General features: G+C 39.3%; 1 pseudogene; it reads left to right on the top strand.

Moving 5' to 3' along the window:
* The first annotated feature begins 33,112 nt into the window (after positions 1 to 33,112).
* LOC125449147 (Ig heavy chain C region, membrane-bound form-like) lies at positions 33,113 to 55,478 on the top strand (annotated as a pseudogene).
* The last annotated feature ends 16,611 nt before the right edge of the window (positions 55,479 to 72,089 follow it).

Below are 72,089 nucleotides of genomic sequence, written 5' to 3'. Positions count from 1 at the left end.
GAAACGAGGGCATTTTCTTTTACACAGAGATTGGTTCATTTGTGGAAAGAACTCCCAGAGGAAGTGGTCGATACTAGCACAGTTAAAAGATTTGGAAACATTTGGACGTGAACGTGAATCAGAAAGATTTGGACGGATATTGGCCAAGTGTCTGCACGTCTTTACATTGGAGTTATGGTCTTCAGGAATGGTCGGTCTGGCAAATTTGTTTCTGTGCTGTAAGGAGAAGAAGACATTTGGCACATTTGGCATCATTGGTCAGAACTTTAGTGCAGGAGTTGTGATGTCATGTTGCAACTTCATAGGACATTCATGTGGGCACTTTTGGAATACTTCATACAATTGTATTGGGAATTATATCGGGAGGGTTTTGTTAAAATAGTGGAATTTGAGAGAATGAAGCTAAGATTCGCATGGATGGTGCTGGAACTGGAGAATTTTTTCTGTCGGCAAGGGCTGAATAGACATTTTCTCTGCAGCATCGGAGGCTGAGAGATGACCTTATTGAAATTTATAAATCTCAAGGGGCTTTGATTGGTTGAATCTCCAAGGACTCCTTTTGGTGTGTGTGAGCCCAAAACTCGAGATTATTTGATTAAGGCGGGAGGGGAATTTTTAAAAAGGATCTACAGGGTATTTTTTTCAGGCAGAGGGTGCTGCGTCTGTGGAACGGGCTGTCAGAGGAAATGATGTAGATACATAGAATGACAACATTTACAATGAACCTGGATGGGTCTGTGAATGCGAAGAATTTCGAGGAATGTGGACCAAATGCTTCCAAGTCATACTAAGTTAGCTTGGGATCTCTACTCGGTGCAAATAAGTTAGACTGAAAGGCTTTCTCGGACAGTACAATTCTATGAAATTCTCCACCTTGTTAAAGCTACACAATCACCCGTCACAAAACAGATAGAATGCTCGGACCTGCTTTGGGCTTTGTGTCGAAGAGAAGATGCAGTCGAATGTGAGATAATCGGAGATAATGGGAACTGCAAATGCTGGAGAATCCAAGAAAACAAAGTGTGAAGCTCGGTGAACACACCAGGCCAAGCAGCATCTCAGGAGCACAGAAGCTGACGTTTCGGGCCTCGAGGTTTGATGAAGGGTCTCGGACCGAAACGTCAGCTTTTGTGCGCCTGAGATGCTGCTTGGCCTGCTGTGTTCATCCAGCTTCACACTTTGTTATTATGCGAGATAATCGGCATTTGATTCAGTTGAATGATCCCAAGAATGTAGGGACTGTCTTGTGAGTGAAGGTTGAGTATTTCAGGGCCGGTTCTCAACGCACTGTAGAATTTTGCATGGTGACGCATTGAAAGATGTATTACTTTGCAGGAACTGTATCGTTTTAGAAATATTATTTCCTTTTTGAGAGAGTTTAGGAGCAAAGGATATGGTTTCTGAATTAGAGGTCACAAATTTAAGGCAGACGAGAATTTCTTCTCCATAAATGCCTTGAATCTGTGGAATTCTGTATCAGAGAAGAATGTTGTGGTTGGTTTGTAATATATTTTCAAAGGCGAAAAGAACAGATTTTTAATTGGTGATGGAATCAACGCTCGCGAGGACAAGGCTGAAATGTGGAGGTGAGGATTGAATATTCAAACATGATGTCATTGAATGGAAGAACAATCTCCATCGGTAGAGTGTTTACTTCTGGTTCCAATTCTTCTGGCATTACAAGTGACATTTGCTCTAAGTTGGTCAGTGAGAATTAGTATACACCTCTTCAATATTTACCCTGAGATTCATGTTTTACAAGAACAGCCCACGCTCTTCACGCTCATTTCCTCGTGAAAAAACCTCTCCGTAATATCGTCCGTAGATATTCACTCTCCACTTTGGTGTAATTGTATCCTATCTCAAACGTAAAAACTAAAATTATGCATCTTTACTGTAGTTGAATATTTGTCGAACAAAGCAAAACAAAGAAATAAGTTTAAAGGCAGATTAAAATGATATAAACTACCCTATGACACACACGATTGGCCTTGATGCATGGGATGTACACATGTTACACATAGCATATATTATGTAGCTCTACAAATATAAGACAGAAATCTGTAATGCAAAGGATTGATGCGGGAATTTGTCCCTGTTGTCTCTGATATCAAACAATGCGAAATCAGGAAAACAACGTTGTGAGTTAAAGAATTCTTTGTATTGTTGCATCAGATGTTGGCAGTGATTGCACAGACTCAGTATGTTCAGAAGAAATATTCCTCTATTTTATTCAAATTAACATTATCAAGTCAAATATAGTCTGATTTCAGCGCAGTGTCGAACTGCAACAACATTCCTTTCAACACTAACACTCCTCGGGCATGTATGCCACACTCTCGTTGGGGAGTAAATATCCACTTCACTTTAATTTTCAACATTCCTTGAGATGTGCAATAAAGATTAATAATAGACTCAACGTGTATTGCATTCTAACATTCCTCACCCATGAGAAATACTGGTGAGACACAACGAAAAGCCATTTCAACACTATCACAGTAAAGCCTCACATTCTCGAAACATGATATACTAGATCTTGTTTAAAGACCACTCCATCCGTTATCGTTGAGCAATTCCAGATTGCTGGATTCACAGAGACAGATTTTCGAGAAAACCTTCCTCAAGTGACTCAAATGCTGACGCATTAGTTGGACTGAGAGTATATGTTAGTTGTGTGTTGACTTCATATTATGGAGGAAAACATTTTCCATGGTGGAGCAGCAGAACACGTCGTCAAGTAGCAAAAAAATGAAAAGGAGAAAACCGGATAGGAAGAGAGAAAGAAAGACAGACATAGACAGAGACAGAAACATTGGCTGTGCCAATCTATCTTGCAATTCATGATGCATATTTTCACTAACCGTGAATATTAGTATCATTTGATTGTCCACTCATAAAACAATATGTTTTAAAAAGCATTCACGTCAATTGGTGTTTGACGAGTGTGCTGTGATTGTGGGAAAGGATAAATTGTGTTTTTCTTGCTCTATAATCTATTCTGAGAGTTCTATTTCTGTATATATTTACATAAACGGTTCAATGGTTTCAAACAAGTGCTGATGGAGACAAATGCAAATGATTGAAACTTTTTATCAGAAAATTTCAAATTAAAACAAGTTTATTTTAAGAAAGTTGACAGTGGGCAGAAATGAATACAAATTTCTTGCACATTAAATGCAATAGATGTTATTTATTTCCAAACGATAAGCACGAATTTTATAAGTTTAATTTAGGTTAAAAATTCAATCATGGATGTTCTGAAGCCACAGTCAAGGAAACGCTTCTGTGCAACTGGATTTATTTTGAACTTTCTTTTCATTACACTTCAATCCGTTTTGACCAGAACATATTCAAGAACTCAACATAACTCGAAGCTTGTGTTAGAATTTTCATTAAAAATGCTTGAAAGGCCAGTAGGACCGGCCACAGCAATTTAAATTAATTGATATTGTTTAGTGAGTTTTAGTGACGTTCATATTTTATTTTATTAATTTGTGGAATGTCGACATTACTGGTCTGGCAAGAATGTGTTCTTATCCCAAATCGCCCATTGATTAGTTTGCCACTGCCACTCCAGAAGGCAGGCAATTACATTACTGTGCATCTCGAGTCACATGAAGGCCACACCAAGTAATGCTGACAGATTTACTTGTTAGTTGACATGGTAAAACAGGATAATCTTTTATTTTCTATTGACTCTGGTTATAGTGATGCCATTAGACTTCAGTTTTTCATTCCAGGCTTTCCTTTAATTCAAATTTCACGGATCAGTGGACTTCCTACTTTAAAAAAATCCGAAAGAACTGTGAAAGCTGTAAATCAGGAAGAAAAACAAAGTCTTTGGAAAAGCCCATAGGTCTGACAGCATCTGTGAAAAAGGAAAGGCAGTTTTGGCGTTTCTGGACCACTGACCCTTGCACAGGTGTCGAGCACAAGAGGATGTCATGATGCATCATTAACTTGACATTTCTGGCTGATTATTGCTGTTAATTCTTCAGCCTTAACATTTGCATTGATGTGTTGGCTCTTCCATCTTTGAAGATGGCAATATCTGTGGAGCTTGTTTCTCCAATGTGTTATTTAATTATCCATCTCACATCATGACTTGATGTGGCGTCATGACAGAGTTTAGACCTGATCAGTTAGTTGCATGTTCGCTCAGTCCGGTTCATCAAGTGCTGTTTATGCTGTTTGACATCATCATAGTCCCTCTGTCGTCGCTTCACTGTGTTAAAATCTCTTCTCTATTGCTGTTCCAGGAATGGCATCCTGTACTTTCCATTAAACCGGGTCTGATGCCCTCTCTTGGCGATAATTTCTGAGTGAGCAATATGCAGCACTATGAGGTTGCACATTGTACTGGAGAATAATTATGATTATTTTGATGGCCCAATGACCTCATTATTGCCAAGAGCTGTGTTACTTTATCTGTGCCATTTAGAACGCCGAGAGTGCCGAAAAACACAATGGAGAGTTTCCTCAATATGAACTTGAGACTTGCTCTCCACAACGGTAGTCTGGTTATCATTTTTCTTATTATATTTTGTGCAGCCAAATAGAAGTAAGGGTAAGTTCAAACATATATTTCCCCTCTTGTTGCTTCCATCACCAGCTGCGTCAGGCCCAGTCTAACATCTCTGTCTGTTAGGACCAGAGGAACTCGCACAGGAGTGTGGCCATGCCTAGTAGTGTGCATTGAATTCCCCTTCCCCAAATACATTCTGCTTCTTTGACACCTTCGGTGCTTAACTCAAATGCTGTTCAACGTGGAGGAGGACTTATTCATCAGCCAAAGGAAGATGGCACATTGTAATCAGTAGTTCCTTTCTTTGTCCATGTTTAACCTAAAACCGTATAACTTGGCGGTTCCAGCATCAATACTGAGGGCAAGTTGCAGTTAACTGATGACTGTATCATCAGGCTGTACCTTGAAATATATGTGAAAAGGTTATAAGAAGGATACTATTCGGTTGGAGCATGCTCAGGAATGATTCATTAGCATGGAAGGTGAGCCTCACTGGGGGAGGCTGGATAGAGCCATAACGACGTAAACCATAGATATAAACTCTTCCATCAAATTCGTCAATGCCAATGAGATGTCCTAAATTAATCTAGCCTCAGTTTCTTTCATTTTGCCCATATCCCTGTAAAAACCCTTCAACTTCATGCCTGCATCCAGGTGATTTTCAGTATTGTAATTGTACCTGCCTCTCCCACATCGTCTGGCAGTTCATTCCATGCATTCACCATCCTTCCCATGGAACATTTGCCCATTATGTCTTTTCAAAACCCTTCTGCTGTCAAATTCAACCAATGCCCATTCGTGTTGGTCTACACTTGAAAAAAAATATATCTTGGCTAGTCACCCTATCCGTGACCCTCATGATTGTATAATCTTCTATTAGATCACAACTCAGCTTTCGACACTTCAGGCAAAATTATACCGGACTATTCGGTCTCTCCCTAACGCTAGAATTCTCCAAACTAAGCAAAAAAAAACTTCTACCTCCTCTCTGAAAATTTTCAATTCAATTGCATCGTTCCTGAGGCAGGGAGTCAGCAATAAGTGCACAATCAAAAAGTGGCTGAAACAATGTCTGGTACAGCTATACAACGATAATATGACGCCCCATTTCCCATCCTCGGTGCACTTATCAGTGAAGGCAAGCACAATAAACGCCCGACTCACGGCCCTGCCTTACATGTTATTCCACATTTGAGCAAATGAAAAACTGCAGTCCAGGGTATGTTTGTTTGGCAACACTCCCAAGGACTATAAGTATATGAGTTATGACCTGATTTGTGCTAACAAAATGCAGCAACACAAATATACCGAACTTTGCTCCATCTGAAACTTTTTGGACCATTGTCCCATTCGATGACACATTGATTGCACCCGAGGTTCAGCTTCTTGGTTATCCATTTCATGATGAATTTTTGTGATTTCCGGAAACTTACTAAAAATTGCTACTATATTCACTTTCAAATCATTTATGTAAATGATGAAAAAATAATATATCTAGCTCCAATCTTAGCTGCACACCGCTTGTTATAGTCCTCCAGTCCGAAAAACATCTGTCCACGACCATCCACTGTCTCCTATCTTCCAGAAACTTATGTTTCCCAAAGATTAGTTTCCCCTGAATTCCGTGAGCTTTAAACCTGTTAACCGATCTACCATGCAGAACCTTTTCGAAAATCTTATTTGAGTCCATATCCTATGCTTTGTGTTCTTCAATTCTCTTCCACGTGCCTTCAAGAATGTCAATCAATTTAGTGAGCAACGAATCTCCGTTGACTCAGCCATCCTTTATACTCTAACCAATTTCTGCCTTTCCAAATGCATGTTAAGCTTTTCCCTCAGAATCCCCTCCAACACCTTGGTCACCACTGATGTCACTCACAGATTCTGTCTACAGATCCGTGACTTTTCCTCACCACGTTGCTTTCATAATGTCAACATGGTGGCTCAACTCCATCTGCCACCATCTCAGATATCGTTATTGATGATGCCGCTATCTCAACAAGGTGCCCAACAATCACTTCCCAAGCTTTCCAGAAATTTTCTGGGCCAGACCTGACGGAGTCCCGGAGGTTTATCAACGTTAATTCTTTTTCAAGAGGTACAACACATCCTCCTCTGTAGTGTGGATATTGTTCATGCCCCTGCGCCTTATTTTCCCAACATCCTCAGCTTATATAACTTTCTCCACAGTGACATTGATGCAAAATCCTCGTTGAGTATCTCATCCACCACCTGCAGTTCCATGCACAGTGGCCTCAGTGATCTTTCAGGTGTTATGTTCTCTAGCTTGTTATTCTTTTGGTGGTTCTCCATAATCGCATTTCCCAATGCTATCTCATGTTGTGGGAGTAGAGAATTAATGGGACATGCTGAAACTTTTATACCTCAAACGTAGACTTTTGTGGGGTGATCTTATAGAGGTTTAATAAAATCATGAAAGATCTCGATCAGGAGAATAGCAGGGTTTTTTTTCCCCCTGCAGTGTGGGTGTTGCATGACGAGTGGCATATTTTTAATGTGAGAGGAAAAAGACAGGATGACTTTAATTTTGCAGGGAAACTGGTTCGTTTGTGGAGTCACTGATTGATACTGATAAATTTACAGCATTTAGAAACACTTGTCAGAGAAAGTGAGTAAGAATTTTTTGTAGGGACAAGGGCCAAGTGCAGGCATGTGGGACTAATTAAAATTGGGAATATGGCCGGCATGGATGCTTATATCGTCGAGTTTGTTTGCTTGTTGTATGACAATGCAATTCTGTGAGTGTCAGTTGTGGATTAATTTAGAAAATGTGAGGTGTTGCATTTGGTAAGGCACAGCATGTCAGGACTTACTCAGTTAATGGAAGGGTCCTGATGAGTGTAGCGGAACAAAGAGGACTGGGGTGCAGATGTATAGTTCCTTGAAATTGGAGTCGCAGGTGGGCAGGGTGGTGAAGTAGGGTTTTGCCACGCAAAACTTCTTTGGACATAACTTTTAAAATCGGTGTTTGGATGTCATGTTGCTTTTGTATAGGACATTCGTGACGTCATTTTTGGAATGCTGTGCACAATCCTTTTCGACATTTGATTGGCAGGATTTCTTCAACTTAAGAACGTGAAGCAAAGATTTTCAAGGATGATGTCAGACTTGGAGTTTTGTAGCTGCAGGCAGGTGCTGAATCGGCCGGTTTCCATCCCCACCCAAACCTGCACTACACCATCGGAGGCTGATGTGACTTTATTGAGATTTACAACATCATGAGGACTATTTATAGATTGAAGAACCAAGAGTATTATACATTGACGGTCTAGTCCAAAACTACAGGATATAGTATTCGGCTGACAGGGAAAACGTCTACAAATGACCTGAGAGTGTAAATCTTTCACCATGGCAGGGGTCATGGCCGGGGCGGGGGGGCGGGGGACGTGGTGGCGCTGGTAGAGGAAGTGGTGGAGGCATTTACAATTGCAACATATAAAACACACCTGTACGGGTATGCGAATGGGAAAAGTTTGGAGGAATGAGACAAGTGCTTCCAAATGGAGCTCAGCCAGATTGGCATTTCTGTTTGGTGTAACTATTCAAGCACTAGGCACACAAAGGCTGGAATACTGTGAGATGTTCTGGGCCTCGTATCGAAGGGAAGATACACGGAAATACAAAGCAATCTATACAAGGTTCACTTCACTAATCCAGGGGATGGATGGTCTGTCTTGGGACTGGAGATTGTATGTTTTTGGCCTGTCGTATTTGGAATATACAAGATTTAGTAGTGACATAATGAAGCAGGTTTTAATTTCCGGGAACGTGTCAGTTGAAATGCACAAATGTTTCCACATTGGTGAGATTTCAGTAGATAAGGAAATCATCACTGAATTAAAGGCACGAATTTAAGGCAGAAAACAATTTCCTCAAATTGAATGCAGTGAATCTGTGGAATTCTTTACCATGGAAGATTTTCGAGATTGGCTCTTAAGTATTTCCAAAGGTGAAAGGGCCATATTTTGAATTAGTGATGGAATCAATGCTTATGAGAACAGGATTGAAAAGTGGAGGTGAGGGATATCAAATCCACCATAATGTCATTGACTGGAAGAACAAATTCCATTGGAAGAATAGCAAATTCTGATTTGAATATTTTCACATTACAATTGATGTTTGCTTTAAATTACTGACTTCAGAATTATTATTGTCCCCACCGATATTCCTCCTCAATTGCATGTTTTCTGAGAGCCACACGGGCGCTTCAATTTCTTCTCCTCGTTAAAAAAGAGACAAGCCTTCAGACCATCATCCATGGGTCTCCTCTGGCCCTCTTTGACGTGATTGCATCCTTTCTCTCAGATAGTGACTAATTAGTCATATCTTCAAGTTTGTTGAAGATTTATCAAACACAACCAAGACTGCTACAGAAAAGGTAAAAGCAGATCAAAACAACATTTAAACTGCCATATCAAACATACCATTGGTATGTGGATTATGGAAGTTATGCACATTACACAAAGAATACATTTTCTATCTCCACACACGCAGAACAGAAATTTGGTTTGCGAAAGTTTGATGCAGGAATTTGTTCCCATTTTATTCTGGTATTAATCATTCCAAAATCACGAAGACAAAAGGAGGAGTTAAAGGCTCCTTTCCACGTTTACACCAGATATTTTCACAGCTCACAATGCGTTCAGAATAAATCTCCCACTACATTGCTCCAGGCAACCAAATAATTACAGAAGAATAGAATCCCTGTAGTGTCAAATACAGTACGTTTTGGATGCTGGATAGATCTACATCGAATATTCCATAAAAATGACAGGCTCTTAGGTTCTGCACAAAACAGCATCGAACCAGAGTCTTTTAGACAGAAAGTGAATTACATTGTGCGATCAAACATTTTGTAGACATGAGCAATACTGGTGAGACACAATGAAAAGCCCTTTAAAGACAATCACAGGAAAGTCTCGCAGCCACGTTACAAAACAATTTTGATTCGGTTCAAAGACCCTTCCGTCGGTTCCAGTCAAGCACTTCCAGGCCACTGAATATTCAAAGATACATTTTCCAGAAAACCTTGTTCTACGGTCTCAAATGTCTCAGGAAAGAAACGCATTAGGTGGACAAAAGTGTGTGTTATTTAGGCATTGAATTCAAGTTACGGAGGAAAACGTTTTCTGATGGTATAGAGTGAAAACATGGTGTCACATATTTTAAAAAAATATCCCGGAGGAGATGAGTGAACAAGAGACAGACAGAAACAGAACCATACACAACACACACACACACACACACACACACACACACACACACACACACACACACACACACACACACACACACACACGTACATGAAAGCGAGGAACTCCGAGGGGAAGAGAGGACGAGAGAAAGAGACAGAAAAAAAATGTTGGCTGGATCAATGTATCTCACAATGATGGATGCATTTGTTGGCTGTACGTCAGAGTTTGCATCACGCTGATTCTATAAACTTTTAAATTAAAGTTTGCGAAGTCATCACATCAATTACTATTGGAATTTGTTGAATTATATGCATTTTAGCCAACAATTTTGTCCTGTGTTTATGGGGAAAGATAAAGCACTATTGTTGATCTATGATCTATTCTGACAGTTCTATTTCTGCTTATTTACGTACATGCTTCATTGATTTCAAAGAAGAGTTGATGGTGAAAAACCAGATGATCAGCGTTATTTATTGACATGCTTAAAATCAAAACAAATCTATTTTAAGCTTGTTGGCAGTTAGCAGAAATGAATACAATTTTTCTGAAAATCAATTGCAACAGGTTTTACTTATTTCCAAATGATAAGCACAAATTTAAAATTTAATTTCTGTTATGAATTAAGTCATGGAAATTTTACAGTCACTTTAAATGACAAATTTCTCTATGACGAGATTTCGTCTAAACGTTCAATTGTTTGTTACATGAATCCATTTTGATGGGAACATATCGAAGAGTTCAATATAGCTCAAGTCGCATTTTAGAATTTTCAAAATCAAAGTAAATTACTTGAAAGAGACATCAGAAAGTGCCACAAAATTGAAATTAATTGATATAGTTTAGTGAGTTTTAGTCACACTTTTATTTTATTCATTCATTCATTGAATACCGATGTTGCTGCTTCAGCCAGCAATGAGTCATTATCCCAAATCGCACACTCAGTCGGTTGCCACTGCCACTCCATGAGTCACTCAATCATATTTCTGTGTGTCTGGAGTCACATGAAGCCCAGGCCAAGTCAAACCTGAAGATTTCTATCAAATAGGCATGAGTGAACAATTGCTTTTGTATTTTCGATTGATTCTGGTTACACTTTTGCCATTGGACGTTTTTTTCATTCCAGGTTTTCTTTGAATTCAAATTTCAAAAACAGAAAAACGTGCGATTTCACATCCTGTCAGCTAAACATCCAACTGGAGTTCAGAAATCCTGGACCAGTGATATTACCACAGCACTCTTGATTCTCGAAATGTAGTCAGTATGTACAGAAAGCTGTCACAAACAGAAGAGCAATAAATTTCACATTTCACGTCAGAAATAAATGTTGGAGTGGAATATGCTGATAATTATTTCGCATTTGTAACAAGTTCATAGGAGACTTTGCATCGACTAATCGATCTCAAAACTGGAACAGATTGTCCCTCTGCTGAACCTGAATCACCTACTGCCTGTTTCCAGTATTCCTCATCTGAATTTGTTTCAGACTTCTATTCTTCAGCACACTTTGCGCTTTCGAAACACTTGGTTGAAATTTGAACAAATTAGTTATGTATCCCAAGAATGTGATCATCACTGACCATTTTGTAATGCTGCTGTCTTACTGGATTAATTTGGCTTTTTTTTCAGAAGTAGCTTTAAAACGCATTGCTGGCTTCATATTCAGATTCGGGACTGTAAAGGAACAGGCGCCTTATCGTGGAACAAGTTGGACAGACCAGGCAGAAAGAACTGACAGCTTCCTCCGAGGAACAATACTGAGCCATGTGGTCTTTTCAAAAAAATTAGGATCTGCGTGACTATCGCTGATTCAGCTGGCCTTTTCGTTTCAATTCCTTTAATTAATTGAAGCTACCATAACAGAAATTGAAATCCTCCCCCTGCGAAGTGACTGCAAGCTTTTATATGTTTCTCAAATACTGACAATGCCTCCTTAACCGCCTTATCAAACTGTCGAGTTTGCTTCAAGGATCTTTTGTTAGGTTGATTGGTGGAATACAGGCGGACATTATTTCCTGCCATTCGTTCTCTGAATTAGATGGTGTTGAGCTGCCTTTCTGAAATGTAGGTTCCAAAATCCCTGAAGGAATGGAATTCCAGGATTTCGAGTCAGTTACTCTGATGAATGGCTGATGTACTTCTAAGTCATAATGATAAGTATCGAGGAGGGGAGCTTGCTGGTGCGACAGTTCCTGTGTATGTGATCCTCTTATCCTTTGAGATAAAAGTGGTCATGGGTTAGGAAGATGCTGTCTAAGGATATTGTTATATTTCAGCAGTATATCCTGTATATACTACATACTCAAGCAGGTCAATGTCAGATTTGGAGACACTGGTTGCACGTGGATGTGGTACAATTGAAATGGGCTGCTTTGTTTCTGATTTTGTCAAGCTTCTTGAGTGAAATTGACGCGACACCCTTGCAGGCAGACGGGGAAGCATGCCATTACACATTCTTAGATAATGGGTGGCTATGGCGACTCAGCAGGTCGGGCTACTTGTCGCATTATTTCTGGCTATTGACCTGCTCTTATCACTGTTGTGTGGATATGTTGCTTCCATTTCGGTTTCAATTCAATATGAAATCACAGACTTTTGAGATTGGAGGATTCAGTGATGGCAACATCAGTGAATGTCAGGTGGCTCTGGTTAGAATGTCTCTAATTACAATATTTATTATCTCGCAGTTCTGTGGTGTGAATGTTATTTGCCTGTTGTCTGCGCCCCTTATGATCTTTGCCAGCCCTTGAATTTCAAAATATATTGCCCCCATATCTGAGCAGTTACAGAGGAGTCTGAGCATTGTGACATAATCAGTGCCTATTTCACATCTGATCTTGTGATAGACTGGAGATCATCAATGAATTAACTGAAGATAATAGGACCAGTGAAGATTCTCTCCATAATTGGGCCAAGGGCACGAGCCACGAACTCTGACAGAGACGTCCTGGAGCTGAGACGAATGAACTCAAACAGCCATACCTGTCTTCATGTTTACAAATGATGTCTCCAGGCACTAAAGAGTTGATCATCTGATGTGCATTGATTGCAGTGTTGGAAAAGCTCACTCGATGCCACACTCAGTCGAATGAGCCCTTGATGTCAAGTTTTATCACTCTCCCCTCACTTGTGGAACTCAGTTTTTGTTCATCTTTGAACCAAAACTGACATTCATACAGGAGCTATGTGGCCCTTGCATAAAATTCTCAATGCGTCACTGAACAGGCGATTACTGACCTGGTACTGCTTGGTCACACTGTTAATGACAGCTTTGCTTACCTTACTTATCAGTGAGGGAAACATACTGAGGCAGTAATTCGCCGGACTGGATTATTTTATTGTCTGAACAATTTTCAACATTATCTGGTTTGTGCCAGTGTTGTCGGTGTTTTGGAAGTGCTTGGCTCATGGAGTGGCATGTCAGAGCACATTTCGTCAGTCCTGTTGACAGAATCTTGTCAGGTCCAATAAAATTTGCATATCCACCACCCCCAACCAAATGTTATTATCCTTGGAGAGAATCGAATTGGTTGAAGACTGGTATCTGTAAAACTAGCGACACTTGAAGGAGGCCAAGATGGATCATCGACTTGGCACCTCTGGTTGATGATTGCTGTTAATTCTTCAACTTTAACGTTTTTGCTGATCTTTTGGCACCATCATTGAAGATGGGAATATCTATGGAGGTTCCTTTTTGAATGAGTTGTTGAATTGTTCACCTCAATTCATGACTTGATGTGAAAGCACAGAATTGTTTATATATGATCCGTTAATTGCAAGTTCATTTAGCTCTGTCCATCACGTGCTGTTTATGCTGTTTCGAATGATAGTAGTCCCTGTGTCGTAGCTTCACAAGTTTGAAACCTCTCCTCTGGTACTTTTCGTGGGCTGGCATCCTGCACTTTCCATAAAACCAGGGCTGATTACCTCGCTTGGTCAAAATGTGCGAGTGGGGAATATGCAGAACCATAAGGTTACATATTCTAGTGTAGTTATGCCAATTGTCAAATCACCTCATTAATGCCAGGTGTTGAGAGGGCCAAACAACAGAACGAAAGGTATTCTCAATGTGAAGTTGATACTTCATCTCCACAACGGCGATCTGGTGATTGGCCTTATTAATATTGTCATGGGCAGATGCATCTGCAGCCAGACTTTTGAGAAGAATGAGCTCAACCATACATTTTCCCTCTTGTCGGATTCCTCCTCAGCTGCTGCAGACCCAGACTAACACTAAGTCCTTCAAGGCTCGAGAAACTCGGTCAGTAGTTTTGCAGTGTCCCCTCACAGAATATCAATGTATCCTTACCACCTTTAGTGCTTTCCCCAGATGTTGTTAACAATGAGGAATGCATTTTTGTAAGCTGAGAGAAGACAGCACAGAGTAATCAGAAGTTTTTTTTTTCTTTGCCCATGTTTAACCCGAATCCATGAGAATTCCTGGGTCCAGAAGGAACGTTGACGGCTATGAAGGAAACTCCTGTCGGTCTGTTTCTCACTGTGTTGCCACCTGTGATGGTGATGCCATGCTGAAGGACCATGGAATATACAGGGGTAGTGATGTTTGGATTATTGCAGTTAAACTATGAATGCACAATCAGGCTGTTGCTTTACCAGTCTTCCATAGCTTTCTGACCTAATTCATAATTCTATATCACTCTTCGTTGGAAATAGATATATAAAATACAATTTCAAATATATCAAAGTCATCCAGCACTACAAGAGTTCTGCAGTTATTTTCTGCATCAGTTCTAATCTCTTTCTCATTATTATCTTCCTCCCTGTGTACTTCTACAGTTTGACACGAGTCACCACATGTTTGGCACACAAGGCCATTGGTGCCAATATCTCTTCCAATGTCTATGTCAATGTCGGGTCACCCATTTACTTTCATTACATTGTTGCAATTCTGCAGCAACTGGTAAAATTGAGTGGCTTGCTAAACCATTTGACAGCGAACCACTTTGCTTTGTGGCTGGAGTTGCATGTACACCAGACCACGTGAGTATGACAATTTTCCTTTCCTGATTGGCATTACTGAATGTTTTTTTTCTGACAATTAGTAATGATTTCATGACCTTCACTAGAACCTTACCTCCAACTATGTTCTTAAATTTAAATTCCAGCATTTAATGATATTCAAAAATGGACCCACAAATGTTAGTTGAATTTGCTGTATTAATAACAATATAACTAACAACAATAGCTCTAAATCATCTCCTTCACGGCAAAATGGATATGTACTGCAAGTGACCGCTTAAGATTTGTATTTTGTCGGGAACAACCACGCATCATTGTTTCTCTTCAATTGATAGTCCTGGAACATGCATTCATTCGCACATTTCGGGGCTATATTTTTTTCCCTCTTTGTCCTGCAATCTATAGCATACCTTGGCCTCAGGTTTTCCGCCTGGCGAATTGCAATACCGCACGTTTTTCACCTCATTTGTAAACTTTGTCATCAACATTCCTACATTCATGAATCGATCATTCATGAACACTACAAACAGCACAGGATGTGGCACCAAAAAACTTGCAATGCACCACTGAACACAGGGTTTAGTCTCAAAGACTACCTTCGGCCATGCCCTTCTGCTTTTGACTGATTCCACAAAGTAAATTTTGGAAACGCCTTGCCAAATTGCATTTGGTTCTGGTATTTCTTAAATAATTTAGGATGCAAGATCTTATCAAAAACCTCGTTAATGTCAAAGCAGATTGCATTTTTTCACCCTTAATCATGCACCTGATTTCCTCCTTGGAAGGTAGTATCAACTGCGCAAGGTGTGATATCACTTCCATCAACGCCAGGCCGAATTTTCCTACTTAAATTTTACATTTACAACTTTGAATCAAGGTTATCTCTTTTCCAAAATCTTTCCCTGGCACTGATACTAGACTCGATCGCCGGTAAAAAGAAACCTGAATATTTATTGATTCATCATACTCTATGAGCATTCGTGCTCTGGCATTTTCTGGTTGTGCAAAGACGATTTTAATATTACTAACTGGGTCCTTACAATCCAATCCCTTGCCCAGGATACTGGGTCTCATACCTGAGGCAATTGTCTGCCCGCTAAAAACCCAAATACTTATTCAGGTTCAATAGAAATTTCTAAAAATTCCACAGCTTTCTGACCGAATTAATCACTCGATATCGTCCGTCGTCAGAAATGGAGATGTACAATACAACAGCAAAATGTATCAAAGTCATCCAGCACGACAAGATTTCTCCAGTTAGTTTCTGCTTCGGCCCTAATCTCTTTTGCATTATTCTCTTCCTCCGTGTATTCCTAAAATGCCTTTTCGTATTCATCTTTTTAAATTAAAATTACCTCTCTTGACAATTAAAAAAAATTTCGAAAAAAAAACTTACTACAGCTTCTACAGTCTTCTCGAGCTTCTGATATGCTCAGCTTTGCTGGAGTTTTCTTTTGCCTACTACTTTACGTTTCGCCACCTATAGTAATGTTTTGAATTCTTACTTCCAGTCTTCCCCTTTCAGGAATATTTTTGGACTGCAAATTCGTTATTTTTGACCGCAAAACCCCCCACTGCTCTGGTGTAAGTTTTTCTGTAGGTCATTGCTCTCATGACCACATTGGCTTGATTGAGTTTGATCAGAACAAAATCGACCTTGAACCAATTCAAAACCTTTACTTCTCGCTGATCATTGTCACTTTCCACTGATCGGTAATATCCAACAGATGTGCATTCACTATCACCAAAATTCTCTCCAAATGACTGCCCAACATCTTGCTTAGCCTCTTCCCGTAAAATGAAGCACAGCATGGCAGGACTTTGTGGCAATTTGTTGTTTCAAGTCTTATTTCTTTTTTTTAAGAAAGCCTCTCATGGACACGTTTTAAGAATTCAGACCACTCTGCGCAATTCACATTGGTGTTATCCCATTTAATATTTGGGAAGTTCAAATCCATTATTCATGTTGGATCGTAGTGTGTACACTTCCTGAAATGTGCCAGATAGCCTCCCTTCCATCTCTCCATCAATGTTTGATAGACTAGTGAACTCTCCAAGAAATATTATGTAACGTTATTTACTCTCAGTTACCTTCTGGAGTTGCACAGCTGGCCACTCAACTGATTGAGAGTTCGAGATGGTTCAAAAATTCTAGCTGTGTCAGCGATATTCATTTGGGGGGAATTTCAAAAACACAGGCTGTTCCACTGGTAATTGGAGAAGTGGGAATTTTTATTTGTTGATTTGCTGCAGAAGATCTCTCCTAGTATTACATGCAGCTTCATCTGAGGATTTGCTGCATTACTTCAGACTCATTCATGAGTTAACTTATCTGTATCTGACCTGAAAACATAATTTAACTTCCAGATTCTTTTTCAGTTATTAATGGAAATAACATTAATACAGTTCACTGTAATGTAAAATACATAGACAGATATAGATAACGAAAGTGTGAGATGTTCAACTGAGTAATAATGCAAACAATTCCGCATAAATAAAAGAAAGCCCAACTCGTCGACCCCGTTTAGCTATTTAGTTTGCATACCCGACTACACCGAATAATCGTTCATACCCTTGTTAAGCAAGAATGCATCTGCTACTGCCTGAACAAAAAGGTATAAACATATTATGCTTCACACGTTTTTCATCAAGAGAGCTTCAAAGACTACCAGCGAGCAGATATTCTTAACGTATTTTAGTGTTCAATGGAAAAATCCTGATTTATCAACTTTTACCAGCAATTGCAAAAGAGGAAACGTGGTGTTCCCCATTTACCATATCCAGATGACTTATGTTTTCGGAGGTTTGAATGAAGCACTCGGCACTTGTTCAAGCTTAAGTTTGTCTCAGCCTATCCTGCCCAAACGTTGCTCATTAATAGTCTCATAATTTTTCACTGAACTTCTACCATCGTAATTTCATGTGGCTTCATTCAATGTATCATATACATGCATCATGATCTTTATGTTTTTGTTTTCAACAACTCCACTTGGAATAAACCGTCACAGTCTGTTAGTTTTCGGAGGGAATTGAAGTTCCTGTATTCTCAGCTTTTATGATTCATGCACAAGGAAATCCTGCTGCCTCTGCTTCACAGTTTCTACTTTGCAATTCCTAAAATCATAGACATACTGTGAATTTAGACATGATTCTCCAAATTGGTTCAAAATTTCCATTCACTTAATCGGTATCTATCTGTTTGTAACTTCCTCATGTCCTGTTCGCAGTGAACAATCCTGTTTATCAATGTGTTTTCAGCATATTATCAACCACTCTTTTCGCCAATTCAGCCAAGTCATTTAAGACTGTACAGCCTTGAGGCTGCATTACTGATCACTTCCCATCTGGCTCATTGAAATCTTGCCAATCAGAAAAGCACCAAGTTATGTTTGTTCTTTAGAGAGGGTAAGCTAGCCATAGTCAATCCGTTCCAAAGTAGAACCACTTGACTCTGATCTTTTATGTTCTGCAACAAAATTTCATGTGACACTTTATTCATGGACTTTTGGAATACCGATGGAACATTAGCCATGTTTGCACGGTGTTTTTAATACAGGCGGAGTGAGCCTTCTGAAAAAATAAATTGTATAAGGCCTTGCTGATAATGTAACTGACATAACGGATTACAGTCACAGTCACATTACCTCAGTAAAGCCATTCCTACTAGCTGAGGGGTTACTTCAAAAGGTTTCCAGATTTTGATCTCCTATGATCATATTGAATCACATAACAAGCTCAATATTATGAATCATCATCTGCTTTTCTCTCTTTTCCTAGTTTTCATTCATTTCTGGTTGTCTGAGTGCTGATGCTGCTTTATCAACTGTATAGGTTTACTTGTCAAAATTCTACGATGAACTCTAGGCATGCTTTTCCCTTTACAAAGTAGTATGGATTCCATCTGATAGTTTTGAATTTCTCTGTTAGTATTTCCCTAATAATAGGTCCTGGCATATTCCTTATGCCAGAAGTCAAGTTAACTGGCAAGCAGTTTTCTGCTTTCTGTATCGTCCCCTTGTAATAAATAACTTCAATTCACAACTGTACAATCCACTGGAACATTTCCAGAATCTCGGGAAATCTAGATAGTAAAAATTAGTACATAAAATGTTCCTCGACTCATTTCTATCAATATCTCAGCATAGACCTCACACAACAAAGAACTCCAGCTATTTTGTCAGTAACACGTAACTATCGGTTGTAATTTTATTGCTATCTTAACCATATTTTCGTTTTCTTGATTTACCAGTTAATTCTGGTGTCGTAGTGATATCTTCTATTGAAAGTGTTGTCGTAAAGTACCTCAATTAATTACCCATTTCCTCATTGTTGCCAGTTTCAATCACTATAGCTTTGAAGTAAATGAATATTATCTCTGTCTGTTTAATCTTCTTAGATAAGTTTCTTTTTCGCTCTGATATGTTCTTCATTGTTTAACTTTTAATCTATACGTTTTCCGTATTCTGTCCTGTCACCGCGACAATAGTGAGTTCCTTAAATGTTTTGCAGGCTCAATATAATTCGTTTTGCTTTCATGTGTTCACAGTTGTCTTTATTTCATTTGATAACACTCGACTTAAGCTCATTTTTTTCGACCTGAGAACAAATGCAGATTTCCTGAGGTCTTTGCTGCTAACTGAGGTGGCAATTAGATAGTTAGGCCGCAACTGATTCTCATTTAGTAGCATGGAACCAGATCCAGGAAAAGCTTCCTTCTTGTCTCAATCATTTGCTAATTCTCTTGTTCAAATTAATACGGTCTATGGCTGACAACCCAAAAGAAAAAAATTGCCTGGCTTCTTCGTGAAAACTTATATGAATTAAAAGAGGCGAACGCCAAAATATTACCAGACGAAATTTCAATGGCAGAAAGACCTGTTCACTGTTGCAAACTCGCCTTTCTTTTTTTTTCCCTGAGATAGCGCTGAACTTCCCTAAAGTGTTCTATTTTTTAATCAGAAGTTTGAGAGCGAATCTATTTATTGTCTTTTAGACCCCTTTTTCAGTGATTACACTCAGCAGTCTTTTTTTTCTTTCACAGTTAACCTTGACTAGTTAAATTACTCTTCTGTGTTAAATGTTGTATTCTAAAAACAAAAAGGGAATGGAGTTGAACACAGTGTTCAGACCAAAAGCAATCTGCAAACTTGTTCCTGAGGCTGATAGTGTGTTTTCACCCTCACACGCAGGAAGTTTGTTTGTGCTGATAACATGAAACGGACTCGTGTTGTGTCATTCTCACCTGATACACAGCTTCCTGTTTCTCGGTGCTACTGGCAAGCCACGCATGTCACTTTTGATCAGAAAATAAATCTCTTGAACAATCTGGAGGAAACATCTGCCAATGTGGCCTATATTTAGACAGAGAGTACGTGGGCAGTGATCGATCACATTGAACTGACATATATTAGTCACTTATTGTGGTCTGATTAAAGGCTGGTTCCAGGACGTTGTTGGACAAGTCTCTGGACATTGTAATAAACTTATACGTTTCTCTCAATACTGGAACAATTAGATTGCACCTTTAATGTTTTGACCCTTTTTAAAATTTTGTCACTTACATTTCATTCGATTTAATGTCTCTTTGATCAGTTTTAGATTCTGTATCCATCATGTCCCCATCCTGATACTTCTAGTTGATCTAATTATTATTTTATTACACTAGACAAGGCAAAAAAAATTTGCACAGACAGTTGTGTCGTTGCAGAAGACAACTGAAATAATATATAGACGGAACCCCTTTTCTGCCGCGACTCTGAAGATTATCAGCTTCATCAGAAGACAAGGTAAGGTACAGTGGCTCAGTGATTAGCACAGCCAGTCGCAGCAAGGCCCCACATTTGATTCCATCTTCAGGCCACTGACTGTGTGGACCCTACACATTTTTGTATTTCTGCCAGCTGCTCCAGTTTCATCCACAACCCAAAAATATGCAAGTTGGGTCGATCGGCAATTCTAAATTACCCAGAGTGCCTCGGGATGTGTAGGTTTTCTGTCTGAGCTCCGGGAAGGGTTCGGATGGGGCGCCCTTTGGAGAGTCCCTGAGGACTCGGTGGGACAAAATGACTGATTCCATTCTCTAAGGATTCTACTGTATTTTAATTTCATAATTTGGAAATTCTCTCTCTTTGAAAGAGCTTGTTGTAAAGGGTGATTACAGTCTGATATCTGTCAGAAACCATGACTACTTAAAATGTCCACCTTGACCAAAGTTTCAAATGTTGTAACAATTATGATACTGACATTTCCTTCTGTCAGCGTCTCGTGTTTATTCTTTTTACTTATAATTTGCTTCCAGCAGAATATTCAAATACTGATTTTTTCCGAACTACCTGCTGTGGTTCTTGCTTGTTGAGAAAAATTGGCAAACTGTTGATAAGAATCAGAATACATAGAATGTTTTTGGATCCTGTAACATATGTTCGTTATTTTAAAGTTCTTTTTTTTGAACCACTGCAGTCCAATATACCATTAACGGCGGTATTCCAGGATTTTGACCCAGTTATCACAGAGGAACTGTGATATATTTCTAACTCAAGATTGTGAGTGGGATGGAGAGGAAATTGACCATGATGGCATTCTTATATGTCTGTTGCCCTTGTCCTTCTTGATGGAATTGGTCGAGCATTTGGGAGATGGTGTCTGAGGATCTTTGGTGAATTTCTGCAGTTTGCCTTGTAGTTAGTACAGACTGCTGCTACTGAGCATCAGTGGTGAAACGACTGTATGTTTGTGAATGTAACGCCAATCAAGTGGGCTGCCTTGTCCTGGATGGTGTCGAGCTTCTTGGGTGTTGTTGAGGCTGCACTCATCCATGCAATGTGGAGTAATCCATCACACATCTCACTCGTGCCTTGCAGACGTTGGATAAACTTTGATGAGTAAGGAAGTGAGTTATTCGCCGCAGTATTCCTAGCTTCTCGCTTGCTTCTGCAGCCAGTGTGTTTCTGTTGTAAGTTCAGTTGGAATTTCTTGCCAATGATAAGCCCCAGGATGTTGATAGTAAGGTTTGCAATGATGATAACACTGTTGAATGCCAGGGGGTTCTGGTGAAACTGCTTCTTTATGCATGATAGTTATAACTTGATATTCCTGTGGCGCAAATGTTACCTGCTGCTTGTCAACACACAACTGGATTTCGCCCAAATCTTGTTGCATTTGAATATGGTGTGCTTCAGTCACTGAAGAGTCGTGAATCGTGCTGAACATTGCGCATTCATCGTTAAACATCCCCACTTCTGACCTTATGATGGAGGGAAGGTCATTGATGAAACAGTTGCAGATGCTTGGGCTTAGGATAGTAGCCTGGTGAATTCCTGTAGAGATGTCATGGAGTTGAGATGACAGACCTCCAACAACCACGGCTATCTTCCGTATGTCAGGTGAGAATCCAAACACCAGAAATTTAGTATCAGAGATAATGGGAACTGCAGGTGCTGGAGAATTTAGCCTATTCATTTGCATTGACTCCAATTTTATGCGGGGTCTTTGATGCCACATTCATTCGAATGCAGCCTTGATGATAAGAGCGGCCATTAAAACCTCACTTTTGGAATTCAGTTGTTTGGACCAACGCTGCCATGACATCAGGAGCTGAGTGGCCTGGCGGACTCCAAACTTGGGCATCACTCATCAGTTTATTGTCGAGCAGGTTCTGCTTGATAGCATCGTTGACGTCACCTCACACCAACGCACTGATGATCGACTTCAGACTGATTGGGCAGTAATTGACAAATTGGATATAGCCCCCTTTTTATGTGCAAGTCATTGGCAATTTTCCTCATTGTTGAATAGATTTCAGTGTTGTAACTGCACTGAAACGACTTGGCTCGGAAAGCAGCAAGTTTTGGAGCACAAGTCTTCGTTTCAATTGCCAAAATGTTTTCTCATGGAGGGAGACCAGTTGAGGATTGCAGATTTCCTTCTTGAAGGACATTAGTGAATTAGTTTTTTTTTTTTTCTGACGATCAGCAAGGCTTTCATCGGTATCAGTACACTCTTAATTCCAGTTTGGTTGAAGTTGAATTCAATTTCCAACATATGCCGGGGCGGGATGACACCTTCAATTGTGCTAAATCCAAGAGGCCACTGTGGCTATCCTCCAGTTTGGAAAATAAAAAATACACAATACAGACTCAAATGTTGTCAGTTCTAAACACATCAGTAATGAAGCTTGCACTCAATGGAGGGCTGTGTCTTTTATTTTCTTTCCTGCAAAAATAATTTCAGAACATTGCTGAAGAAGTATGCATCTGTTGCTAATCAATTTTAGATCATGCCGTTGTCTGTATCATAGAAGTTAGCGTCTTCTTTTATCTTCCCCAAGATCCATTCCCTTTGAGTACAAAATTCGTCTTTATCTTCCCTTATGCCCCACCGAATTCTATTGTTGTTATGAGCGTAGTGGCAAACTTTTCTGCCCATATTACACCCAAGCCAGACCTGATTAACCAAGGAGCACACAGAACAGTCAATGACAGTTGAGTCAACGTTAAACCAAAACGTGGAGTAAGTTTAGAGATAATGGGAACAGCAGATGTTGGAGAATCCAAGATAACAAAGTGTGAAAGAGACAATGGGAACTGCAGATGCTGGAGAATCCAAGATAATAAAATGTGAGGCTGGATGAACACAGCATGCCAAGCAGCATCTCAGGAGCACAAACGCTCTGTAAGTTTAGTTGACATTCCGAATACTTAGATCATAATAATATAAATTGTATAAAATAAAAGTTGCTGATAACGGGCTTTAAGAAAAACAACAGAAGTGAATGCCCTTGTAACAGAACATGATGGATGTTGCGTAGAAAAAGCAGAGTGCGATTTTGATTTACATCTCAAAAAGTCATAGTGTAATATTATCCGTGACATTATTGAGCATAGTCTTACATAAGGATGTCAAATCAAATTTAAAGAGGATTTTGGTTCAATGATGTATGTACTAATAATGAGCTTATCACAGAAACAACTAAGAAATGATTTGCTTTGACAAGGTCAACGACAAGATTTAGTGAACTGCATTGTTGTGTCAACGCTGTGAAAAAAAAACATCGACGCCAGTTGTGCCTTGTGGCATTTGCACTGGATGAACAGAATTACGGAGTTTCTGCGATTCCTGTCTGCTTTAAACCTCTGAAAAGTCAATCACTTTGATTGTTTCTTTTTCAGATAATGAGTGAATGCCTTCTGGAAATATGCAGTTCCTGCTGCCTGCACTATATTCTCAAGAAGTGCTTTCCATGACCTAGCTACGTATTGTGTCATGAAATCTGGTTTCTTCAAGTCACTGTTGGTCCACTTCTTTATCCGTCCAAACCCCTTATTATTTTTAACATATCTATCAATCACCTCTCATACATTTCTGCAACACAAAAACTGCCCAACCTCGACAACATGCCTCCGAACTGACTGCATTCTGTGCACTCAAATCTCACCCTAACTTTGTCATCAAGCCTGCCGATGAGGGGCGTGCTGTTGTTGTCTGACGTACGGACCTCTACGTTGCAGAGGATGACCACCAGCTCGCAGTTACCTCCTCCTACCTTCCCCTTGACTATGACCCCCGCATGGCACATCGGACCATTGTATCCACTATGCATATTGATCTCATTTCATCCAGTGATCCCCCCTCATCCGCTTCCAAATTAATAGTCCCTCAACCCGCACAACTCATGTCTACCTCCTTCCAAAAGTCCAAAAACGGTGCTGTCCGGGCAGGCCCATTGTTTCAGCCTGCTCATGCCCCATAGATCTCATCTCTTACTGCCTTGACTCAGGCTTCTCTACCCATTCCATCCCTACCCACATACATCCATGATTCATCTGATGTCTTATGATGGATTCAAAAATTTATCTTTCAACTACTCTCATTTTTTTTTCAGATAAGAGGGGTTGCCATGGGCACCCACATGGGCGCAAGATACGCCTGTCTCTTTGTCGGGTACGTGGAACATTCTTCGTACCAGTCCTATTCCAGCCTCCACCCACAGCTCTTTCTCCGACATATCGATGATATCATCGGTGCTGCTTCCCTCTCTCGACAAGAATTGGAAAACTTCATCTTTTTCACCCTCAATTTCCACCCTGCCCTGACTTTCACCTCGTCTATCTCTGACACCTCCCTTCCCTTCCTCGACATTTCTCTTTCCATTTCTGGGGATAGACCGGCCACTAATATCCTTTATAAACCCACCGACTCCCACAGCTACCTGGACTATACATCCTCACACCCCTCTTCCAGTGAAGACTCCATCCAATTCTCTCAGTTTCTCCGCCTCCCCAGCACATGTTCGGCTGAAGCCAACTTCGACAAAGGAGCATCTGAAATGCCCACATTCTTCTTCAACCGAGTATTCCCCAGCTCTTTCCCCAATCAGGTCCAACTTATCTCATGTACCTAACCCAACTCTAAGCCTTACTGTAACCTTATCGCCCTCATGCCTTCTCTTCCCTCCCACAACAGCAATAGCGTTCCCCTTCTCCGCACCTATGATCCCACCAACATCCACTTCCAGAAAATCACCACACACCATTTCCAGCACCTCCAGCATGATGCCACCACCAGGCATATGCTCGTTTCCACTCCCTTGTCTGAATTCCGCAGGGACCGTTCCCTCTGGGAAACCCTTGTCCACACTTCCTTCACACGTAGCACCTCCCCACAGCCCTACGAAACATGCCCCTGTAACTGGCAAAGATGAACCCTTGCACATTTATCTCCTCCCTCCCCGGTGTCCAAGGGCCCAAACATACCTTCCAGGTGAAGCAACACACCACTTGCACTTCCAAGAATCTAGTCTACTGCATTCCCTGCTCCCAACGTAGTCCCTTTTACATTGGGGAAGCGAAGCATCGACTTGGCGACGGCTTCGCAGAACATCTACGTCCGACTTGCAAAATAGACCCTGAACTACCTGTTGCCTGTCGCTTCAATGCACCACCTTGCTCCCTGGCCAATATCTCTGACTCCGTCTTTCTGCAGAGGACCAGTGAAGCCCAACGCATGGTCGAGGAAAAACAACTTGGGGACCCTCCAGCCCTCTTGACTCAATATTGAGTTCAATAATTTGAGGCCCGATACTCTCCCATGTCCCACGCCCTCAGCCCACACACCAGGACTTGTTCACAAATAGCCTGCCAATCCACGCCCCACGTTTGTTCGTCACTAACAGTTCCCATTCACAACTCTTCACCCTCCCAGCCTGATCATTAGCATCTCGTTTTTTTTTTACCCTGTCCAACTGTCTTTCTCTCTGTTTGGGCTCTGTCATATCGATAAGTCCCGATCCCACCCACATCACAATTTGCTGCATGGAAACTGACATTATTCCAGCCACCATCAGTTCTGAGGAAGGGTCCCAGATGTTAACTCTGTTCTCCTCCACAGATGCTGCCAGGCCTGCTGACCTTTTCCAGCAACTTTGTTTTTGTTCTACACCGTGCCATTTAATGAAAGCCCCTTGACTGGATGAACATTCTTGTATCTTGAAGACATGTTTAAGTCAGGCCTTGAATTGCGACCCAAAAGCTGAAGATGCACTCCAAGTGAAGTCTAACCTGTAGGTTTCAAATACCCTTCTTGTTTTTATGCGATATTACATGTTGTACTCAATCTTCTGTGTTCTCGCTCCACACTCTTCTGCCCTGAGTAAATCATGTCAAAAGCTTCTGTGCTAAATTTCATGGATCTCTCCGAGACCCATTGCGCAAACCTCACGAGATCCTTATGAAATTCTGAACCACCTTCGTTCAGTTCAGAATAGTTGCCAGTTTCTTGTTGTAGCAATTTATGAAATATGTCATTGTCATGTCAAAAACATAAAAGCAAAGAGTCAGAAGTTGAAGCATTGACATTTACAGAATACCGCTCTGGACTTTCCTTAAGTCCATTGAACAACTGTCGATTTTGGTCCATGATTTCTTGAATTTGCTTTCCTGTCTGTTATGAAGGACGTGTCTAATTAATCGGATTGAATCAACATTCAGTGTGTTAAACCACAAGGAGGACCAAACAAATTTGTTCACACTCGTTGCTCTGAGGAATCCACCTTCATGTTTCGAACAAAATCATTCCTCATGACATGAGGGCTCCTCTTTCTTCGGTGCAATGTTTTTAAACTTGAGTTGCATCTCCTGCAGATGAACCTAGCTTATTTGTGGCAATGTAAATTTAATATCTTTAACTTTGTTCATTCATTTTGCTGACATTAGCTGAATAAAGGGACGTTGTCCTGGGCATCGTCTGGGGAACATTATATCGTTATTTCCCTAAACAGGTAGAGTGTCAGTGTATTGAAATTTGATATGATCGAAATAGAAATTTGGAACATTTATTTTATAAAGCAGGTGAATTAGAGCCTCTGAATTGCACATGCATGGATTTCGAGTCATTGAAGATTTTCACCACAGAAACAATGAATTCTCCTATTGGAACTGTGCCAATAGAAAACAGAACCTTCCAGCCTATGCCTACTGTATCGCAAATTAACTATAAGACTGAAGGTTATAGCACTTGAAGTATATCACCAAACACATTTTAAATGTTTTGCCTGTTCCTACCTTCTCCATCTTTTTTTCTGAACTGAGCTTCCAGAACTTTCCCGGCCGCTCACTTATATCTGAACATTTTATTTACAGAACATGCCCTACGTTAAAGAGGTTTTTCTCACTTCTTTTATACAGCATGACATATGTGTCGCTCTCAAGAAAAAAAAAAAGTCCTCTCAAATTCCAATGTTCCAACATGAATAAATCCACCCAAACTAAAATTTCCTGACTGGTGCTTTTGTTTCCCAATCTAAACTGATCCGACTAAACATACTATAACGTGTTTACGTTCTGTCTATAATGAGTTGTGTGTGTGTTTGAGTGTGTGTGTATGTGTTTTTTTTTGTATTCAATGTGTTTGTGTGTGGGTGTGTGCGCGTGTTCACAAGTATGTCTGTGTTGGTGTGTTAATTTATTTCAATTGCCATGGTTTTCCTTGTTCTGATGAACACTGATTGGTAGCTCATTGACGAATGCTTCGTCAGGAACAGCTGAAATCATTCGTTGTTCTCGAGTATTTACAACAAAATTTTATTAAAACAGTAAACAGATAACGTGCCAACATTGCAGTCGGAAAACGTGTGTAAGATATACTCCAGTTTTGAAGACAGATATGAACTCCCATTCCGTAAATGCTAGCTTCTGGAGAAAATGTGTGTTGCCTTTGCTTGTGATGAACTCATCAGTTGTTGTAAACAGTTGGCTCAGCCCTGAGAAGCTGAATGCACCGATTCTATCTTTTTTGTTTCTACAGTCATTCGAACTATTTTAGGTTTACTGATCAAAGTGAGCTGACACGGCAATTCAAGCTCACATATTTCATTTACATTTCAAAATCAACATGCCTTTTATCAGAAACCAGCAACATAAATTCGCGAAAATAAAGACACATGCCTTTCATTGATTTACACAACTTAGTTTTCATGAAGACCAAAGCAAATTGTTTATTTGAAGGGTTGGTTCACTGTTCCCTCGAGTCGCCTTGCGCTTATGCGCAAGAGATGCAGCTGCAAATTATACTCAGGATGGTTTTGTAGGCATTTCAGCAGGCAATGTGTACACAAGGACTACCAAAAAAAAGCAACGTTGTCATGACGCAGTCATCTATTTTTGTGATTTCTTTGAAATACCACTGCGCAATCCTGTATGTGAAACCGGGATGGCAGGAGGATTTTAATCTTAACACTGCCAGGGAACTTCAGGGAATGGAGCCACCGTTGGCATTTCAGATAATTACTGCCAGCGCATACAAACATCAAGAAGACATGAATAACATGAAGCCTACATATTCAATGTCTGAACAGCAACTTGTGGATGCATTTGTAACTCAGATTGACTGTGCATTTCCCAATGACCACCCTTGTGCAACCTTCCTGATACTGCTGGGAGGACTCCCCGATGTTGGATGTTTCAAGAACCAGGGGTCATAATCCAATAATTCGGGTAGAACATCGACTGAGATGAGAAGACATTTGTGCTCTTGAAGAGTGGTGAGCCTTTGGAATTCATTACAACACGAAAATGTTGATTGCAAAACATTGGATGCATTCAAGAGGTGGTTATATATAGCGACTGTGGCAACTGGGGTCATAGGCTATGGCTGAAAGCATGGTTGGATGGCAAACCCTGATCGTGATGATTAAAGGAGCAGGCTCAATTAGTAGAATGGTTTTCTCTTGCTCCAGTCTTCTGTTTTACTCTGTTTCTCCAGGCACTGACTGTGAATGTGGCCTTGAAGCCAAATCCACATTAGCTCTATTCTTCTTGGAATTCCACTATAAGAAGCAAAACATATCATAGGTCTCACGTCAAACTATACAGAAATTCAACGGAATTGTGGGCAACCTAGCTTATCTTCTTTGATTCAAAAATGCATTTTATCAGTCTGCTGATTGGAGATCAAAAATAGGTTGCTGTTTACCAACTAATTTAAAGTGATTGCAATGTTCGCAATCATTACTGAAACGGGAGACACCAATCAGTTGCCAGGAACCAATGGTTTTAGAAAATAGAAATTATGGAACTCTGAAAGTACTGAAATGGTGCATGATGAAGGAAATTCTAATTTCGTATTGATATTTCAGAATGGTGAAAATTTTAAGGAATGTTAATTGCTTTCCAATATGGTGGTCTATGAAATAATGATAGACTGGAATTGCATTTTTGCTCGTATTTCCCTCCTTCTGTTCATTGAAGCTGAAACAGTCATTGTTATTAGTTGCTTTTTCAAGACAAATTGAAACTGCACACAAATTGGTTTGACAATCTTAGGATATGGGAGAGAGCCTCTGAAAGTGGGGAGGAGTGATTAGTATTGATCAAATTTTCAGCTATTTCCGAAATCACTTCAGAAATTACTGATCAATAATAATTACTGATTTTTCTTTACTATGAAACACTTTAAAAAGATCTTCCGTTTTCAATGAAAACAAATCAGAAATCCGCCCAGCAGGTTATTCACCAATATTCTCATGTTGGTGCATTGTTGGAGGCTTTCCCCATCAATATTCCAGTCTCAAAATGCTCATCAAGTCTCAAATCAGAGGGGCAACTCCGTGAAAAAGGGCAATTGAAATGTTCGCATATCACAGTAACAAAGCACAAATGCAATGAGCATCCACTTTTGATGTGATTGAAGTAAATTTGGTGAAGATATGTTGATTGTACTGCAACTGAGCCACATATGTGAAACATTGATATGATTCCTCTGAATATCGGTGAGTGCCCGTTTTGTATCTTTGAGATGCAGATTTACAATCAGCAGAGAACAATCATGAGCACTACAGGTGGATATTCAAGTTGCTATTGATGAAATTCATTTTGTCATTTCAGGACACTTGTGGTATTTTAATTTTCATGAGACTGTGGAAGAAAAGAAGGTAATAGGCTGACACATTTTAAAAGTAATTGTCCTGCCTCGAGAATAGGAGCTGGAAAACAAAATTTAGAGTTTCGAAGACAATGTCATTTTCAGATAAATCAAGAAATTCACAAGTTATTCCATCTAGTCGTTCATGCATCCATTCATTTTTTTTTTGTCTGTCTCTATTTCTATTCTTCCATCTAGATCACATGGTATTATGGGTGAACTTACCATTTGGATGCACAATTGGCTAAACGGCAAGTGACAGACATTGACGGTGGAGGGCTCCATTTTGGACTGGTCGCTTCTTACTTTTGATGTTCCATAGGGATCGGTGCTGGGTGCACATTTGTTTCCTATTTATGTGAGAGATTTCCAGATTAAACTAGAAGGCATTTTTAACATTTGGATGGTTGATATCAAAATTGCTGATTTCATGGACAATGAGGTACGTTATTTAAGATTTCAAAGGGATCTTGATCAATAAGACCAATGAGCTTAAGAGTGCAGCTGGATTTCAATCGAACAGAGAGTTTCGTGGTTAAGGATCATAATTCATTGATGCTTGCATCAAAGAAAGGTTAAAAAGGTGTGTGTCAAGCTTGCCTTCATTGCTCAGTCATTTTGAGCATAGCAGCTGGGAAGTCATGTGGATATTGTACATGACATTCTTGAGGACTCTTCCAGGCTCATATGTCCAGTTGTGGTCTCCTTGTTATAGAAAATATATTATTCAGTGGAGAGTGTTGGGAAAGTATTGTCCAGGATTTGGCTTGGATTCGAGAGATTTAGTTATATTGAGGGTCTGAATGAACTGAGACTTCTTCTGTGAGAGCATAGGAGGTGAAATGGTGTCTTTATAAATGTTCTTAAAGTCGTGAGGGGTATAGATAAGAGTAATGGCAGGTGTCTTTTCCCTGGGATGGGCAAATTACATGGTTTGGGAATTATTTTAAACGTGGGAGGAAAAAGTACTTTTTTTTCAAAAAGTCTAGAGAGACAACTTTTTCATGCAGAAAGCTGTTTGTATCTCCACTGACCTTCCATACTAAGTGTTTATTACAGGTAGAGTTACAACTTTGAAAAGTCACTTGCACAAGTTGATGAATCAGGACTGTTTTGAAGGATATGAGCCAAGCACAGGCAGCTGCATCTAGTTTAGTTTGGAATTATGGTTGGTATGGGCTGGTTGGACTAAAGGATCTGTTCTTGTGTGTTTTGACTCTTTGGTTCTCTGAATATCTATCTATCTATCTACCTGTCTGTCTATCTATCTGTCTATCTATCGATGTGTCTATCTACCTGCCTTCCGATCCAGAAATCTACCTTAAAATCATAATGTGCTGTAGCGATCCTCCACGGGATAGTGCATCTCGCCATAGTGTCTGACAATGTGCACATATTTCCTGTCACAAGAAAGCGACACAATTGTAAAATGAAATTTTCTCCTACATTAGTGCTTGGTTTATTTGTTTATGCAGAGTTGCTGTGTATGTTTTGAAACTGGTTTTCCATGAAGCAGTCAATGGTAACGAAAAGAAAAATCTCTGATTTACTCCAGACACTGCAGATTCTTCTATTAAATGACACTTTGAAATCCAGGGTCTTTTTCTGCTGTCGGTTAGATTTCTGCCAGATATTGTGCTTTGCAAATTAAAGCCATATGAATCAACTCAGATAAAACATCACCAAACACATTATAATTTGCCATTTGCACAAAACGATCAATGTCACTTAGCATGTCTTATTTGAAAAAAGGCCATTGAACACAACATTCACTGGGTGGCTATGAGAAAACTGGAAATTTACTGCACGCCAGTAATTTTTTACCACTTCCAAATAAAGGTCGTTCGAGATACTTAAGCTGTTTATTAACGATTTGAAAGTTCTATAATGTGAAATCAATGGATCCAAACTTGCTTTGCAGTGACATTCGTTATCATCTCAAAGTACATTTTGAAAATTTAGTTGGTTAGATCTCGGATACCTTGTTGTAGCATTCTCTGATCTTTTAAATTGAATGGGCCCTTTATAAATGTTTGACGCTGGTGTAATGTAACACTTAATTTTTGCGAATGTCTATTATTTAATAGGACCTCTCATACCTTCCAATGAGCACAGAAATGAACTGTTAAAGGCCTGCATTAGTTTCAATGATTGTATACTCTCTAACTGACTATGTGCTCCAGATGTGCACACACGGTTACCATAGGTTATTTGGATTCCACGGCGATTCTTTTTTAATTTAGCGACTGGTTTGTTTTGATTCATTGGATTACCTTTCAAAAGTCAATCTGAGTGTAATGTTTGAGTGAAAACTCACTGTTTATTTATCACTAATGCAGTTTTCCTTGGCTGCGCATTTTCAAACGATGATGTTCAGCCGGACCAATTTGATGAAGACTAAAGGAGAGATGTTCTGCAAGGAAAGGAACTTTATCTCATCTCTGAGTGCAAACTGTTTCAACTCATTCAAGATATTCTCAGCACAATCATTGTGGACATGGTCCATCATAAGATGTCAAACTTGAATTATGGAACACCTGTTCTGAATTATATGCTGTTTTGTTGTGTGACAGAGATATGGAGTGTCTACGAAAAGAGTCAGCAATTTTATTGGCTGATAATATTTTTTAATATTTGGTACATATTTATTCACTTTTCAATGAATTTCAAGATATAAAGGGATTTAATTTCCAATTGAAAGCTTTGCTGTCTGAAATAAAATAATAAAAGTTGTCATCTGAACCAGAGCAGAAGCTGTTTAATACTACTTTGATAACTAAAAATATGTCCAATCAAGATGTACAGCAAAACAAATATCCCAAGACGGAAAGATGTCCATGTTTAAAAATAAACTCATGTAAATATATTAGCCCATCTGTGAGGGCTGTAGGAGGTGGTACGAAGATCTGGTCACAGCCTCCAGCCAACAGGTGGAGCCTCAAAACCTGCCCCCTCTGATGAGCATATAAATTCTGGTCACTGCACCTTCATTCAACACTCTTCGATCTGGGGTGTGTTTAGAAAGTTCTTGACAGAACCTTTTCTCCCAAGTTACCAGAATGACTACGTCGATGATTTTTCTCAGTTTGTTTCTGACTTTCTTATCCTGTGAGTTCTTTTTTTTCCTACAAGTTTCTGTTTGTTATCATTTAAGTGTTTGTCTACTTCTGGAATGAAAAAGATGCAGGAATCATTTCATCAGTAAAACTGACTGTATTTTATTTTCTTTTTGAAGGTGTCCATTCGGAGGTCACTTTGACTCAGCCAGAGGCAGAGAACAGCCAGCTTGGAGGCTCCCTGACACTGACCTGTAAAACCAGCGGGATCGACCTTGGCAGCTACTCTATGTATTGGGTCCGGCAGGTGCCTGGACAGGGTCTGGAGTGGTTAGTTTACTACTATAGTTCATCGAACAATAACTATGCGCCAGCGATTAAAGATCGATTCACTGCGTCCAAAGACACATCAAACAACATCTTCGCGTTGGACATGAAGAGCCTGAAGTTCGAAGACACCGCCATCTATTACTGTGCAAGAGATCACAGAGTGAGGAACAATGGCTGGACACGTACAAAAACAGCTCCAGGAGACACTTTGTAGATAGAACTGTAAACTAACGGTGAGTACTTGTTTTCAATGTGACATTCACAACTATAATGTTAAGTAGACCTCAAACTGTGTCTTACAAAACGTTCACCGAGGAAATGAACAATTTAAACTTACAAACAACCAATAAAATAGGGTATGAAGTTATAGGCTTGTCGTACGTACTGCTAAATGTTTCAACAATTAAAGATTTGGACATTACGTTAATTTGAATATATCTGTAACCTCGGGAAATCTCTACTAATTGTGTTATGCAAGCTATGGCATTCATTCCACAATGATCAGTACTAAATCTATTTTTCACATCAAAACTGACACAGAATATAGAACAAACAATGAGGGAAGTTTCTGTGCGGGTTTACATCACTGTGATACAACAGTGGGTCACAGTGATGTGAACAATGGCATCGTCGTTCAGAAACTACTGGCAAGTGTTTCGTTCAAATTGGCGACTACGGCCATAGCAGGAGGGACAAATAATATCAGACTTAATTAAAATACAGACAAGTAAAGCTCGTTTGTAGAAATGTACAGAATTCTTCTACTTTAATCGAATAGATGGACACGTTGAACGCACACTTACCATCAAATTATATTCCAAGAACCTTTAAAAATACAATGGGAAGTAAAATCTAAGCTTTTTCATTGCAGCATTTTTTGTAGAGGAGCCTGAACCGGTTCTTTTTTTTTTTCAGGATTCAGTGAACTTAGGCATCTGTATTTTACGGTGTACAGCCCGCCATAGAATTTGATATCATGCATCTCACAGTGACACACTGGGGTAGCACAGCCAATACGATCAATACATAAGCACGTTCATCTCTCATTGTTAGAAATTGGGTCAGCATTTACTTTTACAAACCATCCGAACGTTCAGTGCAGTATCAGTTCTGTGGGTATTACCCGAATATCACGTTTTAATTTATAAAATCGGCGATAATTATTGATAATATTGGTGATATTGACAATCACTTCATGTGTTATTCTTAGGAGCGTTAAATATTAGAATCTGTTAGCAAGAATGAGCAGACTCCATTTGCACATTCATAACTTAATGAAGATGTGTCGTGATTTTCTTTTGCCTCTGGTTATTAAGATTTAAAATAATGACAGTTTTTGCTTGTTTTGTGCAGAGCCAGTTATTGTGTGACGCTGTCCAGGGAATGTAACATTGTGACTATATGGATACTGGGGACAAGGAACCATGGTGACTGTTACTTCAGGTAAGAAACTTGTACTTACTTAGCAACCGTTATATTTGTTAATGCTCTATTCATTAGGTTAATTTATGATTCAGATGAAGCTCGGATTCTGTGCTGAGTTAAGATTAGTTCCAATTGTATTTTCTGTAAAGTAATTTTAAAATTCATTTAAGTCTCAGCAAACAAACAAAGTGCTGGTGAGAGATTCAGTTATTCAGCGTCTCTCTCATTTTTTTTATCGGAGGGCAATAGTGTTCGGATGGGCTAATTGAAAAAAAAGTGCATTGAACATTACAACGTTTAAACAATGATTAATGCCAGTGAGAACAAACTTTAAGAATTTACAAGTGTTAAAAAACAAACAAAGACAAAATATGCTGAAACGTTATTGTCAATTTCTTCAATATATTTCTCCTACATGTTATATTCGTGTCGTGATTTTACTTTGTAGTTTAGGATGTTAATTTTGTTGGTGATAAACACGTTAGATTCTCTCGATTTTTTTGCGGTGTGAGAGTTCATTCTGTTGACTTCAGTTGATCAGTTTGAACAACTGAAATGAATGTCAATAATTTCAGTCAGTTGATCAGCTGATTGTATTCTGAGTTTGTTTTACTTTGTTCTGTTGAACTGAGTTCTTCGGATTCTGAATTTGTTTTATTTGATTTTGTTGAATTAAGTTGATTGGATTCTGTTTCTCTTTCATTGAATTCGCTGTTTTGAGTATATTGAATTCTGATTCTATTTTCCATGACTCTGTTGAATTCAGTTGTTTGGATTTTCAGTAACTTTGTATGACAGAGCTGGGTTTTAAATGGGTTTCATGCTTTGTGTAATTGGTGCTTTCTGTATTTCCCTTTTGATGAGGTTGCCCACCTGGATTACATTTAATTACTAATATTTGCGAAGTTCCTTGCTTTTCCTGCATCTTTTCTGCTTTTGTTTATCTCCCGTGGCCCCATTGATTGATTGAAATCATTATATCCGTTTGCACTGTCTGAAAACAGACTTAGCACAGACAAATGGAAGGTTCGAGGCTTTAAAAAAAATTTCCGTGCCGCCAGAGATCGTAGGAACTGCAGATACCAGGAAATCTGAGATAACAAGGTGCAGAGCTGGATGAACACAACAGGCCAAGCAGAATCATAGGAGCAGGAAAGCTAATGTTTCTGGCCTGGACCCTTCTTCAAATTTCTGAAGAAGGGCCTCGGCCCAAAACATCTGCTACCCTGCTCCTATGATCCTGCTTGGCCTGCTATGTTCATCCTGCTCTACACCTCGATATGTTAGTGCATTGATTTTTTTAAGCGTTCTAATTGTAAAATAAGTAAAATCTGTTCTTACTAGCCTCAAATAAATACAATTTGGAACGAACATCTTAAAATGCCTAATTGATCAAATTTCATAACTGAGAATAACGTTAGTACAATGCACAATGAAAATGTGCTAATATGCGTTCAGTAAACTGATCTTGTTTTGACATTAAAGTCATGATTGATAGATGAATCTAGCTGCTCTGCTGCACAATGCTCACAATTTACATGATAGAACAGGTAAATAGGTTGGAAATAAATTGAAATGCAGCTCAAATTTTATTTTTAAAATGTCCTTGGCTTTATGTTTTGTTACAGAAGTCGCCTTGCAAACAAGCCTGCTGCTCTCTCTTCTTATTTCTATCTAAGTTAATGATTAGCTTGTTTAATGGTGAGCAGCTTTGATGGATTCCAATTTGAGATTTCTTCTGTGATGTTACAGTTATGCTGAAAATGCCTGCGGAGCTGTTTCTGCTGCAAACACATGCCTCTCACTTAATGCTGTGATTTAGCAATTTTTGTTCCATTGAAAAGAGAAAACGATTGGGGGCATCAAAGTCGTAATATTTGTGAAGTAGTTTCTGATTTCTAAATTGTTTTCGCATTGTTTACATGTCTGGTGAAATGAAATTCTCGAGTTTCCCAATCCAATGCAAACGGCATTCGAGTTGAAATTTCCTGAAGCCAAATATTAGGTGAAAGGCAGATGGCAAAAGTTTTGAAATTAAGGCAAAACAGATAACCTGTGGAGCAATTTTTACTGATATGTAATAGTTGCAGTATAGCCTATTCCAGGCCTTGCAATCAGCTATTTCAATTGCAACATCTTTCCTTGTATAGTTCAGAAGTCACAGAGAAAGACGAACAGAATTTCAACAATATAATGTTCTATTCATTCTTGATATTGAGCAAAAATGCCACAACGTTGATCAACAATCACCTTTCAATTCCGTCATATATTACAAACAAGATTTCTGGCTGGGAAAGATAATTGGCAAAAACTAATTATCAATTCTTCCAAAATACATGTCTGAAGAACAGATCTAATTCACTGTTTTGATTATTGTCACAAGCAACTTGTTTTAATTAATTGTTATATCCCTGATTATGTTATGTTTGTGGGAATAAAAACAAATTTTTAACTGAGTGATTTAATTGGCACAGTGTTCTATGTTGTCCCAATTCAGATCGTGTAAATATATAGAGTTTCGTTATATAACGTCATATCAACTCAAAAATCACTCATTTGGACACAACTGATGTCGGGGATTATGTGACCAAAGTTAGAGTTCGTATGTATTAAAATTGTCCAAGCATGAACTCATCATGTGAACGCTTGCTGCAAATGCTGATAGTGTGTTATATATCAACGCGTTGGGGCATCTGCAGAGTTTACAATTTTGCAGAAGAAGTAACTGCAGAGTCTGAGAACTCATTGCTTATTTCAAACAATAAAATTGAGTAATATTTACATTAAATAATGTACTTTGCCAATTGATGCAACTTAGCCATCTGAAGAATATTGTTCACATTAGTGAAGTGTGATGATCATTTATTTAGACTTCAGGTAAGGTAGGCAACTCCCAGCAGAAACACATTCCCAATTCATACATTCTGAAAACTTAGCATTCATTGCAAAGCAGTTCATAAAAAAAAAAATTCACTACCGTTGCAAAGCAGCCCTGACAGGAAATATTTACATTAAGTTATTCAACGGAAATTGTTTCCCACAATATACTGCAAATTGATTTCGTACAGTGCATGCAAAATCTCTGAATTTAAAGAATTTTTTAACAATATGTAAGATTAATTTCGACAATTGTTTATTTCCTCTTGAGCTTTGCTCAAGTTGGTGAAATTTCTCACCTTAATAATTTGGTTTATCATGATGATTCGTGAAGTTTATTAAAGGAGGATGTAATCTCTGTTCAATTTGAACGCATTCCCATTCGCATTATTGCTTACTTCTGACTAGTTTCTTTTATGAAAACTAAATTAAAGTGAATCAGTGGTCTTGAACGTTGTAAATTGTCTGGTGCGTTCTGTTGTATCTGAAGCAGTTGAATTTCATCTATTGCTTCAAAAATGTTTTTATCTGCCTGTAAAATAACATTTGATTGGCGCCTCTGAAATGAAAACCCTGACCAAATCGCTAAAATCAGAAGGAACAATTCAAAATGACTGCAAGAGTCTTGAAATCTTCTATTTTTAGCAATGATGTGTCTTCCTTGGGAGTTGTTTGATTGAGTTAACTCATTGATTGAGTGAGGCAGTGGAAATAGCGTGTTGTATATTTTATTCCTCCCTCAGCTTTCTGACAACCCCTGTGGCACAATGTAGAATCAGAATTTATTTTGCATCTTCTTTTTGGAATCGCGATCGTGGGCTGTTAGTGTGACTGTTAAAGATCAAAATATTCTTCAAAAGATTTTTCTTTATTAAGTTATAGCGGATAATATGGTGCAGTAACACCTATGATTCTTTTGGAAAGGGACTTCCCCAGGATTAAAATTTGGTGACACTGAATTATCGCGATGGAATTCCAGTTTTATTAAGTTTTATTCCAGTAGCTCTTGTTGAGATTGTCTAATTCAGAAGGACTCTGTATCTATGCCTGGTTGCTGAAAGGAGTTAATAGATAACATTGTTTATGTACTGTCAAACAAGTGGGCTGTATTGTCCGAGATAATGTCGAGCTTATTACATTCAGGACTCTAGCAGTGCAATGGTGGTGTCCCTGAATTTGAGATATGTGGCCCGTGTTCAATTTCAATCTGTTACAAAGGTACATAATATCACCACTAAACGGGTTAAATCAGAGAAATAAAAAAATTGTAATTTCTGTCGGTGTTTTAAGAAGTCCAAAAATAGAGTCCTGATTCAATCCCTTTCTGACATAATAGCTGGGATTAGGTGGTGGGGCGGGCGGTGGGCCAGTGGAGGAGTTCGATTTAATTTAAACAAAAGCAATATTTGCTCATGGGATTTGGGTGATGCCAGTGGAGTTAATTCAGTTACTCCCCTCAGAAATTCCAGTTTTTGACTTAATCCTCTATCAATAATATTAATAACAATCCTGATATTAATAGAGTCCAAAGAATACTTACGGTAACAATGTTGAGCCTGTTTTATTTTGTGTCAAGCCAACAATGTACCAAATCAGAAGAGATTAACTGTTCAGGAGGATAAGGTTTCCGCTGAATCCAACGCTGAGAGCAATTGGTGGCAGATTTTCAGCCAACCTTTCGTTTATATCTCAATTCGTCCAATACCTCTCCGAAGAATCCGTTTTCCAGCAGAAGCCAAACAAACTTACTCAAAGCCGAACTGAATTGATGTGTGTTCCCGTGCTAGAAAACATGAAAATAATTTGCAGAATAGTGCTCGAAAATTTATCTTTTCGTTTTCTCTCCACAGAATTTGTCAGACCTACTGAGATTTTTCAGTAATTTGCGGTTTTATTTCAGGCTTCTCACATTCAGTCTGTATTGATATTTCATTTAAAACATGCTCGATGGTCGGTGGAACAAGTTAAGTTGTTCATCGAGAAAATTAATCGTGATAAATTAAGAATGTTCAGTGATATTTAGTATCAGATATTCATTGAAAGTGTGGAACCCAATATGCAGCCGTGGTTTCAGGACGAATAGTATCATGAGAATCAACTTTAAATCTCTGACAATTTCCAGTTCGAACAGCACAATCAAGTTCGACAGACCATTTAAATGAAACATTGTATTTCTTTATTCCAGGCAACAGTAATATATGGTTACAATGTTAAAAATGAGGAAACCTTCATTTCCATTAAATAATGTAGAGACAGTTCTGTTAATTCAGTGAAAACATAGTCAAACCACACAGAAGGAAGCTCTTTGGCACGTGGTCCCTGAATGGACACCTAGCAAGTCCCTCAAATTTGTTTCAATCCTTCCAGTAGTTATTTGTGTCTTTAGACTGACGTGCAAGTGTCAGAACTCTTACATCTCCTTGAGAACTTTGTAGTCATCAGCCTACTTGAATAGCTACACTTCATGTGGCACTTGTAGACTCTACAGTTCTGTTAGAAAGTGAGTTCAAAAATTGTGGTCCTGAAATCGGAAAGGGGCAGAAATATCTGCAAGTGAAATTAAGTGTGATTTGGAGGTAAACGTTCAAGTGAAACACTTGCTTGCCTGTGCATCCGTTGTCTTTAACGTCAACAGTTTTGTGACGTGCTGCCAAAAGAAAAGCTGAGGATACTAATTAGAAGCCGATGAAGGCCTGTTGGCACATTGAGAATGTTAGTGCCTTCATGAGATCATGATATTTCTTGAGTGCAACAGTCTTCCTAACATACCATAAAATTTTACTCATTTGTTTACTGTTCAACTGGAGCGTGGTGAACCTCTTGAATATTCGGCCAAAGAAAGTGCTTGAGGCGAAAACATGAAAAGTTTTCAAGGAGTTTATTCATTGTTTAAGGACTGAAGCCAACCGTGGTTATGAGGGAAAATATGAACAAGACGCAATATTCGGTATGAAACTTGAAAACAATGAATGTTTTGCAAGTTTTTGATGTCAACAAAATTGGCCATAAAGTGGTCTATGAAGAGCATTTTCTAAATGTTCAAAGGGATCTTGATTAGCAGGATCAATTGGCTGAGGAATGACAGACTTCAACTGAGATGAATGAGAGGTGTTGTATTTTGATGAAACAAACCAGTGCATGGATTACACAGTTCCTTGTCGGGCACTGGGGATTGTTGTCAAACAGACGGACCTTTGGGATCAGGTACATCGTTCCTTGCAAGAGGTGTCACCGATAGAGTGGTAATGAAAGCGTTTGGCATGCTTGTGTTCATTGTTTAGAGCTTTGAGTAGAAGAATCAAAACGTCAATTTGCTGTACCCGACATTAGTGAGGCCACTTTTGGAGTACAGTGTTAAGGTTTTGTTGCCCTGCTGCACGAATAATCTTGGGAGTTGAGAAAGAGTACAGAAAATATTTGCCGGATGTAACTGAGACTTGAGGTTTTGAGAGATGGAAAGAGGTTGTTTGCTCTGGATGTTTCTTTTAATTTCGTGACTTTAGAAGATTTATAAAGGGGGGATATGTGGGTTTATAAAGGTTTGCATAATCATGAGGGAAATAGATAAAGTGAACAGCAAAGGTTACCCTTTCTTTGCATTGCAGAGGAGATCAAAACTCGATGCCATAGTTTTAAGTCGAGAGAGATAATTTTAAACGGGACCCGTGGAAACTTTTTCAAACAGAGGGTGGAAGGTATGTGGAATGAACTGGCAGAGGAAGTGGTAGATGCAGGTACAGCTATCACATTGAAAAGACGTTTCGGCAAGTACATGAGCAGCTTCAGAGACACTTGCACCAAATGGAGGCAAATGGGTTTACTTTAATTTGTGAATGCTGTCGGCATTGGTGATTTGGACTGAAGGGGCGGTTTCAACACTGTATGACTCTATAACTCTGTGGCCATATTATGGAGCAATAATGATGTTCTCAGGTGGTGAGCCAGTGAGGGAAAAGAGTTTGAGCTGCTCGGCTTTGATGTGTTGGGTGGCTGGTGCATGAGCTGGCATGCATGTAGCTGGGCAGTTTAGAATCCAGGCAGATGACTATGGTTCCGAGGAACCAGCTTGCCTGAGTGGTACTTGTAAGGTGAGGGATCGTTTTAGTGGAAATATTGTGGGTGTCTCAAGTGCCAGACAGGTCAGCAGTATGCGGGACTGTTTTGGGTGGTCTGTGATTATAGCAGCGAAGTGGCAGGAGGGCATCATGCACAATGTAAAGCTCACAGTTTAGCAAAGTGGCAGGCAGTAAAAAACGGATGAGATGAGCGGTGAGATGCAATGTTCTCAGGATGATTAGGTAAGATGAATGTTAAATAATCAAGGCCTTGAAATCATGTGTTGGGGAGTTGGGTCTTCACAATGGTGACAGGTATTGTCAGGGCCAGATATAAATGGGCAGATTGGCAGAATGGGAATGGATTGTAAGGAATCGAGAGTACATATCCGGCTGAGTAAATGATTATCTTGGAATTGTGTGAAGGCGCTCATGCATTCCAGAGTGAATGGATCTGTGACAGTGTGGGGGTTGTCAATGTCAGTGGAGGTTCAGGACAGATTGAGAGGGAGTGGAGGTCAGACTGAGAAATTAGAGTTTTGCAGTGAATTCGGTGTCAATTTGTAAGTTAAAGCGCACATGGTAATTTTTTGAATCGTTCCTGGGGAAATTGCAGCTGACCATAGTTCACCAAGGTCTCTGATTCTCAATGGAGGAGCACTTAGTTGCAGAGGCCTCCAGCATTCGGATAATCGCCCGTTATCAGTTTAAGCTTTCAGATAATTTGCATGATGTCAAATGTGACAGAGATACTCACGGCTCGTGTCCTCTGATCCTTTTGACACTGCTGCAACGAACTTCTTCGAAGAGAAAATATTCTGACTTGCATTGACAATGGAAAATGAGTTTCACAACGCATTTGTGCCCAATATATTCCATCTCCCTGAAAACTGACTTTAAATATTTATCTCGGTAATGTTATTATCATTGCTGAATCCCACATAATCAACATACTGTGGGCTGTCATTTAAAATAAAAATGAATATTATTTACGATGCAAATGATATGGTGCCAAGAAAAGGTATGAGGCCAAACATTTTCGGCAAGGAATTCACCTGCTATCCCCAAACGCCTACTCACCAAGAAGGCACCAGGCAGGAGTGTGATGGGATACTATCCAATTTTCTGAATGAGTGAAGCTTCAGTCGCGCTGAAGAAGCTTTGCACCATTCAGCACGAACGAATGCACTTGTTTGGCATCCCATTTATCAAATGCAATATTCAATCCTTTACTTCAAATACAGTGGGACCGTTGTTGGTTCTCTGCTGGTTCGACTCTCGAAACTCGGCCAGACTCCATCCCCAGCAAATTTCGAGCCCAGGACCTCTCCCACGAAGAAGGACGGGGCAGCAAATGAAAGACAACGCAACCAACTGCAATTGATCTCTATGCTTAACGATATTACCGCTTTTTCACGTTATTTCTGGGCCTACCACTCCGGTCCAAGCATAACTGTAAATATGTGCTTTGTAAGGTCAATAAAGTTGGAAGAAAACAACTGTACACACATCCCCATCGCTAAATAGCAACGGGCAAAGATAGCTTCAGTTGACAGCAATTTCGAATCACAGGTACAAATATAATCAACGAATGTGTGGACCACTTTTTTGTTTCACACTCTGCAGCTATTTGTCTTTTATTACTTACATTGTGATGCACATTGAAGCCTCTCCCATGAGGGCAGCCACTGCAAACATTATGTTATCTATGTCTTCCAACTGGTTTTCAAATTGGAAGAACATTGAATTATCAGTCAAGATTCTGCGCCATAGCAGCATCAGACAATAAGAAGGGCCCTGCCTCACCCATTTCGTTTCTCAATTCAAGGCAATTCATGGACTCAGAAGTCAGTGTTGACCACTGTCCTGGAAACGTTACTCTAATGTTGTCCACTGCCCTGGAAACTTTACTTTAATGTTGAAATAGTTGAAATTTATTTGCTTGCAAAGAACAAATAGCCTTTCAGACACATCAAATTTATATCATGTCAGGCAGGGATCAGTCGGAAAGGGTTCACTCCAAGTCTCGCAAACCAGCAAGTCATGAAAGACGCTTCATATTCCTTCATCATCTTTTTTTTCATGATTGTTTTATTGTAATCCTGTAAGTACGACTTACACAGTCACTTCTGAAGCTCAGTCACTTTAAAATTTTTTGGGCACATGGCGAATCTGAGGTAGTATGAGATGATCAATTGCAGTGAACTTCCTTCCACAAGAGCAATCATAGAACGGACAAGGCAATTGATCATTCACACAAGTTTCTTGATTGAGAAATGTAGACCTGGTAAATGAACAATGAAAATCTGTCTGTCTCTCTGACCCTCTCACTATGTCTCTCTCACTCATACATAAACACAAACACACACACACACACACACACACACACACACACAGACACACACACACACACACACACACACACGCACACACACACGCAAACACACGCACACACACACACACACACACACACACACACACACACACACACACACACATACACACACACACACAACCACCCGCAGTGCTTTGGTTTTAATTCGTTTAACGTCTCCTCTATTCACTCGTAATCCTAATGAATTTCAATCTTCTAATTGGCAAAATCTTTCAAAACTGAATTGTGATGAGATTGGAGTGTTCTTATTCCTTCGTGATAACATAATGGTGCAGGTATAAGGCGTGTTTCTGGAGATCGAAATAACAGTTGAACAAATAACATGAACCAAAAATAAGCTGATTTTACGTCGCTATCAGAACCGCGATCGCTTTCAACCTCGGATAATTGTCTGTGGCGCATTTGCACATTCTGAGCGTATCTGCATATGTTTCTAAAGGGTTTTCCCATTCCCACCCACAGTCCAAAGATGTCCAGGTGAGCTGGAATGACCATTCAAAATTGCCCACAGTGCCCAGAGGGATGCACACTTGGTGGATTAGCCATGTGAACTTCAGGATTTTCGGGGATGGAAATGGTTCTGGATAGGATGCCGTGCCGACGAGCAGTGTAGACCTGTTGGATTGAATGGTCTGTTTGCACACTGTAATGATTCTATGAATTAACAGAGTCTAACTTGCTTAATCTGGCATTCTTTCCCAGTGACACCGTCTTCCCCGATACTTTATGGTCTCGCCTCCTGTGGGCACCACAGCACTGACAGCTCTGTGATTTTTGGTTGTTTGGCGATGGACTATTCTCCTGACACCACCAAAGTGACCTGGAAGAAAGGTGGGGAGCCAATTCCGACTGGATTTATGACATATCCATCGGTGAGAAACAAGAAGGGGACTTACACCCTGAGCAGTCAGTTAGTGCTCACCGAGTCAGAGGCAGAATGCGAAAAAATTATCTGTGAGGTTCGACACAGTGGATCCGACACAAGCACCGGAATGCCATGTAAGTGTTGTGGGAAGCAGGTAAACAGATGTGTGTGTGTTTTATGTGAATAGGGCATGATTCTTTGCACTTTTCACAGAATCATAAATGCACAAGAGAGAATGACCTTCGTCCCATCTATTAAATACCAATCTAAGAAAACTACACAACTATTCTGATAGAATTTACTTACACAGGATCAATTGCCTTGTTGATTTGACAATGCAAGTATTTGTCTCAAAGCTTCTGATATTGTTAGGGTTGCAGCTTCAACATGACTCTCAAGCACTCAGCTCCAATTCCACCCTTGTCTGAATGATTCATTCCACTCGAAACGAGAGGAATATTTAAACTACAGAGAAAGGCTGAATATGATGAGATTAATTTCCCTGGAGAGTCGAAGACTAGAGACCTGACAGAAGTTTATAAAATTGACAGGAATATGGACATAGTGAACAGCCAATATGTTTTCGTTGGGATATGGGAGTCCAAAGCTTAGAGGCCAAAGGTTTAAGTTGAGAAGGCCAAGATTTAGCAGGGGACACGCAAAGGGAGAAATGTGAACAACGTGAGGTGCCAGAGGAACTGGTGGAATAAAATTACAACATTTAAAAGTTATCTGGATGTCTACAAGAACCGGAAGGCTTGAGAGGGAAATGTGGCAAATGCTGGCAAACGTTGTCTGATTATATGGGATATCTGTTCACAATGGGCGTGTTAAACTGAAGTGTCTGTTCCCAAACTGTACATATCTACGACTCTGTGACTTTTTGACAAGTCCCTGAGCTATAAGCAAGAGGTAGGCATGCAGAAATCTCGCGCATCTCAGGATTCCACTACTTGCAATGTCAAACCTTATTTTATTTTCAGCATGCATGCATCACGTCACACTTTCCCAGAAGGATTTCTGTTTGTCATGATCAGCCCATCGAGTCACCTTTTTCGTTTTCAAATCTCCTATGCTGCAGAATTTTTTAGGTCAATACATACAGCTCAACAATTTTCATTCCATCTGCGAAACGTCTGGTCAAATCTTCCAAATTAAAGCCTAAATTGTTGGTACACATCACAAACAGCAACAATATTTATGCTGAAACCCACAGGCCACCACAAATCATCGACCTCCAGTCACAAAAACACACCACGGCTATCACCCTCCAATTCCTGACACTCAGCCAGTTCTTGATGCAATTAAATTTCCTCAGATCCCATTGCCTCTTAGTTTTTCTATCATCTACCCATATTGTCAGTCTTTGAAAAATTCCGACATGTTCGTTCGATATGACTACACCTCAATAAAATTTGCCAAGTTTTTTTTAATTAAACTCTTCCAAATGAAGATTAATTGCGTTTATTGGAATTGCTTCCAACATTTTTCCTGCGCCTGTGCCGAGTTTGACTGCCACCGATTCTGTGGTTTATATTTTGCCCCTTTTGCTCCGTGATACCACTTTGACTGACCCACAGCCATTTGGGCTATCCCCTGAGGCCAAATATGACTTCAAAATTATTCCCATCAGCTAAACCATTTCCTCCTTTTCCTCTGTCAACAGCCCTGGGTACATTTCATCCGAACCATAATACAACACAGAACATCCACTCATCTGATGCAGATTTCCTAAAACACATCACAATTATTCTCCATCATTTCTACACCCGCAACTTCACTTTAATCGTGAACTCCGACACAATGTATTCATTTATAATAGAACCGACGCGCTGTTAATCCAGGCAAATAATATTTCTCTTGCACTTAATGAGCCTTATTGTTTCCATTGTTATCCTTCTGTCATTAATCAACTTGTACCTCAGCTCTTTTTTTTATTAAACATATTTTACAATATTGTGCCAATAGAATTTTATGTTCCATGTTTCTCTCTGAATTTCTCTTCTCAAACTTGGCCTTTGCATATTCTTTACGTCTTGAGAGCTTCCACTGTTTTGAACATTCGACGCATGCCATAAGCTTTTTTTGAATGTCTTGAGATAATCCAGTATGGCTTTGGATGTCCAGGGCTCACTTCATTTTTCATCACATGTCCTTTCTTTGTTGATACACGTTAGCCTTTTAGTCTTTGCACTTCCTCCTTGAATGCACCCTCCTGCTCCAACTCACGTTTATAATTAAATGTCCGTTCTCAGTTCACTCTGGTCAAATCGTTCCCGATCATTACAAGTTTGACCTTCACATGTTTCATATTTTGGGTTCAGGCCTATTACTCTCACTTTGCAGAACAATATTGAATCCAATGAATTTGTGATCAATCTCTGCAAAATGCTTCTCCCTTGATATATTAAGCACTTTGTCAGCCTCATTACCTTCAGTTAAGTCTAGGTTCGGCCTCGCTTGCAAAGCCTCCAACGCATTATTTTCAATAGCTCAATTTCACAAATCTGTTCCTTCTGGACACTTGAAGCGATGAATGACCAGCCTACATTGGGGAAGTTGAAATCTTTACAATCATTGCCCTATTTATGTATATTTGACTGGCAATTTGCTGATCTATATGCACTCATATCTCTCGGGCCTGTCAAGGAGCCTTTCTTGCTCTCCTCGCAGGCTTTTTGCTTTATTTTGTTTTTTAAGTCGTTTCCATATGCCTTTATTTGAGGTGGTATCTACGATTTCTTTCCTCATTACTACGGAAGGCATACTGCTCGATATTACGACAAAAACCATCACCTCCTCTACCTCTCACCTCTGTTTCATAACTTTCCGTGACTCACCTGAAGGCTGCATCTCCAGTAATAATGTGCCGTTCCCCTCTCTCAACATATCTCTGTGATGTCAACTGCTTAATTTCCTCAGTTATCTCTTCAACTCGTTGGAATACTTGCATTGATTTAATCGATGTATAATTTCTGGACCACATTTAGTACTTGTTTCTTCCAATTTTAGGCCTTGATATCAACCTGCTGATCTTTCTGCCTGAATGACAACTTTTGCTGTATTCTGCATAAATAGTATCCTTGTAATGTTTCATCAAGTATCTACTAACCGCGATGAGCATTGAAAGAGAAGAACTGACATTATTTGTTCTCAAATCAGATAATACACACGATCTGTTTTCTAAAGGTGGTGATGTCCATCCAACTATTCTCGTAACTGTGAGTTCCACTGAAGAAATCGAGAGCAGAAAAGTTGCAACCATCGTCTGTTCAATCTTTGACTTCAATCCAAAGAAAATCTCTGTGACTTGGTTGAAGAATGGAGGAGAGGTAAAATCTGGTATCTTCACTTCTGCCGTGTGTGAAACAAACGGAAACTTCTCAACGACCAGTCAGCTGAGAGTCCCTTATAGTCAATGGTTCAACAGAGCAGTCTATACATGTCAGGTCGATCATGAAGGGCTTATTCAACGTCAAAACATCACTGGACCACAGGGTAAGAGATGCATTACTACAGAAAGAATCCTAATTCTGATCACTGATGCAAATCCAATACACTTACTATATCAAGCTCAGTAAACAGCATGGGACAATTCATAATCTGAGATCATGCAGGGTGTATCTCATTTCATTGTGAGTTTTCCATCACCATTGCTCCTAATTCAAATCAGAGAATCATGCTTTCCACTATTTTGATGACACATGATAGTTAATTGGATTCATTTGTCGTTTGACAATACTTGGAGAGGTAGTGTGAATACAGAATCCACTGCTGGTTATGGGTTCAAGGATAAAGGAATGGTAGGGAGAGGAGCCCTCGAGAAGAGACCTCGCTGAAACTTAGAAAGCACTGAGAAACTGAAATAGGTTTGGTGTGGAGAAAATGTTTAAACTAGAAGTTTGACAAGGGCCTGAAGACACAGCCTCAAAGTCAAAGGGATGACCATATAGAACTGGACCAAGGAGGAATATCTTTAGCAAGGGAGTGACTATTCCCAGAGGGCTGTGGAGGTCCGGTCATTGAGAATATTTAACATAGAGTTCCATTGGCTGGTGCTTAGTACTGGGAGAAGGCGGGAGAATGCATTTTAGAAACATATTAGCCATGATCGAAAGGCACAGGAGACTTGACTGACTGAATCTTCTGGTTATGCTCGGATATCTTTTTGTTTGTAGTCAGAAGATGACATGGTAAGGTATTAAGTGACTATTATTTGAAAATAAAATAAATTGTGTTCAATATTTCGTTCCAAGATTAGGCATTGCCCGTTGACCTGGAACATTTGCTTGATTTTTTTAACATGTTACAGGGCTCATTAACTTTAATCATGGCACTAAGACAGTGACCAATTGAGAATACAATTTGATTAACAGTTATAAACTTGATCTTATCGAGCATGTTTTAGGCGTTTCCTGTAATTAGTGGAAATGACAGGACAATTAGTACTGTTGGGAATACCGCATTTGGAAGGAATGGAATCAGGATGAGAACCAATGTATTTTAGCCTTGTTTCAGGATGGATATGTTTAGGCAGTGAGTAGTGGAAGGTTGAAATTTTTCACTGCAAATATCAGGTGAGTTCACACATCAATGTTAAACTCTCGCGACTTGATTTTTTTTTTCTGTGAAGAAATTTAAGATTGTAGTTCCCTAAATAAAGTGGAAGTAGAGCCCAATCAATGTCTCGCTGAAGAGGGCGTAGTGGAGGGAAGTCTTGAGTGGACGAGTGTCCTACTGTATTTCCAAGGCTGTATTCTTTGTCTCTTTTTAAGGCCTACTGCAAATTCGGCCCACGAGGAATAATATTTCACGAGCTACTTTTGAGAACGATCTCACACCAATAATGCAACTTAATTTCCATGACATTAAATTACATTGAATACAATTTCCGTGAAAGCTCAATACTCCTGTAACATCGGAAAATATCCATAATTACACGAGGAATCAGAAACTAAGTAGTTAGATTACGGGTTTGCTAAAATTGTTAATTGATTTGGCACCCACCATGACCACCAGCATTTCCACACATGCCTTATGAAACGAAAAGAATAAATTCATTATTTTGATTGGAGATTAGTTTTGACAAATGTATCAGTAGTTGCCCTGAAGTGAGACAAGAAATCTGAAAGGAAATTAGTCCATGGGTCAAATCGTGGATTCAGTGATGATTTTATTTATTTACACCGGATTCATTTGTTGCAAAGCTCGTTTTCTTTGGTAGTAATTACACAGAGCATTTCATAGATAATCAACAATGTTTTCACAAATGAAAATATATGAACAAAAGTAGTGTCATTGCAGGAATAGTTCGAAGTTGCCCTCTCGAAGGTGGTTTCTTCAAAGTGTGAGTCAATTGACTGAATACTGGTGTTTTCTTTCTCAAGAGGCATTTTTTCATTGATTCTGATTTCTGTTCCAATGCAGTTTCAGAGTGCCATGATTACACAGCTAAAATACTACCGCCACCAGTCGAACAGGTCTTACTGGAGGCGACGGTGACGTTAAACTGCATAGTGTACAACCTTCATTTTGAAGCCAACTTCACCTGGATGCACGACAAGAAGACTCTGAAATCAGAGATTGTTGACCAGTCCGGAGAGCATTCGGAAGGTGTGATCAGCAAGTTAGATATTTCTACTGAAGCCTGGCTGAGTGGGGATACATTTGAATGCGTGGTGAACAATCAGTATCTACCAACTCCACTGAGACACTCTATCCACAAGGAGAAATGTGAGTGAAGAAATGAATGCACAAAATATGTCATCTGTAGTTTAGACCCCTTAAATTGTTAGAATGCTTTGACTGGTGATGAAGTAACACCACTGGGAGGATTTATGATCATGTCCTGCCAAGAAAGCTAAGTAACTGATAAAAACAAATTGAACTCAAGAATGTTCTGTTGTGACAAGTCATACAAATTGGGAGGAGACCTCGAGTTTTGTTATGTAAACACCAATGACGACAAATGTACGAAATTTCCTCTTTCTGGGCTGATAACATGGAGACCACTATTGAACTAAACGTTTTTATTCAATGAATAGAATGAATACCATTCTGCTCCTTTCAAAAATGAAAATGAATAAATCCCAACATAAACATGGAATATTTGAATATTCGGTGAAATTCTAATATTGCTTCTTGAACTTTTAAAAGTAATTTATATTTGTTTCAAATATTCTGCAGTGATAAATCCGTTGGAGCCATCGGTTTCTGTCCTCCTGCCAACGACAGAAGACGTCTCCGCACAGAAGTTTGTTTCGCTCACCTGTTTAGTGAGAGGTTTCAGGCCCCGAGAAATCTTTGTCAAGTGGACAACCAATGACAAGCCCGTTAATCCCACTAACTATAAGAACACCGAGGTGACGGCAGAGAGCGATAACACCTCCTTCTTCTTGTACAGCCTAATATCCATTGCTGCGGAGGAGTGGGCCAGCGGTGCTTCTTACTCCTGTGTGGTGGGGCATGAAGCGATTCCATTGAAGATCATCAACAGAACAGTTGATAAATCCAGCGGTAAACCGAGTTTTGTGAATATTTCGCTTGCACTCATGGACACCATAAATTCATGCCAATGAAAGTCTCAAGGTTACACTTACGAATTCAATAAAATTAATAAACCATTTTCTTTCCTCCAATTGTGATGTAAATTGACAACAGTTTAATTGATTGTGTTTCCCACTTTTAAAAGTATTTTGTGCTGCCAGTCGATGTCGGCAGTTAGCACGTCCATAACCTTTGCTTGCGCAGTTAATGGTCCTTGCTCAGATCGGCCCTCTTCAGTGATAGACTGAAGTTCACTCATCGCAGGATTCTGAAAAGTACCTAATCCACCCTAAATCACACTTTGACAAAATTTGGCAATGCCCACTTCATCGCAAATGAACATCACGAATTATGATTTTTATTTCCCCGATTCCTCAATGGCCCATGTCTATAAATTTCATGCCAGCTTTAAACTGCTCCATTGCACTACCTGAGAATAGAAACGTTAGAGACATTTAAAATGATTCTCTATTGGAACAGGCCAACAAGATAGTACTGCTTTGGGCAAAAAGCATGTTGTGTTCAGAATGATTTGAATTTTTCCTATTTTTATCTGGAAACTGCCAGAGATCTCGCAACAGTGCATCAGTCGACACAATTTATCTTCACTTTCATGTGAAATATGACAGGGAAAATGTTTTTTTCTTGTCGAGCTGAGGGAGAAGAGAGTATAACAATTAACAGACTATCTGCTCAATCCCCTTGCCGAGTTTTCACGTTGTACGCACGCTGCAATGTGATTTTGCAGCTTACAGGAACAATCAGCTTCTTCCTTACAACCAATGATTTAAATTTTACACACAACATACTTCCTTTGAAGCCTGTTGGACACGCTTGGTCCATTAATCATTTGTTAAAATTGGTTCTGCATAATTCAAAGCTAAACTGGCATTATTCCAAATATTTTCCACACTTTTGAATCAAAATCCTGTAACCCGTGGACTCAGTTATGGGATACAAACACCGAATGTCACTTTCTTTCACATGCCTTGTACATATTTTATATCCAACATTCCTGCATCAATCACAAAGTGCTTATTGATGTAAGTTTGCTCGCTGAGCTAGAAGGTTCGTTTTCAGACGTTTCATCACCATTCTAGGTAACATCAACCGTGATCCTCCGCTGAAGCGCTGGTGTTATGTCCCGCTTTCTATTTATGTGTTTAGGTTTCCTTGGGTTGGTGATGTATAAGGAAACGTAACACATACACAGATAGCAGGGCATAACACCTGCGCTTCAGTGAAGGCTCACTGATGATGTTACCTAGAATGGTGACGAAACATGTGAAAACGAATCTTCCAGCTCAGCGAGCAAACTTCCACCCAAAACCTGAGTTATAAATCTTCTCAAAACTCCCTTACAAAGTGTTTATCTCCCCATAACGACGAGAAATGTTCCCCACACCATCTGGATCAGATGTAATCAATGGTAATCGATTAAAATAGCTCAACAATTAAAAGATAACAGTCTGTTTTCAGACCTTGAACAAACACAGATACAGACAAACACTCACAAGAGCTCTAAAGACACACATTTCCAAGCTCTCACTTGAAGGGACAAACATATGTGCGAACAGAAATGCACAAACAGATAAGCTGTCACACGGATGGATACACGCAGGCAGGCATACTTGCATATGATATATGAGCTGTCGTGTACATTCTCACAAAAAAAGACCAAAGGCCAGAGCATAGAAGGAACACACCCAAATAAACAGTGGTAACTGCACATAATCATGAAAAACGTAGACACTCCTCAGCACACAAATGCTCATGAATGCATGTCCATTCACACACCATAATACGTACGGACATGCATTTATAAACACACATACAATATCCCAGATGTATCGTTCCACAGGTGCACTCAAATAGACATATATGAGAGCAACATAAATTTTAAACTCATTATTAAATCACTTGCGGAAAGAATCTGAAGAAAGATGCAGCTCAGTTACGTAATTTTAAACTATTTGATCAGCACATAAACACGGTCACGCAGACACAATTTATGAGTCTCAAATGCCGACTTAGAAGTGCAAAGATCAAAACACAGTGGGATATTGGCAACAAAACGGGAATGGCACAACAACAGTGAACATTCACATGCATTCGGACAAGAAATCGTATCAGGGAGATGGTTGAGGATGGATTGCCAAGGAAATCACGTTATCACATAAATATACACATCAATCAAAACATGAAGGTACATACTAACAGAACACATTTATGGAGTACAATCATGAAAATAATCTAAGTCTGGTAGATTCTGAAATCGATACTTTAACACACATTTTCATTAGGACGACACAACATAAAAATCACAAAATCAATAAAAAGTAAAGATAGGTATCAACGAATGAAGTGGCATCTTAAGATATTGTGGCTTACACTTCTGAACTGAACACAATTTACCTACACATGCACAAAGATGTGAATGAACACATAAGCACCAAGGCGACATCAACATGTCCAGTTATGCATAAGCTTCAACGTGAAAAACTGTGAAGGAAGAGACACTCATTACCACATACCCCAACAATTAAGCAAAAACATAGGAAAAGTTCACAAAAATAAAAAAACAACAGATCTTACTCTGAATCCAAATTTTGGTCATGATTTTTCAAGCAATTGAACGCAGATAAATAAAAAAGATGAGTAATCACATTTGCACTCTTCTCCAATGATGACCACAATATTCAACTTTAACAGCTGCCACAGCCTGTTTGGAAAATATAATGAGCGAATTACTACAGTCATTCCCAATCAGTACACCTGGAATGATAACAATGATCATACTCTGCAAGAACATTTTAAATGATGAAATGCTTCGAAATGTTCAGACATGGATAACAAAGGAAGAACATGTGAAATTAGTATTAGCAAGTTATTCCTGAGAGTAATTAACTCAATAAGAGACAAAAATCAAGAAACAAATTTGAGAACAACCTGACTGCTTGAAAAAATTGTAATGGTCCCTGATGACATTATTTAGATATAAGATTTGTCATTTGGACCAATGGACAATCTAAATCCATTGTCTCGGCTTTATATTCATAGATTCGATAGATCGTAATTGGATTGAAGATTTTGAGGATGATAACGGCAACATCTGGGCAACAGCTTCTGCATTCATCACCTTGTTCTTCCTGAGCATTTTCTATAGTGCTGCTGTCACGCTGGTGAAGGTGAGAATAATGAAATCATTCACGCTTCAAACAGACCATTGTGGCTTGTGAAATCTCAAAGTGTGTCATTAAATTAAAATTAAAAACTGAATGCCCTGACCATCGATATCTAAACCGTTCCCCAATCACTCTTTTTCAGGTCAAGTGAATGAATTTGCCACGTCATAGAACTTCCTGCAAGAAATTTTATGTGTATCGAGGCCACTGAGATCCAAATATACCATCTGTCCTTTTGTTGACACTAGCAGTGAGATCAATTCAGTTTAAGAGTGTGTAACTCAGAAGCTATTCAATGAGTTTTCCAAATTACCTTGTTTGATATCGTCAAGATAATTATTGTTGCAAAATTTTGTTGCTTCCCAATTGTTTGAAGTCAATTTGTGTTTTTGTTCTTTTCATTCCTAATTCAGAATTGTTCCCTGTCCTTTACATTGAGCCCATTTCTTTTTTTTCCCTCTGGTTACTGTTTCCGATCAGCGTAAAATTCAGAGCTCAGAGCTCATGCATTATCATCTCAATGTGGCATCGAGTCGTTATGTTCATTTTTGGTGATTTTGACATGAACTTTTCGGTACAAGAGCTGTCTGAAACGGTAAATAAACCTTGAATGAATACGCACAAACCTTGAATTTGCTTAATTCTTTCATCAAGGGTCATCAGCAATGACGTATCTTCCAAAGTTTGTACAGCTTTATACTGATATCTGATTTTGTTTCATGCAGTCATTTAGGTTAATGCTTCAATAACTTGCCACCCATTAATGTAAGCCCACCTTTCACTCAATATGTCTGAAGGCTTAATCCACAGGCTGAATGATGAGTGCGCAAAAAGTCAGCTTTGTGCTCCTAAGATGCTACTTGGCCTGCTGTGTTCGTTCAGCTCCACATTTTGTTATCTCGGACTTTCCAGCATCTGCAGTTCCCGTTATCTCTGTTTCTGGAGACGTATCATTCTCCAAGTGCCATTCAGCAGCTGCTATATCAGCCCAAACTAACAATGCCATTCCTCTGCCTCTCTTACCAGCCTCCCTATTTATTTTTTCGAATCTGAATCCCAGAACTTCCAAAAACTATTCCTGCCCCTGAGTGACCCAACTTTCTCTATTGGCCACAACATCGTACTTTCAAGTACTGACTCATGCTCTCAGTTCATCCGCCTTATTTCTGAAACTTCAAACATTGATGTATGCACACCAGAAACCATACCTGTGTCCGCACTTTTGCTCCATTCTGTGTATATCTTTATTAACAAACTCACTCCCTGTTGTGTCTGTTGGAAAGCTGAATACCATGTCCACTGAATTACATTTCCCATTCCCGATCCCCGCCAGTCTAGGTTAAATCATCCCGTACAACTTGAGCAAATCTCCCACCCAGGATATTTGTGCCCTTCCAGTTCAGGTCCAGCCCGTCCTTTCTGTACAGGCCCCACCTTCCCTAGAATATGATCCACTTATTCAGATAATAGAAATCCTCCTTCCTACATGAACCCTGTAACCACTTATTTAGATGCATACTCTTCCTATTCCTTACCTCGTTATCACGTTGCACTGGTAGAAATCCAGAGATAGGTCCACGAATTTTTTGCGGACTTCAACTTCCAACCTTACTCGCAGCACTCATTTTTCACATTCTCAGTCCTTTTTTCAACCTTTGTCATTGGCAACGATGTGCACCATGACTGCTGGTTGCTCACCTTCCCACTTAAGAAACTTGAGTGACGCAATCCAAGATGTCACAGACCCTGGCACCTAAAAGGCAACATACTTTCTATTCATCTCGTTCGCGTTCACAGAGCTGCCTCTCTGTGCCTCTTACTATTGAATTCAGCACAACAATTGCTATCCGATTATACCCCATTCACTTCTGTCTTGCAGGTCCAGGCTCACTGCCAGAGACCTGTCCACTGTGGCCACATGTGGGATAGATTCCTCAAACAATATGTAGTGCATCCAACCTGATAACTTAACGTGTTGGATCCAGTAATGCAGAAAGAGGCAAATTTGGTAAATAATGACAGACTCTAAGATTAGATTGGAACAATAAAATTTCACATTCAGTTGCACAGACAGTAACTTGTGTTGGAAACAAGTTACAGAAGTGTAATTACAAAGAAATGAGGGCCAAGCTTGCTGGAATGGACTTCAAACGAGTTTAGCAGCAAAGACGTACGAAGAGCAATGGCATACTTTTAACATTTTAATATTTCCTGGTTCAGAGCAAAGATATATCCCATTGAGAAGAAATGATTTTCAGAAGGAAACAAGTTATTATAGTTACGGCGGGAAGTTAAAGACATCAAAAAAGAAAAAAGAGGCATTACATTAAATGTCATCATTATGATAGGTCAGGAGAGTATTCAGATTGTTTGAAGAACTATCAAAAGGCAAACAAAAAATTAATGAGGCGTGAGGAGGAAAATATTGAAATTAAAATTGCAGATAATATTAAAACAGACAGCAAACGCTTCCTAAAATATATAGAAAGGAAAAGAAGGGCAAAAGTGAACATAGCGCCCTCATGATTGGAGCTGCAGAATGCATATTTAGGAACAATTCTGAAATGGACATTTTGAAAAAAATACTGTGCATCTGCCTTCACAGTAGAATTCCAAAATGACTGAATATGGAAGGGCCAAATAAGGGTGCGGAATACAACAAAGAAAGTTTCACTGGGGGAAAAGAAGCACATAAATTAATAGAACTAAATATGACTGAGTGCATTGCAAATAATGAGATCTAATCAAGGATTTAAAAAAATGACAGAAGCGTTTGTTATGTTGGATTTAATTTTACAGCAGTAATAAAATTTCGGAAAAGACTCTGATGATTGGATAACACCTTTATTTAAAAAGAAGAAGACAACATGAAGGGTGAGGAAAGCCATTTTGCTTAACTTCATTTACTGAAAAAAGTAACCACAGTGCATTTCAATATTACATAGCATAATCAAGAGGACATAAAATAGTTTTATGAAAGTGAAATTTTGCCTGATAAATAACGTAGAAAGATTTGATAACGTAGAATACAAAAGAAGGAGGGATCAGGACTTTCAAGATGCTGAGATTCTCTGAAGACATTAGATACGGTGCCACACGTATGATAACTTAACCAGCTAGGAGCCCGTGACTTTAGAGGCAGTATGTCAATGTGGACAGAAGATTGCCAAAATCAAAGTAGAAAGATATTTAGATGAAGAATTTTACTTCACAGGATGTCAACTTCTGACGAAGGTAGCATCACAGGAATCAGTGTTTGGTGCACAAATAATTGAAAGATACAATAATGACTTGCATGAGAAAAATCAATGTGTTGTCGGTAAGTTTGCAAATGAAACAACAATATCAGAAAAGGGAAATGGGGAATATGACACAAAAAAATTGTTGAGGATATTGGCTGTACCTGAGAGTCAGCAAAATATGAAAATAAAAACTTGGCATATTCATGCCAAACAGATGAAATAACTGAGAATAGATGGAAAAAGTGAGATTATGCAGTTTGAGAGCTAAAACAGAGTGGCTAAATATTATTGAAATTTGAAATGAATTCAGAAATCAACACAACACATTTGCATGTCCTGGTCCTTAAATCACAAAAAAATCTAACTTTTTAATTTCACACCCATTGATAAGGAAGGCGAAATTAGTTTTGGCCTTTATTTTGTATCTACTATGCCTTTGAGGGCAGGAATAGAAGGATAGGGCACGTGATTGTGTGGCTGATTATGTCTTGCAGGGGACAAGATTCGCCTTTTTGAACCATTTGGGTCTCTTCAGTGGTACAAATGACCTGTGTGAGAGAGAAGGGCTCCAGCTGAATTGGAAGAGGACCAATATACTTGAAGGGGAATGTGCTTTCGCTACTTGTGAGGCTTTAAGTTAGTCAGGGGAATGTATGGCACTGGTGGGATCCATGGCATTAGTGAGATTAAAGTAAGGCTCAGACCAGTGCAGAAGGTAATATAAGCAATTTAATAGTCAAAAACAACAAGAGATTGACAGAGATAAAGTAAGACTGATAAATTTAACCAGAGTTATTTGAAAGCAGCAGGACTGACAGAGAATTCAGATGGGCTGAAGGCATGACTGGGAAGATCTCAATTAGATCAAAATGCCTCAGAGACGGACAGGACTGGCAGTTGATGTTCCAGAGGTATGTCTCTCCTAAGGACAAAGTGGGAAGCAAGACATGAGCGGGCGTGGCGCTTCTATTTTGTGAGAACTTTACAGCTGTACAACGTGGAGATATTGCTGTGAAACCGGCCAATAAAGTCATTTGGTTCAATTTTAAAATGAGAGAAGATGATCATTTTGTTGTGTTTTTATTAGAGGCCTCCAAACAGTTTGTGGGAAAATCAGAAGCAAATATGTAAGTGGATCGCAGGTATCTGTACGAAAAGTAGCATAATGGTACAGGGTTTTAACTTTCCAACACAGAATGAGACTGTCACACAGTTGAGAGCTTGGATGTTGAGGAAATTGACACTGTGTACAAGAAAACATTCTTATTCAATATGTGATTGTACCAAATGGAGAAGAAATTTAGTTTGACTTTCAGTCTGGATGTAACAGTGGTCAATTAATGGAAGTCTTTGTGGAGAACTTTGGGGCAAGTGATCACAATTCTATCAGTTTTGAAACAGTTCAGGAAAACGAGAGAACTGCTTAAAAAATAAAGTTCTGAATTAGAGTGAGGCTAATTTTGATAGCTTGAGACAGGAGCTTTGCGAAATTGATTGAGAGACGACATTCAAATGGAATGATTGGGTAGCCGGAGGACTTTGAGGATGAGATAACGAGAGTCCAGATCCAGCTCTTACCTGTTTGTGTCAAGGGTAAGGCTGCTCGGTGTAGGGAATCCTAGATGAGGAGATAATTTCAGTCTCCAGCCAAATAAAGGAGGGCAATTATGAGATATGGACAGTTCGGATCGAGCGTATATTGAGAAAAATATAATGATAGTCGAAGTTTATTTGAGAGAAATCTTGGGAGGACAAAAGCGGACATGCGATAGAATGGTAAATGGAAGGAATGAGAATCTCAAAGTTTGTGTGATTACATTAAGGACAATTCCGTGACTAGGTAGAAAATAGAGACCCTTAAAGAACAACGTGGCCGTCTATGCGTGGAACCAGAGGAGATGGGTAATGTTCTACAAAATATTTTGTGTTGGAATTTACTGTGGAGAGGGGAGTGGAACCTCGGGAACTAGGAAACTAGGAAAATGATGAGGTGCTCCCTAGAGCTTTATGGGAATCTGGGCAAGAGATTTCTGGGCCCCTTACTGAGATGTACGCACCATAGATAGCCACAGGTGAGATGCAGGATGCCTGGAGTGTGGCTCATGTGGTTCTACTATATAAATAGGAAAGGCAAGATGAAAAATCCAGAGAACAACAGACTGGTGAGCTGTAAGACGGTCATGGGTGAGTTGTTGGATTCTGAGGGACAGGATTTGCATGCACCTGGAACAGCAAAAACTGATTAGAGATAGTCATCATGACATTTGCGTGGAAAATCTTGCCTCAAAATATTGATTCAGTTCATTGTGGAAGTGACCAAAAGCATTGACGGAGCAGAGCTGTAGATTGTGTTGACTTGTACTTTCATAAATCCTTTGACAAGTTTCCGTTTGGTCGACCTATTAGCTATGTTATGATTCAGGGTGAGGTTGCAAATTTGATGTTAAATTCGCTTAATGGCAGTATTAAAAGATGGTGGTGGAGATAACAAGGTGTAGAGCGGGAATAACAGAGCAGGCCAAGCAGCATAAGAAGAGCAGAGAGGCTGACTTTTCCGGTCTCGACCCTTCAGTGGAGCGTTGTTTTTTTTAAAGAATGGAAGTCTGTCACGATTAATGTGCAATAAGGTTCAGTGCTGGGTCCGTTTTTGTTCATCATTTATGTGAAAGACTTCGATGAAAATATAGAAGACATGATTAGTATGTTTGTGGATGGCACCAAAATAGGTCTTATAGTTGACAGTGAAAAAAAACCCAAGATTATTAAAATATCTTGATTGATTGAGATTGTGGACTGAGGAGTGGCAAATCGACTTTAAGCAGATAAATTACTTATGGTTTAGGAAGCAAGATTCGGGTCGCGCTTTTGAGGTCTACAAGGTAACCAAAAAGGAATTGAAGAATGCACGTTTGAGAGCTTCAAGCATGTGCAAGAAAACCTTCACGATTAGGGTCAAGGAAAATCACAAGGCTTTCTACGTTTATATGAGAAACAAGACAATAGCCAGAATGAGGGTAGGGCCATTCAGGGATAGTGGTGTGAACCTGCGCATGGAATCAGCTGGAGGTGGCTGAGCTTCTTAATGAGCATTTTGCTTCAGTACCTACCACGGAGTGGATCGTTGAGGTTTGTGAGTATCACATGAAACAGGCAGATATGCTCGAACAGGTTGATGTTAGGAAGGAGGATATGCTGGAATTTTCGAAAATCATGAGTGCAGATAACTCTCCTGGGCCATAAGGGATAGAACCAAGATTATACCAGCAAGTGGGGGAAGCGATTTCTGCCCTTTTGACAATGGTATTCGCATCGTAACTGTCCACTGGGGCAGTACCAGATTATTGGAGGGTGGCAGACGTCATCCCATTGTTCAACAAAGGGAATAGGGATAATCCTGGAAATTACAGACCGGTCAGCCTCCCTTCTGTGGTGGACAGTTTATTAGAGAAGAGTCTGAGAGACAGCATTCATGGTTATTCAGAAAATAGCAGTTTGATATCAAATGGTCAACCTGACTCTGTGAGGGGCACGCCATGCCTCAAAAGCTTTATTGAATTCTTTGAGGATGTGAAAAGAACACATTGATGAATGTACAATATTGGATGTGTTATATATAGAATTTAGCAAGGCATGTGGCAATGGCCCAAATGGTAGACTCATTCAGAAAGTAAGGAGGCAGGGGAATCAGCCGCATCTAGCTGTCTGGATACAAAACTAGTTGTCCAACAGAAGACAGAGGATTTTAGTAGATGGAAAGTATTCAGCCTGGAGCTCGGTGACCAGTGGTGTTCCCCAAGGATCTGTTCTGGGAGACCTGTGTTTTGTGATCTTTCCAAATGGCTTGGATGATGAAGTGGAAGGGTGGGTCAATAGGTGTGCTAATGACACGACGTTTGGTGGGTTGTGGACAACATGGAGGGCTCTTGTTGTATGTTGCAAAAGAACATTGGCAGAATACAGAGCTGGGCAAAGAAATGGTAGAGGGAATTCAACCCAGTAAAATGTGAAGTGATTCATTTTGTAAGGTAGAATTTAAAAGCAGAATGCAGGCATAATGACAGGATTCTCAACAGTGTGGAGGAACAGAGGGATCTTAGGGTCCATGTCCATGGTTCCCTAAAAGTTGTTATAAATTTGATACGGTAGTAAAGAAGACGTGTGATGTGTTGGCTTTCATTTTGCAGGGGCCTAGAGTTTAAGAAACGTTCAATTATGCCGCAGCACTTTAAAACACCGTTGGGACCACAATTGGAGTATTGTGTTCAGTTCTGGTTAACCTCATCACAGGAAAGATGTGGAATCTTCAGAGAGTGTACAAAGGAGGTTTACCAGGATTCTGCCAGTACTGACGGGCATATCTTACGATGAAAGCTTGAGGAGCTAGGGCTTTTTCCAGTGAAGCAAAGAAATTTGAGAGGTTAAAAATTACAGGTGTGCGAGATGATGGGATGCATAGATAGAGTGGATAGTCAGAGACATTTTTTTTTCCCAACGTGGAAATGATTATTATGAGTGCGCATAATTGTAAGGTGATTGGAGGAAGATAGGGAAGACATCAGAGGTAATTTCTCACATAGAGAGTAGTGAGCACGTAAAATATGCCTCCAACAGTGGTGGTCGAGTCAGACAATCTGGAAATCTATGAGCGACCCTTGGATAGGTGCACATACAGGAGAGTAAAATGTAGACTATGCAGAGTAGATTGATCTCAATGGTAAAACGGGTCGCCACAAAATCATTGGCTGAAGGGTCTGTACTGTGCTGTCCCGTTCTATGTTCTGTGTTCTTTTAATTTCAATTCAAGGTATCGTGTTTTGGTAAAACAACTAGGCCATTTTGTTTTACCGTGAAACTGGTGCTTTATGTGGTATTTTAGTGCAGAAAGACATATTCTTTGATGTTTATTTCACATGATGTCAGAATGGTTAAGAAGGCGTTAAGCATGCATGCCTTCATTTCTCAGACTTTAGAATATTGGAGGCGCAAATCGATATTGACTTTCTACGGGAGGCGGATGAGTCCTCTGCTGCTGGACAGTATCCTGTTCTAGTCGCCCGATTATAGGGGATATGTTATCAGGCTGGAGAAATTGGTGAAATGATTTACCAGGATATTGTGGGAATGGAAGTTCTGAATTATAAGGAGAGACTGTATGAAGTCATAGATTGATAGAAATGATCAACACAGAAGCAGACACTTCGCTCCAGTTTGTCTGTGCTGATCAAATATTCTAAATTAATCGGGTTTCTTTGCCAGCATTTCGCGCACATCTGTACAAAATCTTCTCATTATCTCCCCATCCAGATGCATTTTAAATGTTTCAATGACACCAGCTTCAATCACTTCCTTCGGCAGATCATTCCGTCCGTGCACCACTTCTGAGGGTAAGAGTTGCTGTTTCGGTCTCTTCCAAATCTTTGTGCTCCCAATTTAAAATTACGTCATTTGGTTTTGTGACACTCCTATAGCGGGAAAACGACTTTGTCTGTTCACTATATCCATGCCCCTCATGATTTAATAAACTTTTGTCAGTTCACCTCTCAGCCTCTGATGTTCCATGGAAGATAGTCTCAGCCGATCAGACTCTCCCTGTAGTTGAAACCCTCCAAATTTGACAACCTTCTTCTGACCTATCACCTTGCTAATCTTCTGGGGGTCCGAATATCTCACCAGCTAATCTGTTGTCCGAAGTGCATTTATAAAATTACTCTGTGTTCTCCTGAAAAATGTTTCCCAAAGTTATCCCATGTTCTGGAACTGGAGACTTTAACACAGGGAGGGGCTGATTAGACTGTGGCTTTTATCTCTCGACTGTAGATGTTTGACGGGTGAGCTGATAGTTTGTGTGTGTATATATATATATATATATATATATATATATATATACACACACATATATATATATAATTTTGGCGTGTGTGAGTACGAAGATCGAGATCTTTCTCAAAAGGTGAGAGGGGAAATGTTTATAAAGGATCGACTGGTTAATTTTATTTACACGCCAAGTGTGCTGCGTCTGTGGAAGGGGCTGCCAGAGGAAGTAATGTAGATGTATAGAATTACAACATTTACAACGAACCTGGATGGCAAAATGAAAGCGAATAATTTAGCGGAATCTGGACCAAATGCTTATCAGTGGTATTCAATTAGATTGGGATCTCTCATCGGTGCAATAAGTTATCCTGAAAGGTTTTCTTCTCATAATACGTTTCTGTGAAACTATACACCTTGTTAAAACTATACAAGCAGTCGTCACACAACAGATGGAATGTTGGGACCTGCTTTGGGCCTTGGATCAAAGAGAAGGTCCAGTCGAAAGCGAGATCCTCGACATGTGATTCAGTAGAATGACTCCGAGGATGTGGGGAGTGTCTTGTGAGTGAAGGTTGAGTATTTCAGGGCCTGTTCTCAACAGAATGTTGAATATTGAATGTTGACATACTGAAAGATGTATTTCTTTGTGTTTAGGAGCTTTATTATTTGAGAAATGCTATTTCCTTTTGTGAAAGAGTTTAGGAGCAAAGGGTATGGTTTCTGAATTAGAGGTCACAAATTTAAGGCAGTTGAGAATTTCTTCTCCCAAAATATCGTGAATCTGCGGAATTCTTTATCGTAGAAGAAATTTGTGGTTGGTTTGTTATGTATTTTCAAGGGCAAAAGGGACAGATTTTGAATCGGTAATGGAATCAATGCACGTGAGGTCAAGGCTGAAATGTGCAGGTGAGGATTAAATGTTCAACCATGATGTCATTGAAAGGAAGAAAAATCTCCATCGGAAGAATACTTACTCCTGGTTCCAATTCTTCTGGCATTAAAAATAACATTTGCTCTAAGTTGGCCAGTGAGAATTATGATAATTCTGTTTCATATTTACCCTGAGTTTCATGTTTTACAAGAACAAACGAGGCTCTTCACGTTCACTTCCTCTTGAAAAATAAACTCCTCCTAACATCATCCATTGGTCTTCAACATTCCATGAGATATGCAGGAAAGATTAATAATAGACTAACCGTGCATTGCACTGAGCCATCAAACATTCTACAGCTATTAGAAATACCGATGAGACACAATGAAAATCCATTTCAACACTATCACAGTAAAGCCTCACCTTCGCAACACATGACAGATTAGATCCTGTTTAAAGGCCACTCCATCCGTTCCTGTTAAGCAATTCAAGATTGCTGGATACTCAAAGACAGATTTTCGAGAAAACCTTCCTCAAGAGACTCGAATGTCGACGCATTACTTGGACTGAGATGATATGTTAGTTGTACATCAACTTCATGTTATGGAGGAAAACATTTTCCGACGCTGGATCAGCAAAACACGTCGTTGCACAACAAAGAATGGAGGCGATAAAATCGGATGGGAAGTGTGAAAGAGCGAGAGACAAAGGCAGAGATAGAAGCATTGGCTGTGCCAATGTATCTTGCAATTCGAGATGCATGATTTGGTTAACGGTGAAAATTGAGAAGACTTTGATTGTATCCTCATAAAACAATGTGTGCTAAAACACATTCACGTCAATTCATAATCAAAGAGTGTGCTGTGTTTGTGGGAAAGGATAAATTGTGTTTTTGTTGCTCTGTAATCTATTCTGAGAGTTCTATTTCTGCATTTATTTTCATAAACGCTTCAGCAGTTACAAAGAAGTGCTGATGGAGACAAATGCAGTTGATCGAAGTTATTTATCGGCCAGTTTCAAATCGAAACAAGTTCATTTTAAGAATGTTGACAGTGAGCAGAAATGAATGCAAATTTCTTGACAATTAAATGCAACAAATGCCATTTATTTCCATACAGTAGGCTCTAATTTTATCAGTTTAATTTAAGTTAGGAATTCAGTCATGACTATTTTGAAGCCACACTTAAGTAAACGCTTCTGTGCAATTGGATTTACTTTGAACATTCAGTTCATGACACTTTAATCCGTTTTGACCAAAACATATCCAAGAGCTCAACATAGCTCAAAGTTCGTGTCAGAGTTCCCATTAAAAATGCTTGAAAGGGCATTAGGACCTGCCACGGCAATTTAAATTAATTGATTGTTTTATAGAGTTTTAGTCACCTTCATATTTTATTTTATTAAATTATGGAATGTCGACATTGCTGTCTCGGCAACAATGCGTCATTATCCCAAGTCACCCATTCAGGAGTTTGCCACTGCCCCTCCAGAAAGCAGGCAATTACTTTACTGTGCGTCTGGAATGACATGAAGGCCAGAACAAATAATGCCTACAGATTTCCTTGGGAATGGACATGGTCAAAGAGGCTATTTTTGTATTTTCGAATGACTCTGGTTACATTGTTGCCATTAGACTTAACTTTTTTTCTCATTTCAGGCTTTCCTTTCATTCACGTTTCACAGATAATTGTACTTGTACTCCGAAAAATAATCCCGAAAGAGCTGTGAAAGCAACAAATCAGTTGGAAAAGCCCACTGGTCTGGCAGCATCTGTGATAAAAGAAAAGCAGACTTAACATTTTCAGACGGGTGGCCCTTGTGCAGAACTGAGAACTGGTTGCTGACACAGAACATGGAACAATACAGCACAGAAGAGGCCATTTGAACAGAAGAAGTGTCCGCACAGAAGTTTGTTTCACTCAACTGTTTAGTGAGAGGTTTCAGTCCCCGAGAGAGCTTCGTCAAGTGGACAACCAATGACAAGCCAGTTAATCCGACGAACAATATGAACACCGAGGTGACGACAGACAGCGATAACACCTCCTTCTTCTTTTACATCCTATTATCCATTGCTGCAGAGGTGTGTGCCAGCGGTGCTTCTTACTCCTGTATGGTGGGACACGAAGTGATCCCATTGAAGATCATCAACAGAACAGTTGATAAATCAAGCGGGAAACCGAGTTTTGTGAATATTTCGCTTGCACTGATGGACACCATAAGTTCATGCCAATGAAAGTCTCAAGGATACACATAAGAATTCAATAAAAATAATAAACTGTTTTCTTTCCTCCAATTGTTCTCTAAATAGACAACCGTTTAATTGATTGATTGATTTCCCACGTTTTATAATATTCTGTCCTTCTCGCTATTGTCGACAATTAACAGTTCAGGTACTTTAGCCTGCGCAGTTAATGCTCCCTGCCTAGATTTGTCCTTTTCAGTGACAGACTGATGCTCGTTCATTGCAGGATTCTAGAAATTACCTTCTGCAATTTAAATCACACTGCGACGAAATTTTGCAATGCCCATTTCATCACAAACGAACAGCACCAATTATGATCTTTGTTTTGATGAGTCCTCAATGAGACATATCTGTAAATTTCATGCCAGCGTTAAACTGGCACACTGCCTGAACTGGCAATATAAACTTCAGAGACTTTTAACATTATTTTTTATTGGAACACACTGACAAGTTAGCATTGACTTGGACACTTATTTTATAGGGTTCAGAATGACTTGAATTTTTCTGTTTTATCTGGGGGCGTCCAGTGATCTTGCAGCAGTGCACCACTTGACAGAATGTATCTTCAATTCCACACCAAAGATAACAAAAAGAAATTTTGTTCTTGTCAAGCAGACGGAGAAATGAGTACAATTAACGAGATCTCAGCTTACTCCACTCTCCAAGTTTTCACGTTGTACACCCTCTGTTATGTGATTTTGTACCGAACAGGAACAGTCAGTTTCTTCCTGACTGAACAATGAGTTAATTTTTCCATGCCACATACTTCCTTTGAAGTATGTTGGACATACTTGTTCCATTAATCATCTGTTAACATTGATTCCGCATCATACAAAACCAAATTAGCATTAGTGTAGCTATTTTCCACAGACTTGACTAAAATTCCTTGAACCCGTGGAATCAGTTCTGCTGTACAAACACCGATGACATCTTCTTTCACTTACCTTGGACATATTTTATATCCAACATACACAGAAATGTTGCTTTACATCTCTGGAGTCGTGGAAATTTGATCTCAGGTCTTTCATCACAGAGACAGAAATTCGGCCTTTGCATCAAGCGTCAATCACAAAGTGCTTATCTTTAATTCAGACGAGAAATGTTCCCTATACCATCAGGATCAGAAATAGTCATTGCAAATCAATTAAAAATGCAAAATAATGAAAAATAAAACACAGCCTGTGTTAGGGCAGAAAGAAACACAGATAGAGACAGTCACAACTGCTCTAAAGACACTCATCCACAAGCTTTCGCCTAAAGGGACATACATATGTGCAAATATAAATGCACATACAGATAAACTGTCACATATGCATACATGCAGAGAGGAATATTTGCATATGATCTATGAGCTGTCACACAGACTCTCACAAAAACATCCAGTGCATGGAAAGAAACACACCCAAACAAAAAATGGTAACTCCACATGAACTTGAAATCATAGACACATTTCAGCACACAAATGTTCATGAATCCATATCCTTTCATATATTCATACGTACAGACATGCAATTATAAACAGATATAAATATCGGAACCATATCCTCCCACAGGTTCACTCACACGCACATATATAAGATCACAGAGATAAATTTAATCTCATTATTACCTCACTTGAAGAAATATAGTCATATGAACAAAGAGGCAGCTTAGTGGCATCTTTTAAACCATAAATGATCAGCGCATAAACACGGACACTTTTAAACACAATTCATGAGTCTCACATGCAGACACAGAAGTGCATATTTCAACACACAGTCGGGTATTTGCAACAAAAGGGGAATGGCTCAACATCAGTAAACATTCAGATGCAACAGCACAAGAAATCCTATCAGAAGATGGTTTAGGATGCATTCCCAAGGAAACCATATCATCACTTAAATATACTCATCAAGCAAAACATGAAGGTACATAAAAAACTAACACATTGATGGAGTGCAAACGTGAAAATAATTTCAGTCTGGTAGAATCTGAAATCGATACATTAACACACATTTTCCGGAGCACGACGTAAAAGAAAAAAACACAAAGTCATGAAAAAATAAAGATAGGTATCACCAAATGAAGTGACGTGTCAAAAAAAATGATTTTGGCACATTGTGAAATGAACACAATTTACCTCCACAAGCACAAAAATGTGAATGATCATACCAGCAACAAGGCAACAGGAATATGTTCAGTCATGCATAAGCTTCAATGTGGACAAGTGCGAAGGAAAAGAACCTGATAACCATATAACCAAACAATAAAGAAAAAAAAATGCACAGTAAGTGATAGACTGAAATAAAATAAGGGAAAGTTCACAGTGAAAAAATATCTTGCTCTGGATCTAAGTTTTGCTTCTGATTTTTCAAGCAATTGAACGCATATAAATAAAGAAGATGAATAATCACATTTGAAATCATCTTCAGTGATGTCCACAATTTTCAACGTAACAGCTGTAAAAGCCTGTATTGAAAATATATTGAGAGAATTCATATCATCTTTCCCAATCAGTATGTCCGGAATGATAACAATAATTATGTTCTCCCAGAACAGTTTAAATGAAGAAATGTGTCAAAATGTTGAGACATGGAAAACAAAGGAAGAACGTGTGCAATTAGTGTTAGCAAGTTATTGCTGAGAGTAACTAACACAATAATAGATAGAGATCAAGTAGCACATTTGAGAACAACCTGACGGTTTGAAGAATGTGTTGTGGTCCCTGATTACATTATTTAGATAAAGATACATCGGATTGGATAAATGAACATTCTAAATCCGTTATCTTGGCTTTATATTCATAGATTTGAAAGATCATAATTGGATTGAAGACTTTGAGGATGATAACATCTTCTGCTTCTACATTCATCACCTTTTTCTTCCTGGCCATTTTCTATAGTGCTGCTGTCACGCTGGTGAAGGTGAGAAGAATGAAATCATTCACACATCACCAGGTCATTGTGGCTCGTGAAATCTTGATGTGTGTCATTGAATTAAAATTAAAACCTGTATGTTCTGATCATAAACATCTAAATCATTACCTAAACATTCTTTTTTCAGGTCAAGTGAATGAATTTGTGACCCCAAGGAAATTCCTTGAATAAATTTTATGTTTATCGAGGCCACTGAATTCCAAATGTACAATCGCTCCTGCTGTCGACACTAGCAGTGAGAGGAAAAAAATAGCTTATGTGAGTAACTGAGAAAATATTCTATGGGTTTTCCAATTTACCTTGTTTCATATTGTCGAAATAGCTATTTTTTTCAATAATTTGTAGGTTTCCAGTTGTTTGAAGTCAACTTGTGCTTTTTTTTCTTGTTATTCTTGTTCCGAATTGATGTCTGTCCTCTATGTTGACCCCGTATTTTCTTCTTCTGGTTACTGCTACCGATGAGCATAAAATTCAGAGCTCAGTGCTCATGCATTATCATCTCAATGTGGCATCGGGTAATTATGTTATTTTTTGGTAATTTTAACAGAAATGTTTCGATAAAAATGCTCTCTGAAACGGTAAAGAAATGTGGAATGAATATGTATGAAACTTGAAATTGTTTAATTCTTACTTCAAGGGCCAACAGTAATGATATATTTTCCCAAGTTTGTCCGCCTAGATCCGAATCCAGCCAAATGTTACACACGTACGTCAGATTTCGTTTCATGAATTCATTTCAGTTAATGCTTCTCTAACTTGTGGCCGATTAATGTAAACTAATCTTTCACTCGATATGTCTGATAGGATAATCTGCAGGCAGAATGAAAGTGCAAGGAGGCCATCAATGTTTCCTCTGATACACAAAAGGTCACAGCCTTTATAAAAACATCACGACCATTGTTTGACAAGAAAGCTGCTAAAGACACACAATGGAGTTACAAGTTCGCTCGATTCTGTCTAAAACCACAATGCATCCAACGTCGGTAGACCATGAGTTCCCAATGAATAAATTTCGACCAAACATGTCCAATTAAATGTTAATCAGCCACAAGTATCACATTCACTCAAGAATACAGATACATTGAGACATATGGGGCACAAGATATAATTCAGCGTCAAAAAAAGGAAGCGTTCTCAGATTCTGGAAACTGCCTGTTCTATATGCACTGAATCTTTCTACACTCGTTATATTTTACTTACGCGGGAGCTACGCATGTAATACAAATTTCTTATGAAACCGGCTGTTTCAAAACACCAAACAATGAAGATTTTCTTCTGCTAGATCTGATGTCATGGTCTGGCTGGAGCACTAAAAGCTAGATAATTATTTCCGGCATTTTCGTAATTTTCTCAAATTACCATTTAATCCTTAAAATTGAACCTTATATCATGACAAGAGATTAATGATCAACTTTACTACATACAACCATTACACACATGCAAATTCAAAAAAGAGAAATTGCCCTTTGAATTAAATTGGGTACACAGAGAGACTCTTCCAAACTATTGGAGCAAAAGTCACATACTTTCACCACCGCTGGAATTTTTAAACGTGCAAAGTGTAGAAAAGATGTACACAAGCAGGTTTACAGTGTGGAAACCGAAACGACAAAGGCATTGATCGGAAACAAAGCATGAAGTAGAAACTGACAATAGAAGCTGTGCTGCTAAATGTGGGAGATGATCGAACAGATTCGTTTGGTTACTTCTTTTCACAGACACCTACATCGTTGCTGATAAATCACAAATTTTGTTTCAAACCATCTCGCCAGGCTACAATACCTTTGAGTGCCGCGCATAATCCCGAGTTCACAGCGGAGTTTGCAGCAGGTTTAACTCTCTGAAACAGTCACTGCATTAAAATAAGCTTCACTTTATCTAATTTTGAGTTGTTCTAATTGCCAGTTATATTTGACAATCGTCTGAATGTTTACAATCCTTCTTCAATAGAAGCAGCTTCTCCCTGTACAACTCTACTAAAACGCAGTGGCATTTTATGGAAGTCAACCAAATTGAAAATTGTTGTTAAACAGTGGAGGATCGGCCAGCCTTCGCAAAGCTCATCATCCCGGAAAGAGCGCTTTAGCACGGTGATTTTGTATTGCCTCTGTTTCATGACTTTCCTTTCTTTCAAAAAAA

The sequence above is a fragment of the Stegostoma tigrinum genome, chromosome 43 (assembly GCF_030684315.1).
Source record: "Stegostoma tigrinum isolate sSteTig4 chromosome 43, sSteTig4.hap1, whole genome shotgun sequence".
Lineage (NCBI taxonomy): Eukaryota > Metazoa > Chordata > Chondrichthyes > Orectolobiformes > Stegostomatidae > Stegostoma > Stegostoma tigrinum.
The sequence above is the reverse complement of the archived record's forward strand: the minus strand, read 5'-3'. Positions and strand labels throughout refer to the sequence as shown.